At 46.5% G+C, this 72089-nt stretch overlaps 1 protein-coding gene and 1 pseudogene across 1 annotated transcript; both read left to right on the top strand.

Annotated features, from left to right (window-relative positions):
* Positions 1-18928: 18928 nt before the first annotated feature.
* On the top strand, positions 18929-19612 carry LOC144119915 (uncharacterized). Its single transcript, XM_077652419.1, has one exon. It carries the CDS (start codon positions 18929-18931, stop codon positions 19610-19612), a length of 684 nt encoding a protein of 227 aa, XP_077508545.1.
* Positions 19613-33793: 14181 nt separating this feature from the next.
* On the top strand, positions 33794-71466 carry LOC144119914 (uncharacterized; annotated as a pseudogene).
* Positions 71467-72089: the final 623 nt, after the last annotated feature.

Here is a 72089-nt window from a genome sequence, read left to right as displayed (position 1 = left end):
AAGCTTGTGCTACGCATCGGAACAATGAACCCTTGCGTTCAATATTTCTATGAATATAACGTACAGAATTTCAATATTAAAAATTTTCTTCCAAGAATGTTGGACATGCCACTACCAGAGACAAACCGTGTTATATAATACAACCACGGTAAATCGATGTTGACATAGGCGACAATGCATGTGTGAGATTTTTTAAAATAAGTAAAGATTAAACCGATAATATTTACCAAACGTGCTATATAAAGAGATTAATGGCAAGCGTAAAGTTTAAGGAGGGAACAAACAGTGCAGTATAATAAGTTTCTTAGTTACACAACGCAAAATGCATCGTTTCGAGTGCCACATTCAGCACCGATGCGCTAAGCCTAAACGATAATACACTGCGCTCTGAAACCCTGCGCAAGTTTGCTCGCTAAAGAAAGCCAATCGGCTCCATGAGAAGCGGCGATAGTCAATGGTTGGTGGGTTTTTCCTAAGATTATATAAATTTCAGAGTTTTTAAAGATCCAACAAACGTAGTCTCGCAGCATCTCTAGTAGCTAGGATGCATCGACGGCAAAGTAAACACAAAAACGAGCCTCGCGAATCCTTCACGTTCTTCAAACATGGAAAACTGAAGGCTGACTTTAAAAATCAGGAGGACGCTAAAGCTTCGCATTACGGGTAAGCGTGATAGCACCTTCTCATATTTTTTTCTTTGAATTTCTTTTATTTGCCATGTTTCATCGAATAACAACACGCAATCACATTACCAATCACGGCCATCAATTACAATCAGAAGTACCGATTACAATACTGATTACCAATAACGAAAGTGAATTATCGATTTCCAAGCACTATCTAGGTTTTAATGCACAGCATACGACGCCTCGGCATATTCGTACACAATCACATCGTTTGTTTCGGTACATTGAAGCACCATAACACCAACATTTCTCTGCGCGCAATTTCTATCACCTAATTAGCATATTATTCGGTTTTATTATTTTTAAGTAATATAAGATCAGTGCACATCCCAAACACACGTTACTAAGTCTTACATGCCACAACGCGTTCGCTAGGTGCCCCTCTTACAAGCCTCAACCAACGACCCTTTGTGGCACATCTCCTTAAATGGCGCATTTCACGCAATTTCATGCCTTTTTCTTTCACCGATCATGCCACGGTGATTGCGCGGATAGGATAATGTGTCAGTCTCAAGATTCGGCCGCAGCTGGCATTATCGAAGCTTAATTCTTCGCTAAACGAGGAGGACTTGAAGAAGCGAGTCAGGACAGATTTGGAATCTCGTTCCATGAGAACCCCATTATTTGCAGTTTGGGAAGATGTAGAAGCAAGATGTTCGCTACTTCGCATTTGTAATCGGCTTCTTGAAGTCTTATTTTAAGCATCAGGAGGAGAAACGGTTGCATCGAGCCTTTGGAAGTGGCCCGAACTTGAATGCGAGGCTCCAAGCTTGTACACAAAGGAAATTGCAACTGTTAAGCGTCGCCTTCAAAAGTTCGATGCGGAATGCCCTTGGGCGGCACTTGAACGATGTCGCTACAATCGTGATTTGCACTCTGAGGAGCCAACGATACAGGCCTTGCTTGATAAACGTAGCCGCGTGGCTGTCAAGCGAGCCTCTGAGCTTTACTGTGATGGCGCCCTGATCACAAGTAAAGATACAATTGTTGCTGAGTTTGCACATCACTACCACTCGCTTTTTGCTGCCACTTCAAGCACGGCTGATGATTTTCACGTAGAGAGCTGGCTGTCTATGATTACTCCGCTTTCTGAAGATGAGTGCGTGACAAGAAGTGGTCCTTTAACCTTGAGTGTATTGGAATATGCGATTGATCGATTGCAGCTTTCGAAAACCCCGGGACCTGAAGGCTGCTCTGGAGAATTTTACAAGACATTTAATGCTGTTTTATCCCCTGTCCTCCTCGAAATTTGTGAGACTATTATTGATGTCAGATATTTGCCACTGTCATTTACTAAATCCATATTGTCTTAATACCAAAATTGTTGATAAGGAAAAACATTGATTTGTAAATGACTACAGACCTGTAACGCTTTGTATTGCTCATTATAAGATTTTTCCTAAAGTATTCTCCAATCGGCTACGGCTTACAGTATCTATTTAATTTGGCCTCATCTAACGTGTGGCATGAGAGGGCAGTCAATAGAGTCTCATCTACATGTTGCGCGCGCGTTGTTGCAGTATTGCAGGGACGCTCATGAACAGCTAGGACTACTGCAAATTGACCTGCAAAGGCGATCAATAGAGCGTGCCATTTATTCATTTTTTGTCTTTTAAATCACATCAATGTTGGTTCAATACTTCCTCCTGGGATACATCTTTGCAACAAGAACTCTTCCACGCAATTGATTGTAAATTTCTCTCTTACAGTCAGTCTGCACTCAGTGCTCCGTAAAACAACGTTACTCACTGTCCCCGCTACCATCCGCATTAAACTTGGCGTCACTTTGCGTAAGTGTTATATACAGTAGAGCCGTCAGAGGTTTTCGTATTAAGGGTCGCGAACTCAAGGTGTCGGCTCATTCAAATGACCTCAAGTTTTTCTGCGCTGAGAAGTCAAGCATCGATGAGGTTATTCATTTAACGAAGGTCCTTCGTTCTGTGTCAGGAACTCAGATTAATCCTTCTTATAGTTGCGTTCTCTGGTTTGGAATATGGGGATCGACACCTGCAGAATATGCTCTTATGCAATGGACACGCAGGCCCCCTAAGTACTTTAGCGTCCCTTTGAGCGCCTATAATCATAGCGCACATTAGTGCGAAGACCGTGTGAAAACTTTTCAGCGCTATGCTCAGACTTTTGTCCTCCATCGTCTCTGTTTTTTCCACGGCGACCGCATGCAATCTGTTTAATTCTTACTGCAATATTTATTATGCACTCCAAATTATTCATTACACAAGACTCTATATGCAGTGTTTTCACGGACTACACGCTAATTTTGTGCAGTACTCGTCTTCAGAATCTATGAGGTATGATAACATCTTCCGGCCTCTATGCGCTGGTGGCCTTGCTTTAGACCACCTGTATTTCTGAGAGATATTTTCATGTTTTTACGTGTAACTACATACACAATAGTGCATGCAATGTTCAAAGTCAATTCAGTTCAAGCTTTGCCGAACCTTGTTTTGTCTTTTAATGTTTCTGATCAGACGTGGCGGTGGGGCTTAATGAGTGAGGAGCATTTGGGTGTGCGTTTGCTGCTTGTTCGTTTCACCCCTGAGTTAGTATTTTCAGTGTCGAGGAATCGGTTGTAAACGAATTTACTCTGTATGCTCTTCCCTCCACCCATGTACCACTCTACGTTTTTCGGCTTTCCAGGAGATCACATACTTGACGTACTCAAAAGAGTATGTAAAATGCTCCCCTTACCTGGTACCAATACCTTTTTCTATAAGCTAGAAGTGAGACATTACCCGTGAAAACATGGTTAAAAAAAGACATTTTTCTTTATACGGTAAATTGCCGCCTTAGTGATGTTCCAGAAAACATTAAGCCTTGCGTCATCGGTTGCAGAGATGCAATCTTCTTTTGGAATATGTTGCAACGGACATTGACATAAAGATTTGATTTCACATCGCATTCTATACGATATCTCACTGCATTGCATTTGTTGATGCACCCTTACACAGGCTCTTTCTGATTGGACTACATAGCCTGTGGAAAAGGCGCACAATGGGCCGACATTGTGAATCTGTTGTTTCTGCAAAATACCACTTCAGCAGAATGACTGCCCGTCGAAAGGCATTGTACGCCCACACCGAGTTGGAACCAGAGTGGCAACCACTCCTAACGCTGTGCTCTTCATTGCCTTTCTTCTAGTGCATCGTTGCTTAGGTGTGACGTATAATGATGTAGTAATGATGTGCCCTCTATTGCGCCTTTTCGCGTGCGTGGTGGTTTATGTGTGGCGTAATATACATTGTGTTCATTTGGAAATTTCTTTCCTCATGGTTTGTACATAGTTCATGTTCATGAAACACTGCGTCAAAGTAATAAATATTATGTATAAAAAAACAGCCTTTCGTGACCTACGCTTTGCGCGCCCGCCTGGTACGGTCAAGGCCTGGGTTTAAACCACAATGCCGGCTATTTAGTTTTTCTACATTAGTGTTACAGGGATTCCACGATTTTTTCGCATTAAGGACGTATCGGCAGCGTAAGAGGAAATGGCTCCTTTGCAAAAAAAAAAAAGTTAGCACAAGAGATCGATCACAGCTAGGAAATTTCTTCACTCGTGGCGCTCCAATTCACAAATACACCGATAGCATAATCGCCAGGCCTTCGCCAATCATCATACTTGCGGACGGTTCAGCAGGAGGTCATCGCCAGCAAACCAGTATGAAGTGTCTACTCTTTTTCACCGAGCCGGTCATCGGTCACTCCTGCTAGTCTTTTTCACTGTCTGTTGTACCTCACCATGGCAGCATCAAGTCTAGAAAAGAGACACGGAGTACGAGGCATGTTACAGCGCCAGAGCAAACAATGCTGACTCTGCGGGCGCTGCCGCAGCAAACGCAATACATCAAACATAACAGAAACCGATGAAGAGTACACCGCAGCTCCTTCCGCGTTTTCTCTGCTACGCGATGCTTGCCTTGAAGAAAAAAAATATTTTCTTCTTTTTGTCAAGGCGGCGCGGTCGCCAAGTACACAGTCGGAGGCCGGTGGCCTTCGAAAAAAGATTTTTGTTTTCTTATATAGGGAACTTCACCGAGGCGCTTAACGAACTGCTGCAAACTGAGCCCCTTGCTTTGTAAGCTACCGAGCGGTTCTTTATATAGTTACATGGCATATTGCTCCGCATTAATGCATATATCGCCCTCCCGCCTTCAGACGTTGTGAGCTTTACTCTTGCAACAATCGTAGAAAACATCACAATGACTGTTGATGCAACGTTCAGTACAATGATGATTGCTGTTTTCAGCCTCGACAGAAGCAGCTTCATGAGTCATCAGGATTAGAGTGTAGGCGCACTGCTCGCTTAATTTTCCCAAGATATGCGGAAGGTTAGAAAGGCACACGGAGGGCCTCAAAAATGGTAATGGCGACAGGGACGCGATGAGCACAACAAGCGGAGTTGCACAGCGGCACTATAACGAGAACGGCCGCAGGACCTTGAATGTGACACGCAGAGACCAGCACGTATCCGAAATATGCGCCACGACCCCCCGGAAGACGAACAACAAGCGTTAAAAGTGCAGGAGCGCTGTCATGCCTCAGGGCTTGGGCATTCCTATGATGAAGGAGGGCGAGCTTTGAAAGCAACATGTCGGCCAATTATGTTGACTACAAGGCAGCCTTCATTAGTGCTGAATAGTACCAGAGAATATCTCAGAAATTTCTATAAACAATATTTTATATAAATTCATTGACAAGTACGTCTCGGTATCAACTGTCAAACCGTCCTGTCTAGAGTCACTAAATAAAGACTTAGAGTACCGGCACCCTTTTCTCCTATTGTTCTGTGCCGCCGCTACGATCATTGGTCAGTTTGCATCACGTGATATTTGTTTACACTGCGACGGTTCATGGGGGCTGCCATTTTGTGGCTTGTGCGTTTTCAGTCGGCCAACTGTGGTAGCCCTAGTGCTGCGACGCTGCGAGTGCTGCGGGTGACCGACTCAGTGACCAGGGATTCCGCGCCTCGCTGCATTTCAGCTGCACAAGAGCATACGAGGATGCCGTTTTGCTGCGTTGTTGGCTGTTTCAACTCGCAGAATGATGGAAAACGCTTCATGCGCTTTCCTCCATGCCGTACGGCTACGATCCCCGCCGCAGCGCAGGGTGGCTAACAGCGTTGTTTACAAAATGGCCGGGCCAAAGTTAGCGGCGAGGTCGCCGAAGCGTCAATCTGGCAACAATGATAAACAACAAAATGGGCGCCCCTGCTTACCGCCGTGCTGCAGTGACGGTACTCTAAGTCTTTTTTTTAGTGACTCTAGTCCTGTCCAAGCCGCCTGTAAAAAAGCATCCTACTCGTTTTTTTTTTACATCATCACTCTGAACCGCATGTCGGGGCACGGCTTCCCCTTTCATTCTCAGCGCATGTAGGGTGTTCGTCCTGCGTATTTTAATTCGATAGCATTATAATCCCCGCGCCAGAAAAAAAAAGCAGTCAGCGGTGTTTTTGTAGCCTCCGAAAACCACTTGCCACGTGCGGCGGTTGGCAGGTAGCAAAGGTGAGAGACGTGAATTTCTCTCTCAACTTGTAGGAGAGAGCAAGGAGAGGCCGTAACGCAGCTGCCACGGGAAGCACCTACAGTGTGTCTGCCGTGGGCAGAGGAAGTTCTGGCGCAAGCGGAGAAATGAAATGAGCACCCTGATGGTGGTTACCACGAAAATAACCCGGCGCGTGGCTGCTTTGGAAAGTGCAGGGTGAGGTACAAAATCGGCTGAGAAAAGAAATGGAGATAGTAGAGTGGAGCGGGGGTGCCGTATCTCGCTCTTCCGATAAAGTGGTAATATGTGAGCCACTTCGAGAACCGAGTGTCGGTTGGTATTTGGGCTCAGAGATTAAACAGAAGAAGTGTTCTAGGTAGTAATGTGTAAAGAAGTACAAAGAAGACATAATGTCCGCTGATGGTGGATAAAAGGAAATGTGTGTGGTGTGACGTGTAACGCAAACGGGAATGGAAGTCTAATGCTAGGCAGTTACGTCGCATCTGCGCATCGAAATCCTGTCAGTCTTTCAAATTCATCCTCACATTCTTTCGTTAACGTTCGACAACTGCGAGATACTGGAGAATTGTAGGGGCTCATAGAGACCCAAGTGGGTGTCCATTGTGCGGCCGGCCACGGGAACACGAGATATGCAGGAACCATTCGCAGACGATCATCGTGGGGCGCAGAACAGTAGCCGGACGACTCCTGTCTCCGTCGCAGCCGAGCTGAAACGCGCACGTGTGTGGCGCATGTGCCATATTTTTGCTTTGTGATCAAATTACGATGGATTGACAAAATGAGACCCAGAATGCCAAAACTAGCCGTTGCTCCGTTAAAAAAGTGCTCAAGTGTAAAGGAAACACTGCAGAAAAAAAAGATGGTATTTCGTTGACCATCCATTTGCCAATCTAGCAGCTCAAGGGTAGATGGTCGAATTTCAGACGGGTCGTCTCTCGGAGATCGAGCACATCTGTTACATCATGCCTGTCTAGAGAAGCCACTTGTCTACATGTAGAGTCGGTGGAACCAGGCACTTCAGGAAGCTGTAATCAACGTATAAAGCGACAGTGTAGACTTAGAACGGAGTTTCATTAACTCCACGTGGCGGGCTTTCTACCAGGACCCTGACAACGACGTGTCAAGGAGCACACTCTTCCTAAGGCAACATTTACGTCCCTGCACTCAGGGAATGACAACGACTAAATGTGCAACCCTGGCGTCCTCTTTTATAAAAAGTATCAAAAGAGTACAAATGAAAAAGAATAATTCCTACGAGGCAGCGCGCATAGGCGACGGACAAGAAAAGACACACAGCAAGCCGCTACTATCAACTGATTCTTATTAGGAAAAAACAGCAATTACTCTATACGAGCTAGCCCAAGTAGCAGTTGTAAAATAAAAGAAAGCAACAATGCAAAAATGCACCCCTTGAAGAAAAGCCTTAAGGACGCAAACAGAAACGTCCGTTCAAAATTCCGGCACCGGCTATGTCTTTCCCGTGCCTTGTGGCAGTTAAGGCTGAGAAAGGTATAGACTTGGACAAAAATTTATTAGTCTACGTAGTAAGGGAACACACCTAAACAAAAAGCCTTAAGTCATTAGGGAGCATAGATGGTTCGTATGCTGCAAATATTACTAGCTCACGGGACAGCGAAGGAAACGCAGGGACAATAAAATTTCGCGGACCCGATTCCCACACTTTTGTCCATGAGTGCACACTCCCTTTCATGTGCTGCAGTCCAAGCCGCACTTCGGCGTGCCCAGCGCAAAGCTCGAATTTTAAATTAAATTCATGCCGATTGTGTTTCGTGGCGTGGTGCGCTGCCTGACTGAACAGGACACCCTAACAGTACAGTCCGTGAGACTGACGACGATGGGGGATGAACACTTGAGGCGACAATATCTTTGTGCAAGATATTCGCTTGGATTATTTACATGTAAGGATACCGATAGAACTATTCCTAGCCTACATAGCCGAACGCTTAACTCTGAAGGAAGGGACGCCGCATCCCACTTATGGTGCCTTTAAAACCGTGCGAGAGTACAAAATGAACTCCGCCGCTCTGCCTGCCCGAACAAGTGACAGTAAAAGAAAAAAAAGGAGCGAGCGAAAGAGCTCTCCAGTAATTATTACAGAGCTTATACAAGGCATTTAAGGTAGTCATGTTACTATATCTTAAAAAAGGAGTGTTACGATAAAAAGATGGCTACTGCGGTATAATAATACGAGTGTTGCTGGACATCAGACACGAAGCGATTCGTATTACTTAGTAAGATAATTAACTAAATTCGAATAGTTAACTATTACGCGAGGGCACCTGGTTACAATTGGGGATATGTAGCTTACCATTGTTAATAGGCATAGCGAATTCCAAAATTTCTAAAGCACGGTTACCTATAGGGTTTGTAAATAAGAAAATGTTGTCTTTTTTTCTGAGGGAATTCGAAAGTTAAGCGCCCGCGTTGCGCGCAAAGCGACGCCCAGCAGTGAATGTCACTCCGCGGTTGATCCGCGACGTACGTGCCATGTCACCTTCTCGCCACCGCGTCGCTAGGAACAGTCAACAGCGCCTAAGGGTTCAGCGCCTCCAGCACTGAGAAGGACCGGAGTAACGCGTTTTGGAGATATTCGCTGTAGGGAAGAACTACACGCGAAATTTTAAAATTCGGCGAGAAGTGGCGAACGCTTATTAAGGCGCATCGCTGGTGATAAATAAGATTTAGAAATATCAAGAACAGATCCGACTATTAATATGATCAGCTACAGACTTCTGTTTCTAAGCAGGTGGTCCCCCTGTAGTGCTTGAAAACAATTTAAGTCACTTACTTCATAGTTAACGTCCGAAAGAATGCGGGGGGGGGGGGGGGGGGGGGGGCTAGTTGGTACGACATTGTTTAAAGTTACAAACTGCACAACGGACGGGGCACAGGTAAAAAGAACATGGATCGAGCGCTGATTAACAACGGGTTTATTGGCCAGCGCTGCCTTTCTTGTTTAACAGAAAACACATGCGCGGCAAACAATCAAAGCTATTAAACGTACGACTTTCTAATGGCTTTGAGGATTTTGGTGCGCATGCGCTTTGTTCATCAAGGATAAACGAGGCTCTGGATTAAAAAAAAACTGGTTGTTAGTCTGTATTGGCCTTTTGTGCTTCTTTTCTATGTCTCGTGCGTTGTGCTGTTTTCATGTATACTTAACATTAATCGCCTCTTTTATGACGTCCGCCAGCACTGTCATTAGTTTGCTGAAAACGCCAATTTTTTTTTAAATTTACCGGTAGACTTCGTTGACACATATGTAATGGCAGGGGTCTCAGAGACATACTGTTATGCGGGCCACATTGAGGAAATTTGGTCGCCACTGAGTATGGACCCGAAAAATAACTGTGAAGAAGAGACGGGTGCCTTAAAATGGCGTTTTTTTTTGGTGGTCAAAATTGTGCATTTTCCAGTGTGCTATATAAAAAAACAACAAATATAACGCTCGAAATCACGGCGAGGTTTTATTTTTTAACGGCAGGAATTTACCTACAGTCTAAGCATGCTGCTAGCTTGAGGTTATCGAGCGCTCAATAGCGACAAGCGAAGTGATATCCGGCGTAATTTCTTCAGCGACTTGCGCGAAGACTAGCATAGTGCTCTGAGGTGCTAGTATGGTGCTCTGCAATTCGGACTCCTAGCTGCAATGGCCAGCATCCGCTATGCTGTGACAGTGCCAACAATTTCGTATATCACATTTTTTCTCATTTATGGCATCGATCCTCTTGGTGGCTGTCTAGGAACTAACTTGCTATAACTCGGTGGGTAAGTTGTGGTTACGTCACAAGGTCACCGACTAGTGAGGAGTTTAATGCCTACCTGGCACGGTGGCCATGTTGTGATGACGTCACAAAGCCAAGATAAGAATATCGCCGAATCATGGTGGCCCATCAGGCCAAGTTGTGTTCACGTGTAAGGTCTCGTGACCTCTCTCACTCAAGGCAACCCATAGGGCTGGCTGTGATTACGTCACCGGGTCACGTTCGCTCTCTCAGCCAATCAGCGAATTTCATAACATAGACATCGCCTGGGGGTTAGTGTGACAACTCTAATGCTGTCGTATTAAAAATCTCTACACCACTTTTCCGCGGCGCAACCAGCGAATATATTTGGGGTATAGGATCTCTCTCTTATTCCATTCTACATTCAGTAACAAAGACATGAAGGTAAGCTGGTAGAGCAATCTCGAAGGCGCGAAGTGCACTGAGCAAACCTAATGTCCATGACAGATTTCACGTGCAGTTTTTTTGCTGCACAGGGCACCTTAGTGCAAGATGCAGTGCACCGCTACACGGTGATCGATAACAGCGCGACAGACGGGACAGAGAAGGGACACAACACAGAGCGCTTTCTGTTCCGTCTGTCGCGCTGTTATTGATCACCGCGTACGCCGACTCGCCTAACAGCTGGTTTTGCTCCGCTACAAACTATCAGCTGTCCATGAACACTGGAAGATTGTTTAGCAAACCTCCTAGACTACAGCTCCTGATTGCAACACTGACGGTGCACCACCCTTTTCATATACACCATCCGCTCTAAAAGCAAGCGGGTGCGTTCGGCGACCCCTTCAGGCACAGAAATGATGCCGGCTCCTGTAGTGGGGCCTTTCATCGGCACCGATTCAAGCATTTTTTCTGGCATGTCGAGATATTTGTCAGTGGCTCAAATGAAAATGGCACAGTGGGCGTTATTGGTGATGCCAGCCATTTCGTTCAAGGCAAGAGGAAATACTTTAGAATTCCGACTTCAGTTCATCAAGGCATTTTGAAAGTCCTGGCTCATCTCAGCGATACTCTTCGCAACTGTACTGGTTGGAAGGCTTATATTTTCGAATCGTCTTTTCATGCTTGAACAGGTAGCGCCTGGTATTTCATGCAAGCAGTTTTCAACAAATTGCTCAGGTGTGAAAAAGGCTTTGCACGCTTTTCGATTGGGTATGAAATTATGAATCTATATCTCACCGTTTCTACTGCTGTTTTGGCAGGCTTTGGAAAAAATCCTGCTGTTTTTCTGGCGTCGCCTTTATTAGAGTCACTTTTCCGTCGTGGATATTTCCATTTAGTGCTCCGTACATGCCATGACGGTACATTACTGGCATTGGTCATTGTTATCCTTCGGCACAGACAGAATCAGCCTGACGGCAAAATAAGAACATCACCTTTTCTAAGACTCTTTCTATGGAGGATTTAAATATCCGCTTTCTTCAAATTTTCGCTTGTTGAAGCTTTGGACAGCGAAATTTCTGCAGTCAACTTTTACTGCTAAAACGCTTTCTTTCTACAGCCAAAAGCTGTAAAAATATTGAAATAAATGCCGCAAAAGTGAAACAAAGTTTGAACAAGCATTATCCGAGTGGCATTGCGCGGGGTTAAGCACCATAACATAGTCTATCAAAGAATGTCAGCAATGGATGAGAAGTAGTACGCAAAAGTGATTTCAAAACCTGCTGAAAAAAGCGACTGCCATATGCTGTGTGTGGACATTAGGTGCCGTAGCAAAAAGTAGGCTATGAGACATGAAACTAATGCGTCGGTCTAAAAGGGCCAGTCCTCATCCCCAACTATGCCTTTGTAGTATTGACTCTGTTGCTCTCCATGTATTCGTATCACTCAGTCTGCTGATGAAAACAAGCAAAGCTTTGGGCCAGCTTAATTCAGTTTTCATCCTGCGTGAGTAAACAATCGCCTTGAATTTGTGATTTACTTTTGCTTCAACCGCTAGACAATAATCTTCATCAGTTAAAAGCGCAGCTCTTCATGCTTATTAGCTTCTCACTTTTGTTGTCTTGGTATGTCCAGTGGCAGTAGCGTGCAATGCGAGTTGCATAGTCAGAAACTTCAGATCATCCATTGGTGTCTCATCTCGCGTTCGAAATGTAGTTGCTTGTAATGCTCGCGAGGTTAGTAATACGTCGATTTTATATTACGTGTGCCCGCGGTCACTGCGAAAGGGTCGTTGATCTCTTTTATTAGCATATTAAAAATTGCACCTCGTAGAGGACGAAATTCCGCGACTAACAGTAACGGCAAAGCTATTGTCCTTCAAATTCACAAAAAAAATGTTTGGTGAGCTGTTGAAGGTGAGCAAGCGGCTCGAGTGAGATTTTCAACGTGTGCAAAGAGATAGGATGTCACGTGACAGAAATATAACCAGCTCTGAACAAACAATTTAAAACTACGTTCATTCCGCCTGCGTTACACATTTGTGGAATGGCGCGAAAAAAAAATTACTGCACCGTGACCAAAGCATGAGAGAGATTTTGTAGGTTTTTTCATCAGAAGCAAAACAGGCGCCTGCATCAGCATGACCTCTATCGCACTGTATGATAAATAAATACTTATCCTTGGTAGCTCCTGATGTTTCATCGGTCATAAAAAGTGAGTCAAGGTTGTATCTTAAGTTGACTGCCTCATATGATTTCTGGACATGCGTCCTTCTCTCAGATGATATATATATATATATATATATATATATATATATATATATATATATATATATATATATATATATATATATATATATATATATATATATATATATATATATATATATATATATATATATATCCCTTCTGAATAAAATTTTAGCTGCGAGACAGCGCCAGTGCTTTGTACTTCTCATTCTTCGTTCTGACTCCTTGTTTGCGTTTTGTTTTTTCATCAAAAATGGGCATTACGCTGCCAAATAATTTAACTTTGACTGCCTGTAGTCATAGGTGCGTTAGAATCTCCCCTCCCCCCCCCCCCCACCCCGGCCTCTTTTTTGACAAAAGCACTGAAAGTTTCCGGGGCGCGAGCTCCTCCGGGTTTTCACGTGGTACTCACCACCTGATGGGACTTGGCCGCAGTCTTTCGCTTGCTCTGCAGCGTATGGGAAATGGCAACAACTTGCCTTCAGTTTTCTCATCAAAACCAGCCCACCTGACCACGATGACTTAATGGTTTATGCTCATGACCGAGCTGCGGACGTTTTGTCTGCCCCCATTCTCCGCCCTAGCTCTGCCTGTCCTAAAGGCTTCTGCGTGCCTTGAGCATCGGCCCTAGTTTTCGACCGTATATCTGAGCCTTTGGGGCTTTCGTCTTTTCTCTGCGCGCAGTCCTCTGCGGCAGGCTCCTCGTGGATTTGGAGCAACGGTTATACCTAGCATACGCTCAGCCATTACTGCCTATCACGCAGCTTGACGTACCAGCTGTTCATCGAATAGCCCTGCCTTTATCTGGTCGGCTACCAGTAGATTTGATACCTGGACGAACTAATACACGCCTAGAACCACTAAATAAAATGTTGGGCATCTCTGAAGCGGGTGTCAAGCGCGTTTTGAGACCCCAGCAAATTTATATTGATATTCATCGGCTGAGTTTCGGCTCGTCCAAGACCACCGACTATCACCTCATGATTGTCCCCATGCATGCTGTGCCGATAGAAGCTGAGTTTATAGGTAGGTCCCAAGCTCAGCCAGCAACAGGAACACGAGAACACCGGTGCTTCTTCAGAATGTAATAACCCTCGACTATGCATCGAGTGCACTTGTCCCGCTTTGCTACCGTAGTGGGTGAAGTGAATTTTGCTCTCTTAACCGGGTATCGTCTTTTTAGGGTGAAGTGGGAAGCAAAATAGAATGCACAGTTGAACCGAAATTCTCTCGTCTCTTGCACTGTGTGAGTCTTATGAAACCATAGACACCTGGCAAATGCATAAAAAAAAACCTGCACACCGAGGAAAGTCGTTCGTAGCGCATGCGTCAGTCGCGTGCCGTTGTCGTCTTTTCATATGGAGTACAGATCACTTATTGGTGTTACGAAGCCATCCGCTGTTGCTAGGCATTGTGTTCTGAAATATGCTTGGAGTCTTGTTCGTTTTGTAGCGATCGGAAAGAGGCTAGTTTGCCCTCCATGTTTGGATCGGACGCTTGCACGTGGGAGCGTGAGAGGAAAGAGGGAATAAAATTTGATTTTATCGTAGTTGCGTCCGTCGGCTTTCCAATATGCGATCGCAGTGGGTAAAGCGGCGAATATGAATCGTTGTGCAACATGCATGCGCACCTGAACAACGTTACAACTTCATTTTCAAGAAACTACTTCAGCATCGTTTTTGTCACCGTTGAGTTTAATACCGCACGTATGGAGAGAGTGAATGGAAACACTTTTCCGGCAGTTGCCTGTTTCATCCATCATCATGCGTATGCTGGCATGTTCCAAATGCAAGGCTACTGTGTCAAATAACGCTGCAATGGCGTCTTTCCTGATTCGTACAAAGATTTCGAAGATGTGGAACTGTAGCGCCCCTGCGCCGAGCTCTGCTCGCAGGCCATGGCACGCGGCGCCGGACAAGAAAGAGGAAGTTGGGCTAGGCCGCCGCAGCGCGAGCAGCGCTAACAAACAAAATAAAAATAAATAAATTTTTATTTGCACAGGTCTGGGTTGGCGCTTAATCACGTCTGCGTATTTTGTGGTCAGCACGAAACCATAGACCATTTTTTGTTGTTTTGTCGCCGGTACCCCATGATGCAAAGACGGTTTTTAGAGAAACCTCAGCAACAGCTTGACCTATGCTTGAACAGGCCAGTCTTATTGTCGTTTGGAGCCACCATACATGGGTACAGCCACAGGTCTGTTTTTACTGCTGTGCAAAATTTTTTACTGGAATCAAGACGGCTACCTGGTTAATTTTATTAAAATTTTTTCAATATTAATTTTATTCTTACATTTATCATTATCATTTAGCTACTCGGCTACAAACATCAATCTCGATCTCCTGCGTGCGTTCTGCATTTCCCGTTTCATTTCGTTGTTACTTTTTGTCTTCTTCTTCCGTCCTTACCATTCATTTTAATTTCGTCCACGAATTATATACCTCAAAAACTCTATCTGCCCCCAATTCATGGCCAATCCCCCTAGGTGGACATGTGCCATAGTATGCGGACAACAACAACAACAACAAATAAACAAATCAAACCTTAACCGTGTCGGTGCTGGTTCTTCATCGCCTTAGCTCCGAGAGATTTGGCGACCCGGCTTCGAACACGCTACCCAATCCTCCTACATGGATTCCGCTGGCTCTCCCGCCCTGCCTACCGGCAGCGGTACGCCCCAGAACGCTCAGCCTCTCGTTGCTTCCGTGGCCGCGTTCCAGCCAGTCAGCCTGCCGCCATTTTGGCCCAATAGCCCCCGCGCCTAGCTCCTGCAGGTTGAGGCGCATTTCCAACTGCGACGCACCACGAGCCAAGGGACCAAGCTCCTCAACCTGGTGTCCGCCCTGCCTCCCGACGTCGCTGAGGAGTTAGTGGACGTCATCAGCTCGCCGGACGCGGCTCGCCCCTTCGACACGTTGAAGGCAGCTCTTTTCGACTGCAAGTCCGCGTCCGAGCGCACCAAGCTCAAGCAGCTCTTCAGCGCTACACAGCTTGGTGACTGCCGCCATTAACAGCTCCTCCGTCGCATGCGCCAGCTTCTTGGAGACTGTGCTGCTCAGCCCGACTCCCTTCTGCGTCAGTTGTTCATTCAGCGTCTTCCCTAACAAATACTGTCCTCGTCCTGGCGGTTGCGGGTGATATCTCATTGGAAAAGCTTGCCGAACACGCTGAGCGTGTTGCGGACTACTCACAGCACCCCAACGTCAGCTCTGTCACCAAACCGCCTCCAACTACTACCGCCGACTCCCAGCTGAGGAGCATAAAAAGCCGACTGGATGCTCTTGCCAGGCGACTTGATGTCCAAGCGCCTTTGCTGCGCCGTTCTCCGCCGAGGTTCAGGCCACGCCGCCGCTCTCCGGCACCTTCGTGCTCTCCGGAATCCCAACCATCCGACGCGCGGCCAGACACCTCGCCCTCAGCTGTCTACTGGTACCATCGTATTTTCTTCAGCTCTGCCGGCAAGTGCACACACCCGTGCTCCTGGTTGGGAAACGGTGCGACCGGCCGCAGACGGCGGCAAGTGGTTCTGGTGGACGAACATGCCGCCTCTTTTATCTCTTCGACAAGATTACTGGCACTCGTTTCCTGGTCGACGCGGGAGCACAATTCAGCGTCATAGCGGCCTCTTGGCCACGCCACCGTCGCAACGAACCGACCTCCCTACTCCAAATGATCAACAACTCTCAATTCGCACGTACGTCCAAGAGTCCCTGACGCTTAACCTCAGATTGCGCCGCACGTTTCGTTGTATTTCCATGATCGCTGACGCCTCGCAAGCTGTTCTCGGCGCGGACTTCCTCAGTTTCTTCAACCTAGCCGTCGACATGCAAGCTCATTGCCTCATAGATCTCAGCACGCACCTCTTCGTCAATGGCGTACTCTCCACCACTGCGGCGACGGGGCTTGGCGCTGTCGTCCCAGTTTCGCCGTATGCGAAAGTTCTGGCTGATTTTCCCAACCTAACAAAGCGCTTAGCAAAGAGTAACCAGTGAAGCACTCGATCACTCACCACATCGTGACTTCGGGACCTCCGGTGTTTGCTCGCCATCGCTGATTCTCGGGAGAACGCCTTGCTATCGCTCGCCGTGAGTTCCAACACATGCTGGAACTCGGCATAGTACGCCCTTCCTCCAGCAACTGGGCATCGCCGCTTCACATGGTGCCAAAGAAATATCCGGGCGACTGCAGACAATATAGACATTTCCGCGCCCTAACGCTCACACTTTACCATGCCGCTATCCACTTCCTCACATACAAGACCACGTAAAATCTGGCTGTGTGCACGATCTTCTCTAAAATTGACTTAACGAAGACTTATCATCCACTTCCTCTGGAGCCCGCTGATATTCTGAAGACGACTATTACAGCACCGTTCGACCTCTTTGGGTATTTTCGCATGCCTGTTGACTTGCGCAACGCCGCACAGACTTTTCAGCGCGCTATCAACGAGGTTACGCGAGGCGTCGACTTCGTGTTCGCCTAGAGCGATGATCTCCTCGTAGCAAGTTAATCCGGTACTGAGCATGAAGCTCATCCGCGCGCCCTCTTCCGCCGACTGGATGAATATGGACTCGTCATCAACCCGACCAAGTGCCTCTTTGGCGTAGCTGCAATACAGTTCATCGGCATTCGGCTTCTCGCGAGCTAAGTCAAAGCCATTCAAGATTTTCCCGCCCCCACGTCACTCAAAAAGCTCAGAGAATTCTTGGGCCTCCTGAAATTGGATCGCCGCTTTCTCCCGAAATGCGCCTGCTTCCTGAAGCCTCTGACTGATGTTTTGGCTACGAAAAAAGAGATTCTGCTGCGCTACTTGAGTGAACTGCGGACGCTGCCGGTGCGTTTGCTGCTGCCAAGAAGGCGCTCGCTGACACCACTTTGCTCATACATCCAGTTCCTGATGCTCCACTGCGTCTCGTCACCGACGCATCGAGCATTGCCGTCGATGCAGTTCTCGAGCAGCACGTCTATAGTTGGCAGCCTGTCGGTTTTTTATGCGTTGCATATTGCAATCACTCAGTTCAGCCCTTGGGCGCGGCCGGGCAGCCACCAAACCACGTGACGTGACGTCACGACAGCCGGAGGAAAAGCTGGGACCCAACTCGCGCGGTCGCGCGCGGCCGCAGCCACCACCTGACTCCCGCTCCTCCCGCTAGGGGCGCTGCGCCGGCGCGTGACGTCACGGAGGAAAAGCTGGGCCCCAACTGGCGCGGTCGCGCGCGGCCGCAGCCACCCCCTGACTCCCGCTCCTCCCGCTAGGGGCGCTGCGCTATGATTGACGTCATGGCATATGTATAAAAGAGCTGCGCTCCTTCGCCGGGACAGTCTTATACCCCTGTCACACGGGCATTTCGAGGGCCCTCGAATCGATAGTCTATCGACTCAAAGGCGATCGAGCGCTGCTACACGGGCAGTTTCAATGGCGATCGAGACAATAGCCTATCGAGTCAACGGAGCAGCACGGAACTCCATCGAGATATGCAACGCATTCTTGGCTTAACCAAGCTAAGCCTGGCCATTTTTTTTCTCTCAGAAGCTAAAGCCACTTGAGGATAAATACAGCATCTTCGGTTAAGTATTTCTCGCCGTGTACCAAGCCATCAAGCACTTTCACCACTTCCTTGAGGGCCGGTACTTTCACGTCATCACGGAACACAAGCCCTAGACATTTGCCTTCCGAAGGAACCGCAGCACCTACAGTGCATGCGAGATCTCCGAGCTTACAGTGAATCTCCACACGTCGAAGGCCCGGAGAATGCTGCTGCTTCCTTTTTCGTGTTAGTGCCATGGCGTCCGAATCACCAGTGGACATGGAGGAGCTAGCGGCCGCACACCGCAATGATCCAGAGCTGCACCGTCTTAGCTCCTCATCCACGTCCCTGTCATTCGCCGAATGTGCACTGCCATTTTCCTCCCAGTTCATTACGTACAAATCATTCACTGGCATCTCGCGCCCCTACGTAACTTCAACTTTCAGTCGCACCATTTTTGAAAACCTGCACCGCCTGGGCCACACTGGTATTCGTGCTACGCACATCTCGTCTCCTTTGGCCAAGTATCAACGCCGACGTCCGCCACTGGGCACAGACCTGCCTTCACTGCCAGCGCGTCAAAAGTTCACTGGCATACAGTCACGCCTGCCTCTCCTTTGCGGCCGCCCGACGCGCGGTTTTCCCACATTCACATAGGCATTGTTGGACCGCTCTCATTATCACGTGGGGCCTGTTATGTGCTCACGTGTGTGGATCGTTTCACCCGCTGCCCCGAGGCATTGCCCATTGCTGACATTATGGCCGAGACCGTTGTTTCGGCCTTCATGGCCGGCTGGGCTTCTCGCGTTGGCTGCCCGTCTGTCGCCACCACTGATCGCGGTCGCCAGTTTCAATCGGCCCTGTTTACGGCCCTTGCCAATATTCTGGGCGCCCGCCACATCCATACGATCGCCTACCATCCTTCGGCCAATGGCTTGGTGGAACGTCTGCATCGGCAACTGAAGGCAGCCCTTACCAATTATGAGCCAAGGCAACGCTGGTCCGGCGACCTTCCCTTCGTCTTCTTGGGCATTCAATCGGCACTGATGGCTGACCTCGACAGCTCTTCTGCTGAGCTAGTCTACAGAGTTCCCCTTCGTCTCCCTGGGGAATTCCTCTATCCTTTCTCCCTTCCGTTAATCCACACCGCTTCCATCTACATCCGAGACCTACGCAACACATTTCGCCACATTACTCCTGTCACCCCTGCATCCTGTCACCCTCAGTCCGTATTCGTCAGCCAGGACCTGGCCTCCTGCACCCATGCCTTCATCCGCCTTGACCACATCCGTCCAACCCTTACGGCGACCTACGGTGGACCGTTCCGCGTCCTACACCGTGGGCAGGAGACCTTCCCGCTAGATGTCAAATGCCGTGAAGACATGGCCGCTGTCCGACTCAAATTCGTGGCCCCCACTGCCACCGGATACGGGCCGTTGTAGTTTCGGCTACTAGGCTTTGTTCCGGTGCAACGCCAGCGGTGGGGATGGGCTTGCCGGGGCCCGTCCTCTGGGGATGCAAAACCCCATGGGAGTGGCAGCGACTCCCAAGCGACTGAGTGGGCCAGTCGCGCACGTGAGGTCCGATGCCTGTGCGGAGGCAGGCCTGGTTTCATAATCAGGTTGGACTCACGGAATTGGGCTCGAAAAGTGCTCGAAAAACAAAAGGCCTCTGCAGGCGGGGGCGTGCGTGGCTACCGGCTGGCGCGTCGGTTTCTGGTCACGGAGAGGCCAGGTCCGCGCGGGGGTTTCCAGCAGAAGGGCTCCTTGGGAGCGATGTCCTCGGGGAATCAGCCAGGGATGGCTGACCGCGGGGCCGTGAGTCTAGAGCGCGGGACGCCGAGGTACGGGGGACCTTAGTACGACCGATGCGAAAACCGTCGATGTTGTGGAGTAGCGCTGGAGTAGGCCCGGGTTATCTCACCCTAGGCCAGGTTCTTGGCTTGTGGCCCGGTCAGCCCGGCCCTGAACACTCCCTCCCCAGAAGGTGTGGAGCAAGCCAGGGGAGAAAATAAGTGCAAGGTTGGTTGGTTGGAAGCACAGGTGGGTCCTCAGGAGTCTAATTCCATTGGCTGGATCCACCACACATACTTCCGGAGTCTGAAAAACCGCGAAAAACACTTGACGGTTAATAGCTGGGCAGCGATTCGCAAGTCCGAACCGGACCTCTAAAAGTCGTGGAGGAGCCCGAGGCAGCTGCCCCGGGTTAGGATTTCCTGTCTCCGAGTCGGAGCTATTGCGTCGTTTGGTGGTCGGGCATCCCGTGAGTGGAGCCGCACCATTGGTCAACATCGACGCCCTCCCTGTCCTGGCCAGACAGGAGTCGAGCAATGATAAAATGAGGGTCAATGTCTCGCTGTCCCCATTCCCATCACATTACCCATAACCCTTCCCTCAGTCCCATTCCCACAACCTACGTCCCACCCCCTCCGCTACGTCCCAGGGGAGATCAGGGGAGTCTCCCCGGGCCCGCTCCCCCGGCTGTGGGTCGCTTAGTAGCATTACCCCATTTTTTTTTGTATTCCCACCTACGGGTGGCAAAAGCACAACATTGCCTTCGGGCCTTTTCATTTATATTACGATTGGGTTAAGCCTGTTATACTTAAGTGGCACAGGCATTGGCCTATTGGTTTACATTCCTTTTCTGGTTGCCCCACCATACTTATGTCCGACTCAAATTAGCCTGCATTGCCACTCCTCTGCCTGTCGGCTCTGCAGTCGCTCTCGCTTCCACTGAGCCGCCATTGTGCGCAGCTTCCTCCAAGCACATCCGCAGGGCGAATCCTGTGGCTTCGTTCTACCGGGGTGAGCACTGTAGCGCCCCTCGCGCCGTGCTCGACTCGCAGGCCATGGCGCGCGGCGCCGGACAAGAGAGAGGAAGTTGGGCTAGGCCGCCGCATTGTGAGCAGCGCAAATAAACAGTTCGAACATCAACGCTGCCGGAGCTGGTTCTTCCTCGCCTTAGCTCCGACGGAACCTTTGCTAAGTACCGCTTTCGATCACATTGCCCGTTTAAACGTATATAAAGGTAAACATAGGACCACAATAGCTAAGACTTTTAAAATCTAAATGGAGTTGCCAAAGAAGCTTGTGAAATGTCGGCACCCTTTGAGTATTATACTTTCTGTGGGCGAGCTTTGTAATAATTTTCTTGTAATATGGTATGCCGCTTTTGTTGTGATTGTGGATGCAACAAGCAGAAAGCTTTCTTATAAAATGAGACATATAAACAGCTTAAAAGTTTTGCTGAAAACAAAACAAGACAAAACATGTATGCACAAGAACATGCGGACGAGTTAAAAAGAGCGGTGCGAAGTTAATGCTAAAGCTACATGAAGATATCTTTCGGAAATATATTTTAAAAGAAACCACTCTTCGAGGTCTTTTTTTACGGTAGAATCAAAAGGAGTTTTGCAAGGAAATGGCAGTCAAATCGTTTAAAGCACAGCGGAGGGAAAACTGGGGGTTTTCTTCTACTTCACTTTCTTTTCTTTTCTACAAAGCAAAACTTTACGAGACTAGTCTTTATTCCAGCTTATCTGAATATTACTGCGTGTCATAAACGTTTATTCTTTCTTGGTAATTTGGTATTACGACAAACTGCACGCAGTTTTCGAAGCTGAATCTTAACTGAAGCTTCAAGCAAGAAAGTGACACCAAGCGCAGCATATACCTAATGAAGCGCACTTACGGCCTTCAATGCAGTCACGGTACCAGACTGTAGAGCCTTCAGCTGTAATTGCATACTAGCGTTCAAGCGGCAATGAATGCATGAGACCTGGAATCAGGAATCGAACCAACTGCAAAGACAGCAAAAAAAAAGGAGGGCAGCGAATGATCTAGGTCCGAGCGAGACTGTTTCGAAACCGGCCTTGCTTCAGAGACAAACAAGTTCTTTTTCTAGCGAAGGTCTGCGATGAAAGAGGAACGCGAGACCTCGCCGCTTACGCGACGAAGGACACGCTGTCTCCTATATACAGCTTTGTCGCATGCGAGACGAGCTACGGCTGGGTGGACGACTGCACGACTAAACACACATACCAGCAACACGGGTATCCGAAATCACTAATCTCCTGTGCGAGAAAATGGGCTAGAATGACAGGCACCAGACTACGTCGACATCATTACGTATAAAATTGGCATTTGACCTAGATTTCTTTGTTTGGGGAGTGCATCTTTTATTCTTCATTTGCCTTTTCTTGCAACTGATCATGAATTTTCTATCTGATTATTTTTTGCTTTGGCAGCTGCTCTCTCATGTATACATTTCGTCTCTTTTACTTTTTAGCGGAGCTACTACAGCTGCGACTAAATCAATCCCGACAAGGCATTGCGCCTTCTTCGCCCATGTTTCAGCATCGCCAGTGCTATGCGACCCAAAAACAGTTTGGCTTGCTGTGTTGATACCATATTCAGTTTCTCACGGAGTGCTAGGACTTCAATATTCCCGCTTGCTGGTACCCTGCGCACTAAAGGAAATCATATGATCATTTGCGCTTCGTAATGCAAACTGACACTTGTATTGTTTTTATTTTGTTTGCGAAAGTGCACCGAGCCTACGTTTTATTAAATTCCTTGTGCATAGATTAGAGAATCTGAGTCACTTGTCTTCTGGTTGAGTACTAGGGTGCGTGGAGAGGGAGGGGCTTATAAAAAAGCGACAGATCTGCGTGATGGCGACATGCTTCATCTTTTGCTGCCGACATTTATTGGTACGGTCAATTCCATCGCACAAATTTTGTGTTGACTGATGGTGCTGGTACAATTAAAGTATACGCGCAAGCTCTGTCAGGATACTGCAGTTCAGCGGGCTCAGCGCCTAGCGCAATTAGGACGCAAGAAGGCAGGTCATAGATCATTTAATTTCAAAGGTATAATAGCAGCCACTGTAAGAGAGAAGACCTTCCAGGCGGGAAGGGGTGTGCTTTCAACTATTCCGTCTCGCGCTAATTGCGAAAAAAGTGATTAGCAATCTGCCTGAGTGCTGTCAGCTTTCCGCTTCTCAATATAAGGAGACCGAAACGTGTACGCGATGACATGGCCCTGAAAAAACACCATCCAAAGCGAAACTTTCACCCAGTGATGCTTGGGCATCTCTCGGCCATTTCATGGATGCCAAGCGTGGTGGCACAGCACCCAGTTTGGAAAAGATTTCTTCAAACGAAAAAACAATTCCTGAATTCGCGCTATGTGGCGCACAAGCCGCTTCTAAATCGGGTGACATACGAGGGGGTGCTGAGGAGTTAATGGCTTTGCCCCCTTTCATGCCGAATTGAAAGATTATTTTCTTGCCATAAAAATCATGATATCTTTTATGTAACTGTGCAAGTGGCAGATGCTCCTCATTTTTATAACTATTTTTAATTTTAGGTAGAACCTAAGATGGCAGAGGCACAAGCAAGTTTCATGCCTGTGAAGTCACAGGTCGTCACGAAGTTTTTGTTCCTACAGGGGAACTATGCAAAGGAAATTCACAATGAGAAGTCATAAACACTAGGGGAGAAGTGTCCTTCTTACAGCACTGTCAAAACCTGGGTTGCTCGTTTCAGGATGGAGCATTTCACTATTAAAAATTAGCCCCGTTAGCGCGCCTCACAACCTCAACAGACCCGGTAACAAGCGATGCTGTCCATAAGCTTATTTTTGAGGATCAGCGAGTATCCACCAAAACGATAGCCCAGATACTGCACATCTCCCGGGAACGTGTTGGTTTTATTATTACTAATATCCTAGACATGCAGAAGCTTTCAGTGAAGTGGGTGCCGAGATGTTTGAACAGTGAACACAAGGAGGCACGAGTTGATCCATCCAGAGCTGTTTGACCCATTTCGACGCTACAAAGGACTTTTTGGATACATTAGTGACCGACTATGAGACATGACTTCACATTTATGATCCCGAAATTAACGAACAGCCAAAGAAATGGCGCCATAGTGGGTCACCGGGACCGAAGAACTTCCGCACCCAGAAATCGGCGAAAAAAGTTATGACGTCCAATTTCTGGGACAAAGATGGCGTTCTGTTGCTGTACTATCTACCTAGGGGCTGTAGTAAAAACCGAGCGTATTACGCCGGCCTCTTCGACAAGCTAAAAGACGCAATTAAGAAGAAACGCCGGGGAAAGCTGAACAAAGGAATCCTTTTGTTGGAGGACAATGCAGCTGCACAGACGTCCAAAATTGTGGCTGACAAACTGAAGACCCTCGGTTTCCACTTGGTCTTTCATCCTCCCTATTCACCTGACCTGCCCCCTACTGACTACCATCTTTCTGCAATCTTGAAGAAACATGTGAAGTCATTTCAATGGCATTGTTGCCGTCAAACATGCTGCTGAAACTTGGTTTTACGACCTGTCACATAATTTTTTAAGGGACTAGAAAAACTGAAAGAACGATGTAACAAGTGCATCAGTCTTAGGGGGGAATATGTTGAATAAATGTGTACTTTAAAAACTCTGGCCCCATTCTTTCTGCTCAAAGCCAGGAATCTCTCAGCACCCCCTCGTATACCAGAAAAATCGCTCCCTTGCGAAAAATCGGGGTTAAGCTCTTGCTCTGTTTGTGACAAACCTGTCGGGCGCAAGCAGATCCAGTAGGAGCGGAAGGAATTTGCCCAAAAGAGGGCGCGCAAGAACCTTCTGCGCTTATTCTGAGCACTATCTAGACAACAGAAGGGCGCCTACGTTCCTTAAGCGGGCGATATGCTGATCAATGTTTATAACCGGACGATCAGGCCAGTGGGCGTTCTAGGGGTAGTTCCCTCAATATTTCACATGGGACACTAATGTGATCAGGGTCTACGAGTAAACTTGGGCAGCACTGCTGCATTAGCCATTGATCACTGTGCACGGCCTCACCAAATGGAAAACTCTCAAACGCTTCTAAAAAACGGCCAAGCAGCCATCTCTGCACCATATATTCATTGTTCATTGTTTAACGTTGTGAAACCATTAACAGTTGCGTGGGATGGGTTTGAGTCTTTCTGCCCCTATTTCTTTAGGCCAGCGATATATTATTACTGATTATTATCAACCTCCGGCCTAATGTTATGGGTACCGCCAACCGTTCTCAGGGCCGCAGCGATGTCATCGAAGCCAGGATGCCACTTCTGTTGTTTCCTTCTGTGACGCCTGATGCCTATGCGCGTGCGTTGACCAAGAGGTGTGGATTGGCAATTATCATTGCTGGGCCTGGTCATCTCGTCTTCACTGCTTCTGCAGAGGATGTCGTTGTTCTTTCTTCAGTGAGTTCCGTTTCTGTGCAGTTTTTTGCACCCTTCCAGTTGCGACTTGTGCTTTCATAGCCGATTGCATTCCAGGATAAACACCCACTCGCATTTCGCTACGGGCGTTCCAGGGAATGATGACTGCTGCGAGGTCATGTGCCTCAGTGTGACGCACGATGTAACAATGTTAGCTATACGTATCCTCTGCGCTTGCATGCTGACCATTGCTGGTTGCTGGGAACCTTACAGGGCTGGCTTCTTGTACACAGCGCGCATTCAGGATCACTTTCACCCTTATAATTCTCACTCCTACCGTTTTTCAGACGAACCTAAGCTGCGTTTCGTTTAATACACTCAACAGCATAATTTCACGTACCTCACCTTCTCTAGCAAGAAATATTGAATGCATCTGCGAAATCTATTCATTGAGTATTCTTTCTCGCACTCCGTATGGGGCTCTTGTATTTCGGCAATTGTAGCTATAATAGAGTGCCAGTGACCTCTGTCAAAACCGCAATTGTGAGACAAAAAGAAAATATAAATTTTCCGCGGAGACTCTAGAAACTTACCTGCGAGTGATTCTAAAGAATCGCCATTTACTTCCAATTTATTCTATCTCCAGTCCATTTCAATTATATTACAATTTTAATCTTACTATAGGCTAATACTAATATAATTCAATTTAATTCCTCTGTAGCTGTGGCCGCTGTAAGTTCTTGGACTCACTATTACTGGTTAGCATTCCGCATTTTCCTGCTTTTGACCTCGTCACGCCATTTCTACCAATCGCTTTTTTTTGTAACGCCGCCACGTTTTCGGCGATGCCAGTATTTTGCGTCAATGAGCTCTCTGATGGTTCCATGTTTAAGGCCAGAACCCTTCCTAATTGTCGGCACTCCTGCGGAGCTTGCAATAATGTCTCACTCTGCAGTGGGGCGCATACAGAAGCAGGTAGTATTCCCAGCACGAGGGTGACCAAGAACGCGTCTTGTTTTAAGTGAGTTAAGATTAGAGCCCCTATTTCGGGAAAATCTGTCCGTACATCGGCCTAAAGCCTCGGTTAGCAGGTGGCAGCTGCGCAGAGAGGAGAGTCCCCCTGTCTACTTACTGAAGACATGAGGCAGAGGGAATACGAAGAGAGGGTGGGAGGCAGTTAATGGCGGGAGAACAGAGTAGTGAACGGGTAGGCTTTTAAATCTGATCGCTGATTGGATCAGGAGTGTGCAGTCGAAGTACGGTAATTGACGATCTATATCACGACAACCGCTCGCATGGACTGAACCCGTCAGGGGCTGCGGCTGGTCGGTACGGGGGGAGGGGGGGAACTAAAGCTAACGCATACTGCGCCGCATCAACCGCATTGATCAACCGTAATTTTTTGCTTCTTTGTTCAGAAAACAATAGCGTTTCTGTTCAGAAAAGAATGTCACGCAGGCGAATAGCGTTGCGCCAAAAATACTTTCATGGCGTAGCCACAAGACAGGAAGAGCATTAATAGCAGTCTAAATTTTATTATAAAAGGGAAATGCCCAAAGACGAGCACAGATCTACTTACATTAAGTATAAAATATCGCAGAAGAATGCTAGGCTCAGAGACCACAGGAACAAGTTAAAACGCATACTGACTATTAAAGAGGAAAGCACTATGAACTATTGTAACGCAGTTTAGATATGTGCTGCTCATAGCGTCATCGATATCATATGTTTATATTGTGAAGTAGCTTGTCAGTGACTACAAAGGCGCAGGCAGACGCGCTCGACGTGAGCAGTATGCTCATCAGCTGTGATCTGTAGGTAAAGGGTCCGGCCGACCAGCCGGTCTGTAGCATTACAAATAATGTTATAAAAATATTCCTGCACACTATCGCGAAAATTCTATAATTTTTCTTGTATAGCCGCTGGCTCTGATCACACTCGTGCCACATAGACTTAACGGATGCGTAACTCGTCCCACGGGGAAAACAAACATTTTTAACTTCGTGCGCCGCGGCAACAAAAGACGACCATTTAGGCGTTTGAAATAGGTTATCGTTGTTGCTATATAATAAAGAAACAGCAAGCATGTGTCGTGAACACGACCGGCTAACGTGCAGTCATACAGGTGTGGACTTAAGTAAATGGTGCACGATCTTCTGTTCTATACATCATCACACCTTCCGTTTCGAAAATCAAGAAACATTCTACATGAGAACGCGCACTTCCGCCGCCCAATACTAGTGTGTTCATACCACAGCTGGCAGTTTCAATTAGGCCAGGCGTGAAGAACGTTAGGAGCGTGCGGGAAGATTAGGTTTCTCCGCACCTTTATATTTCTTGACCGAAAAATGCAATATTTTCGCTCTAATTTCTTCCATCTACATTGCAACTTTGAGATTCCCTCGTGCTTCGCTAATTCTGAAATAAGTTTTCAGTTCTCAATAAGGGCTCGTACTGTGTCCCAGTTCCTTTTTTTATTCTTGCTGGGCTGTATACTTCTTACTACGTTTCTAGCCCAAACCACTATCACTGCAGCAAAAAATTTGATTGAAAAGTAATCAAAAAAAATTTTTGAGGAAAAGGTTGTGAAGCTAAAATTGGCTTATGGACCGCAAGACGTCACAGTTAATTCTGTACAGGTTGGATGGAATAGTAAGAAAAGCAAAACTATAACATTGCCTGATGGAAGGGCATGGCCAGACCCTTTCTGGAAAGCGAAATATTTAATAACCGCGCATTCGATCACCATCGACCAGTAGTGAAATAGCTCACGTTGCAGTCTCTGAAAAATTTGGCATTTACAAGAAATGCAAGGAATTGTGTAGATGGGACGGATCCAAAGGCGTTGCTGTCTACTCTAGAGAGAGAAAGAGGAGAAGGGAAAGGCGGGGATGTTAACTAGAAAGGGGTTCCGGTTGGCTACCCTGCACTGGGGAAGAGGGATTAGGGGACTAAAAGGAGTAAGAGAGAATGGAAAAAGGCATAACACACACATGCACAACGCTGTCACAATTTGTCACTCAATCCAGTCGCTCTCAAGTAGGCAAAGAGTGCCTTGTATGCCTTGAGGGCAGTCGACTGCTGTGGCCACGGACCGAGGACCTTTTGCTCTGTTAATGGGCGAGGATCGAAGCGGTCCAGGGCACAACACAGTGTATGTCTTGCACTCTCAAATGCAGGCCACTCACAGAGAAGATGAGCGATGGTCTCCTCGCAACCACAGCTCTCACAGGCAGGGCTGTCGGCCATCCCCATCCGGAAAGCATAGTAGTTGGTAAATGCAACACCGATCAATAATCGGCATAACAGTGTTGCGTCGCGACGTTCTTAGTTACGTGGAAGACGAAGGCACAGTTCAGAGTCCAGCGCCTTGAGGCGGAGGTTGCAAAGCTCTCCCGTGTTCCACGCTGAAAGTGTGAGCTCCAGCGCCAAAGGGCGAAGCCCACACGCAGCGTCAGGTCTCGATATTGGGATCCTCACTGGAAGGCCGTTGTTGTGAGCAGAACGAGCAGCCGCATCGGCCTGGTGATTACCGTTAATACCACAGTGTCCTGGCAGCCATTGAAAAATGATGCCATGACCTTTGGAAACGGTGCCGTGGTACAGTAGACGGATCTCAGCAACAAGTTGCTCCTGCGACCCGCGGTGTAGCGCAGAGTCGTTGAAAACCGTCCAGTCATGTGGAGGTTCTTGACTGATGAACTCTACCGCAGCCCGTAAGGGTGCGAGTTCCACACGAGTTGAAGATGTTGGATGGGTCGTCTTCACTTTCATGAAGATGGATCTGGCCGGTGTCACCACCGACCCCGCAGGAGTGGTTGAGTGAACTGATCCATCTGTGTAAATATGTATGCGGTGACTGTGGAAAGAATGCAGGTGATTCAATGTCAGTTGTTTGAGAGCGGGCAGTGATACACCAGCTGTCTTTGTAATGCCAGGAATATAGAGGTGAACCCGAGGTTCATGAAGACTCCATAAGGGTGAGCTCGGTCTTGACGCAGGGGTGAACTGCGATGGAAGATATGCGTGATGGGCTTCAATGACTTTGGCGAATGCAGTACGCGGCATAATTATTCGGAGTGTTGCGATGTGATGACAGGGAACCCGTGTGAGGTGCCGAATATGTGTTCTCATGGTGTCAACAGAAATATATGTAGTAACAGGGTGTTCTCGGGTACCAAGAACAGTTGCTGCTGCTGATGCACATTTAGGCGGTCCAAGACAGATACGGGGAGCTTGCGCTTGCACACTTAGAAGAGTCTTGATATTTGTTTTTCTAATGGAACTGATTATCGGAAGACTGTACCGCATGTAGCCCAGAAATAGGGAACGGTACAGTTGTAGCATCGAGCGCACTGATGCGCCCCAGGACTTTCCCCCGAGGAAGGAGAGGACGTGGATAATCGAAGTTAGTCTCTTTCTCATGTCGTAGATATGTGGACTCCACGAGAGGTTCCTGTCGATGACAACACCAAGGAATCTGTGGCTTCTCTCATAGGGAATGGCTTCGCCATTGATGCGAATGGTGTAGCGTGACATTATTTTGCGTGTGAACGCCACAAGTGAACACTTTTCGGTCGAAATGTTCAGGCCCTGCAAGCGAAGATAAGATGTCAATATGGATGTCGCTTTTTGAAGTCTTACACGAACTTGAGGACGGGTTACACCTGATGCTCAAATACAGATGTCTGCATATACCGAGATCTGAGCAGATTGTGGCAATACGTCGACCAGGCCGATAAGAGCAAGGTTGAAGAGAACTGGGCTCAGCACTCCACCCTGAGGGACTCCGAGTGAATTTCGGTGTAAGGGCGTTGGTCCGTCCGCAGTCAGGACAAAAAACGACCTCTCTGATAAATAGCTGCGTATCCATCTGAACGTGCGGCCTTCGATCTCAGCAGCTTCCATTGCGTCCAAAATGGCCTCATGCGTTACGTTGTCGTACGCGCCCTTGATATCCAAAAACAATGCCACGGTCCATCTTTTCAAACTTTTGCTGTGGTGCACCGACGTTACAAGGTCAATCACGTTGTCGATAGAAGAGCGGCCCCGTCAGAACCCAGACATGAAGGTTGGATAAATCTGATATCGCTCCAGGTACCATTCCATGCGTGTGAGCAGCATTCTTTCCATGCATTTGCCGACACAGCTGGCGAGTGCAATTGGACGGTATGATGAAAGGACGAGCGGTGATTTCCCCGGCTTAAGTGGAACCAGACGACTGGTCTTCCAATCATGAGGAACTATGGCAGCAGTCCATGACTTGTTATAAGTGTCCAAAAGAGCCCGTCGAGCTTCTTGACCAAGGTTGGCAAGTGCGGAGTACATCACACTATCGGGACCTGGTGATGATGACCTTCTACAACAAGCCAGCGCAGCATCAAGTTCTTCCATGGAGAATAGTGCATCCATCCGAGAATCCCTTGAGGGTGGAACATTGTTGCAGTGCAGCGTTGCGCCTGTATTCGGAGGGCATGTTATTCTTGCGCAGAAATCTTCGGCTACCTCAACCACACTGCGCCTTTGGTGGAGCGCTACGGATTTGAACGGGTAGCGCTGTTGAGGGGACGTGCGAAGACCCCGAATTACGCTCCAAACGCGTGACAAAGGCTTCCGTGGATCAAGTGTTTGGCAAAATGTCCTCCAGCGTTGTGTTTGTAGTGCCTGAATTCTGCGCTGAATCTTCTTCTGTATGCGCCTAGCAGCTCTTAGGTCTAGGCTCGACTTTGTGCGTCGGTATCTGCGCTCTGTCCTGCGTCGTTGTGATCGCAGTCGCTCCAATTCGAAGTCAAAATCGGTGTAGTTAGCGACAGGGTTAAAGGGGAAGGTGGCGTGTTCCATGGCCTCCTTAATTTTTTGTTCAAGACCGGTAGAGAAGCCCTCTGCGCAAGCAGCCTCCGTAAGTAATTTAAAAACTGTCCAGTCAATGCACTGCCTACACGTGGCTGGGGAAAATGTGGAATGGCCGGTAATAATCAGATAGGTTGGGATATGGTCACTGCCATGGGTTTCTACATCCGAAAACCACCGGATTCTGTTGTTAACGCACTTTGAAACGAAAGTCAAGTCCAAGCAGCTGCTATAAGTCACCCCTCGTATATAGGTCGGGCTTCCGTCATTCAGGTACTGGAGGTTATGGTCAGAGGCGAAGGACACAAGCTGTCTTCCCCTAACGTGCATCCTAACGCCTCCCCACATGGTGTGATGAGCATTCAAGTCACCCATATTAACCCACAGAGCAGGTGTAGCTGCCATCAAACCGCTCAACCTTCTGGCGTCGAAACGACTTGATGGCGCCAAGTACACCGCCAGTAGTGTAAACGTCAGGTCACGGCTCTTCACTGTCAGGCAAACGTACTGATTGTTTTCGTTCGGAGGAACTGACTGTTGCACATACGTAAGTTCATGTCGAATGTAGACGATGACTTTGCTGGATCTGTTGCACGTGGGTGATGAAAATGCCTCGTAACCGGATATTCGCAAAATTGCCGGGGTCTTCGGTTCACAAATCACAAGAATAGGGAAGTGATTCTCGTAGACGTAGTGCCGTAAATCGGAAATCCGGGACTGGAGCCCACGAGCATTCCATTGGAAAATGAAAGCTTGCTTGATTTTCTTTTGAAAAGACAGGTCCGAAGGAGCCATGATGCCGTCTACTGCAGAGCCGCAAGAACTGGATGTAGCGCGTCCAGCACTTGAAGTGTGCTAGGTGCTGCTGGCGTGTATATGCTGGAAAGCAAAGCCCGCATGGCATTGATTAGTGTCGTGAGCATTGCAATCACTTGCATATATGGGCCATGGCCTTGATCGTGCCTGTTGGCTGAATCAGTCGTAGGCGTTGCACACTGCCCTGAGTGCGCCAACATCCCTGACGCAGTAGGCGTAGAAGGCTTTGGCAGTGGTGGCCAAGTTGCATCTGAGGCAGCAGGTCTAGCCTCACCAAGCGCCGGGCTCCCTTGCTTTGATACGGTTTTTGGTGGAGGCAGACAAGCCGCAGTTGGGTTTGGGGCATTATTTTCAAATGTGACTGCTTTCTTTGACGACCTTCGGCGGCGCGAACGACATCGTCGCACCTTCGCGGCGGCTTGTTTGTGCGTAGAATGGTCTCGTACCATTTGCTTCAGTACCGCCCGCTCGGTCTTTAGACGGGGGCAGTCTTTCGAGTCAGAGTCATGAGGGTCGTTGCAGTTGGCGCACTTCAAGGTAGTCGCGCGCCAAACATCACCGCTGTGTGACTCGGAGCATCGGAGGCACACGATGGAGTTGATGCAGACGCCGCTCACGTGGGCGATCCTCATGCACTTCCTGCATTGAAGTGGCTTAGACACAAAAGGTCGAACTGGATGACGAAAGTGCTCAACCTTCACGTACGATGGTATGCAGTCACCCTTGAAGGTCAGCTTGATGCATGGAGATCTGCCTAACCGCTGAACGTGAATGATGGAAATGCCGTCGGTTGCCGGCTTGATCAACATGGGTAAATCTGCATCATAGATGGCGACATCGACGTTGTAGATAACGCCAGCCATAGTGCCGCTGTCCTGAAGAATAAGGGGGCGTACACTGATGTTGCCGAGTTTTTTGATTGCGGTTAAATTCTGTAGTGAAGTTCGCTCCACCACATCAATGGCAATGACGATTTTGAACGGGTTGATCCTGACATCTTTTATGCCTCCCGGTACAAGGCTCTCCAGATAAATAGAGATGGCTTGCCTGTTCAGTGGGTTCAAGTTGTCCATTGTATTCAACGGCACAAACAAGGCTGTATGCGCTGAGGAACTTCGCGCCGTGATGATCGTTGGCGTTCTTGATGAGGACACCGTTGACGTGCTCGATGAGGACGATTCGGCTTGTCTACGCAGTCTGCGCTTGGCCTTCTTGCCAACAACCGGTATGAAACCGTCGTCGGCCGAGGACGAGGAGTCTTCACTTGGCACCGAGTACACAACAGTGCCCTGGCTGCTCGAGTCGCTATGGCGGTCTGCTGCCGACCCACCGGGTTCCAATAGAGGCACAGCAGCCACCACTTCCATCGCCGTGGCAAAAAGGGAGCGGCGCCTCCCTGATTATAGCACAAATTACCAAAAAACTGCACAGACGTGAAGGAAGCGTTCTGATACAGAACAATTTCGTCTTCCTTATCGTCTTTATCCTGTATACTCTACATCAGCATTATGTGCATGGTCGTCGTGATACATAACCATAGCTTCAAGCACTTGTAAGGATGAACACGGGCATACGCGAGAGCCGCATGGCCATCGCCTGGTGCACGGTCCTGAGTGGACTGGCTGATCACGGACTGCTGTTGGCTCTGCTCTGGTTCCGAAGCTTCTGCAAATAAACCCTCACTTTACATTTGGTGTAGGCGCCGGGTAACAACCTCTCGCCATGGAGCTCCGCAGCCGCACGCTACCCCATCCCGCGATGTCCTCAGACGCCAACAACCAAGCCATACAATTCAGCTCGGCCGTCGTCTACTGGCTCTCTGCCAACGAGATCCCGCCATGTTCAGGAGCACCAGTGACCATGATGTTGAGGATTGCCTCACATCCTATGAGCGGGTGAGCGCACACAACAAGTGGGATGCGGCAACTAAAACTGAACAATGAGATTTTCTCTCTGACGGGCGCTGCGAATTTGTGGCATTTGAACCACGAGGTGGACATGGTCTGTTTTCAAATTTTCAAAAAAAGGATCGCAGAAGCTTTTAGCCATCCAGCTGTCAGAAAACTCCGCGCCAAAGAGCGCTTGCGTGCGCTGCCTCTGCATGTCAGCGAGAACTTTACGAGTTACACCGAGGATGCCGTCGACCTGTGCAAGCGAGTGAACGAACTGATATCAGAAGCCGATATGATCACACACATTAAAAGGGCATCGATGACGACGCATTTCAGATGTTATAAACGCGAGACCCCTGCACCGTCACAGAAGTCGTCCCCTTATGTCAGAGCTTCGACGAACAACGAAGCAGAGGGCTGACTCGTGAGCACAACATGCATGCCGAGTCACATGCTGGCCTGTCAGATGCAGGCGACCGGTCATCGCTCCTCCCGCACGTGAAAAGCTTCATCCGTGAAGCTGCTCGACAACTATCGCTTATTTCACACCGTCAAGAGCCATCACCCCACATAACTCTGAATATGCGCCAGATTATTCAAGATAGCTGAGGCTCTTCCGCAAACCCCTCCGCCAACAGCTCTTATGGCTCCGCTGACATTTGCGGACGTCGTTACAGTACCTAGACCGCCTGCCTATGCTCCACATCCTGGTATTGTTTGAGTGCCCGCAGCTTTTATGCGACTGCCTGCTCAAGTGGGAAACTCCTGGCGCACGTGAGAGTCTCCCGATCAGCTACTTCTGCTGGTTGCCAGGTTACGTGGCGCAGCTTGCCGTCGAGCATGAACGTCTCCCAACCGCCGGCAGAAGTTCCCGTTTACTGGCTTCAGCGTTAGTACTCACCTCCTGCTGAGCCGTCTCTAAGCCGTTCTCTGTCTCGTGACCGCACCACCTTCTCCGGGCGCCATCCGCTTTCTCTTTGTCAGCACTCCATCCATCTCTCCGATGCGATGGCGTTCCTCGGTAACTCAAGCAAAAAGCTGCCTGCCACAGTCTCTAAGGCGAGGACTGCGCAGTCCCTCAGGCGAGAACGGCGCAGTCAGCGAAATTTGAAAGGCCTCGTTTGTCGGACGTTAACTGAACTCTGCAGAGGGCGCATCTGTCATGGCGCATGTCGACACTGGTGCTGCGGTGTCACAAAATTCGGCGCATATAAGAAAGAAAAGGCGCAGCGCGTAAGCAACCGCACCCGCGTGCTGTAAAATAAAACAAAAAAAAAGCAGCGGGGAAGGACCCCCGGAGAGTGCGTAGCTTTGCGCGTGCAGCTGCCCCTTCTACTCAGCTCGCCGGCGCGGCGCCGAGGGAGGCATAGCCGCGCGCATTCCTCTAGAATGACTGAGTAGTTTCTAGTCATCGTCGACGGAGAGGGCGTGACCTTGACCGCGCTAAAGTGATACCCTCTCCCCTTCGCTCTCGCGCCGGCGTCTTCGCATGCTAGAAGGCACCAAAAATTTCTCGAAGGTTGTCTCCGCGCTCGACCAATGGGGTCGCGCGCCCGGCGCGAGAAGGAGAAGGAGTTTGTGCAGTTGAAGCGGCGTGTATGTGCGCGCCTGCCTTGGGGCGAAGAACAAACAGACGTGGACTGCGCCTATAAATGAGGGTCTTCAACCGTTGTCTGTTAGCCCTAGCCGCCGTTTAAGCTTCTGAGAAGCGCGCCCGCTCGACTCCCGGGGGACCACCACTCGCCCAGACACGGACCAGCGAGGCAACGGGCGCCTGTCTGCGGATCGGCCCCGTCGTGCTCCGCAGGTCGTCGTACTGTCGCAGTGTCCGGTGAACAAATTGTGTGTTGTTTGTTTGTCTCTCTCTGTTAGTGCACTATAGGTGAAAAAGTTTTGTGGAATTGTAATCTCTCTCAAGTGTTGCATTGCACGAGTGGCATTGTATTTGTAAATCACTTTGTATGTGCTGGTACGAGTGATTGCGAGATCCTCTGTATCGTCTCTTCGCTGTATAAATATTGTTTTGTTTTGTGAACGTTTTGGCACCGACCCATTCTCTGGCTTGCGACCGGCGAAAGCTGGGCACCAAACGACCAACCCCTGTCACGTGGTAGCTGGTCTCTGGCTGAGGTTGCCACGCTGAGTCGAGGGCATCTCTTTTGTGACCGAGACCGCTACCCCCACACGCCCTGGGGGTGTCTTGGAGCGCACGCAAAAGTGCGCGAAGTGGTGATATGCGGTCTCCGTCATTGATGCAGCGCTCTGCCGCTCTTTGAGAAAAGTGAAGACGCCACCTTCAGACCTCTCTTTACAAACTATCAGTGTGCACCTTATTCAAGCGTTATCAGCCGCTACTGCTCTAATAGTCATAAAAGGCATTTTATATATTATCGAGTTCATCGTTCTGCGGTCATGTTCGCATGCGACCTTCTAGAGCTGGGACTTCCAATCGCCCCACAAAGCGGTCATAGGCTGTGCTCCGGTTTAAGTAGCGTTCTCTATGCTCCCGAATCCACTGCCAGAGGCTGAATATTAGGATAGCTTCGTTTCTACTAATGTTCTTGTTGCCGACAGTACCGATGTTCCTGCGGGCTCTTCCATGATTGTGCCTTTTTCCTGTGACTCTGTTCGCGATGCAAGTGTGGTCTTCACGCCGTATCATACTTTCCTCCGCCCACATTATCGGTCGCTACCTTACGCCCTGCTCACAATATCTCTCAGCCATGCCTCATTGTGAGTCTCCAACCCGTTTTCAAGCTCCTCCGCTGCTGAACAGTAGATTATTTGAAGAACAGGTTTACATCATGCATTAAAGCGGAGTTTTATTGAGCCGTCCAACATTCCATAAACCTCTTTGGTTGTACTCGTGAAGAAGGACAGCTCCGTACGATTTTGAGCCGATTACTTCCGCTTACAGTCTCTTTTACTGTGAACAATTGGGTGGTGCCACGTTTTGACTTAGCTGCGCCTTCTAATATCATAACATTACAATCACTCTAGATAGAGTGCTAAATTTGATATTGAGCATGGACACGAAAAAATCTATCGGCCTTGAAGGCGTATCGAACTCTTTCTTGTTTCGATACTTGTTATGGACATCCCGCTACCTTACTGTTACTTCTGAAAATCTTTGTCTTCTTCAAATAGCACCCTTATATTAGAAGTTGCCTAAGGTACAACCCATATCATAAATCCGGCGATAAGCATAACTTCTGTAATTACTGGCCTCGCACTAACATCCTAGCCTTGTAAACTTTTGGAAGAGATTAATATCAGTACAAAATGATTTATTAACTATTATCTAATGTGCACAAGGGTTTCACACAAGGATTTATTTCAGTAACACAGCTGCTAAAGTTCACGCACATCTCTCAATGCCTGGATCTCAATGCCTGACGCCATAGTAATAGATTTTTCTAAAGTGTTTGATGCTGCACCTCACTACAAATCTCTAAAAAACTACAGTCTATTCTAAGTAGTCGCCTAGTTGATTGGGTTTGCAAGTTTCTAATTCAAGGTTCACCAGTTCGTTTCCTTTAACAACACCGAATGCCCTGCCATCATGCACTTTCTGTAGCCCTGCGACTTTTAGTTATCGGCCCGCTAATCTTTCCGCTTTATGTAAGCAACCTTCCGTGCAACATCACATCTCCGATTCGCCTCTGCTCTGACGATTGCGGCTTGTATTGTCCCAAGTTAAACAGCCATTAGGACCACAACCGCTGTTTAGGAGAGTGTTAGTTCAGGGCAGGGGAGCCCCGTGAGCGAGGGACCTCTCAGCATGGTTGCTGGGTGGAGACAAGAGCTTTTATTCCAGTAGGAGGAGAGAGAGTGTAGACGAAAGCACTTCCGGTACAATGGGAGTGCAGACGGTCAGAAGGAATGAGGATTGCGTGATTCAACGGAGCCGTAGGGGTCGGGTGACGCTGGGGAAGGATCTCTGCTTGCTTTCTTGGAAGCGGCCGCTTGTTTGCGCGAGGGAGGCAAGGGCTGCTGGAGAGCCCCTGCATCACTTGGCCAGCGAACACAACAACCGCCTTAATTCCGCTTTCTCAAAGTTCTGTGCCTGGTGCTACAAGTGGCAGATGAGTTCAAACTTCCAGAAAACTGTCGTCCTTACTTTCACCAGCAAACACTCTCCTTCAGTTTTCAATTACCTTATAAAGGGGTCGTTACTAAGCAGAGTTTCTAGCTTCGTACCTAGGAGTACCATTTAAGAGTAACATATCATGGTCTGAACATTTATTCAGTCTGCAGTAAAGCCTTGAAACAACTTGGGTATCTACGTCTTACTTTGTCTCAGTCCCCTGAAGAAACATACCTTCTCATGCACAGATCTGTATCCCGTCTTCGTCATGAATATGATTCTATGTTCTGGAGCCCGAACTCTGCAACCGAAATAAGGAAACTTGAGGCTGTGCAGAGGCACGCATTTCATTTCGCCTTACGGTGATATGACCATAATTTTGCTCTCTATTTTGCACTTTTATCAGAAATTTAGCTACTCTCTCAGACCATCGCCGCGCTGATTCTGTAAAGTTTTTGCATTACATTATTATTTCTCATTATCGCCTCTCGCAGAAGACTTATCTAACGTTCGCCCATCCAGCCTTATCATGAAGCTACTACCCGCTAAATATTTCACCTTTCTACGCGCGGACTAACTTTCTTAAATACATGTTTTTTCCTCGAACAATTGCTGACGAATACGCGTTATGGCAGCACCCGCGCACATCCACTGCATCGCCGCACTGAAGCTAGTTAGTGTATTCTAGGAATGTCTGCGTGCGTGTTTTGGTGTTGCGTGCGTGCGGTATTTGTTTGTTTTTGTTTCTAGTGTTGCCTTGTGTGTGACTGGCGACTTATACTGTTATACCCGCCCATGCCATAGCCCAGAGAAAAAATGGGCTGTGGTATGTATGTATGAATGTATGCATGTACGTATGTACGTAGGTGCGTACGTATGTATGTATGTATGCATGTACGTATGCACGTAGGCGCGTACGTACGTATGTATGTATGTATGTATGTATGTATGTACGTGCGTAGGTACGTACGTACATATGTATGTATGTATGTATGTATGTATGTATGTATGTATGTATGTATGTATGTATGTATGTATGTATGTATGTATGTATGTATGTATGTATGTATGTATGTATGTATAAATAAATCAGATCCCGCAAAAAGACATCTACCCTCTGCCCCGTACTGACGCTCTGGACTTTGTCCACAGCGCGGAGCTCTTTTGTTCGCTCGATTTGCTCTCTGGTTATTCGCAGGTCCCAATGCAAGCTGCAGATCGTGTCAAAACCTCTTTTCTGACTGCTTACGGTCTGTACGCGTTCAGCGTCATGCCTCTCGGCTAACGTAAAGCGCCAGCTCCTTTGAAGTGAATGATGGATACATTTTTGCGTGGCTTCAAGTGCAAGACGTGCCTGTGTTACCTGCATGACATAGTCATCTTTTCGCCAGACTGAGACGCGCCTATGTTGCATGACCGGCGCAGCGATGGCGTAGAGGTAGAGCATCCGCCTCGCGCGCATGAAGACCGGGGTTCGAATCCCGGTGCCGCGCAATTCTCTACCCGATTAAAAAGAAATCTCCGCGGGTCGATGGAATTGCACAACCAGGCCGGGGGTGCGGCCTGAGCTCGGTGGCCACAACCAATCCCACACTCCCTCAACAGAACAGGATTTGGCCACCCTGGTGTAGTACTAGACCACAAACTTCTATGATCAAACCAATTAACCCTTGGCCCTCAGTCCCCAGCGGCTGCGGAGCAACTGGACAAGGCGGTGGTCAGACCTGTGATGCAGCGGAGGGTGCTCAGAACCTCTGGCTCCGGACAGGCCGCCACTGGAATCGGAACCTGGCAACGTTGAACGCCAAAAACCAATTATTATTATTTATTATTCAACGTTCAACGCTGGAACCATATCTAGTGAGGCTAGCCTAGCAGTGCTGTTCCAGGAACTAGCGGGCATTAAATGGTATGCAATAGGGCTCAGCGAGGTTAGGAGGACAGATGAGGCGTTTACAGTACTAAAGGACGGGCACATATTGTGCTATTGCGGATTAGCGGATAGGCGAGAAGTAGGTTTGGAATTCCTCATTAATGAGGATATAGCTGGTAACGTAGAGTTCTATATTATTACGAGAGAGTGGCAACGATCGTAATGAAGCTCAGTAGGAGTTACAAGCTGAAGGTGGTGCAGGCCTACGCGCCTTCATCCAGCCATGATGAACAGACCGTTGTAAGTTTCTATGAAGACGAGGAATCAGCAATGAACAAAGTAAAACCACAGAACACTGTACTGATGGGCGACTTCAATGCGAAGGTGGGCAAGAAGCAGGCTGGCGACCAGGCGGTAGGCGAGTATGGGATATGTTCTGGAAATATCAAGGGAGAGTTATTAGTTGAATTCGCAGATAAAAATAATTTACGGAACATGAATACCTTCCTCTACGGATAATGAATGCGAGAGAACTGAAAGTGGACCTGGAAGCGCCCCAATGGCGAGACTAAAAATGAAATCGACTTCATAATATGCGCTCAACCTGGCATCGTTCAGGATATGGATATCATCGGAAAGGTACGCTGTAGCGACCACAGAATGGTAAGGTCTCGATTAGCTTATACTAGAGGAGAGAACAGAAGAGGCTAGTGAAGAAGAAGTCCATGAACGAGTTAGCAATAGGAGGCAAAAAAAGAGGAATTTAGGATATCGCTGCAGAATAGACTTCAGCCTTAACTGAGGAAGACGATGTTATTGTCAATAAAATGAAGGATAATCTGACAGCCATCTTTACGGAGTGCGCAGTAGAAGTAGGCGGTAGGACGGTTCGACAAGATACCGGCAAGCTATCTCAGGACGTGAAAGATCATGACAGCGTCTAACCCTACAGGCAGAATAGAACTAGCAGAGCTATCAGAGTTAATAAATAAGCGCATACATACGGAATTTCAATATGGAGAGGATCGAGCATGCTCTATAGAACGGAGGTAGCCTGAAGGCGGTAAAGAGGAAGCGAGGTATTGGTTAAAAATCAGATATAGGCATTAAAAGACAAGGAGGGCAATTTCATAAGCAATGTGGAAAAGATAGTTAAAGTAGACAAAGAGTTCTACACGAATCTATACAGTAGTGAATGCAATCAGAGCGTTAATGAGAGAGACAGTAGCGCACAGCAATGCGTCATCCGGCCAGTAACGGAAGAGGAAGTAAAAAAAGCCTTAGGAGCAATGGAAAAGAGAAAAACAGCTGTTGGAGATTAGGCAACAACAGATCTCTTTAAAGACGGAGGGGAAATTTTGCTATAAAAGCTATCCACCCTATATACGCAACGCCTTTGACCTCGGCCGTACCAGAAGCTTGGAAGAACGCAAACATTATCTTAATTCATAAGAAAGTAGACGCCAAGGGCTTCGGAATTAAAAAATTAGAGACCGATGAGCTTACAGTTCGTTGCCTACAAGATATTTACTAAGGTAATTGCTAATAGAGTAGGACAATCTTAGACTTTAATGAAGCAAATGATCAGGCACGCTTTCGTAAAGGATGTTAAACAATAGATCATATAAACACTATCAATCAGGTCATAGAGAAATGCGCAGAATATAACCAACCCTTATAAACAGCCTTCATTGATTACGAGAAAGCGTTCGACTCAGTGGAAACGTGAGCTGTCATACAGCCATTGCGGAATCGTAGAAGCGCCTTATTTCAAAATACAGTAAGATATCTATAGCAACTGCAAAGCTGCCATAGTCGTCCATAATATCAGCAATAAAATTCCAACAAGGGAGGGTGTCAGGCAAGGAGATACGATCTCGCCAAAGCTATTCACCGCCTGTTTACAAAAGGTGTGCCGAGGCCTGGATTGTTAACAGTTGGGAATAACAGTTTATGGAGAATACCGAAATAATCTGCGATTCGTCGATGACATTGCCTTCCTGAGTCACAAAGGAAATGAATTGGAAAGCATTATCAATGAATTAGACAGGCAGAGCAAAACAGTGCGTCTAAAATTAACGTGCAAAAAACCAAAGTATTGTTCAACAGCCCAGCAAGGAAACAGCAGTTCACAATTGGAAGCGAGGTGCTGGAAATGGTAAAGAAATTCGTCTGCTTAAGACAGGTAGTGAGTCTAGTGACAGCTGATCCAGATCATGAGAGGGAAATAACTATACATATAAGAATGGGGTGGAGCGCATAAGGCAGGTTCTCTCAGATCATGAACAGCAGTTTAGTAATATCCCTGAAGAGAAAAGTGTACAACAGCTGTATTTTGCCGGTACTCACCTACGGGGCAGAAACGTGGAGGCTAACGAAGAAGGTTCACCTTAAGGTAAAGACAACGCAGCTAGCCACGGAAAGAAAAATGATAGGTGTCACGTTAAGAGACTGGAAGCGGACTGAGTGTATGAGGAAAGAAACGCGGGTTAATGACATCCTGGTCGAAATCACGAAGAAGAAATGGGCTTGGACCGAGCATGTGATGCGAAGGCAAGACAACCGCTGGTCTTTAAGGGCAACGGAGTGGATTCCAAGAGAAGGGAAGCGTAGCAGGGGCAGCATAAGGTTAGGTGGGCGGATGAGATCAAGAAGTTCGCAGGCATATGGTGGGCGCAGCTAGCAAAGGACCTGTTAATTAGAGAAACAAGAGAGAGGTCTTTGCTCTGCAGTGGCTGTAGTCAGGCTGATGATGATGATGATGTTGCCTGAAGCATGTCTTGACGCCGCACAAACGCTGGCCTGCAGCTGAATTTTAAAAATCCTTTTTTGCTGTTCATGAACTCAATAACAGGCCACGTTGTGTCGAAACACGGTGCACGCCCTGGCATCGCCAAACTTCGTGCCATGAATGCATTTGCGATAGCTTTCACTACTTAGGAACTCCGCAGCTTTTTAGAGTTCTGCTCTTATTTTAGGCGTTTTTTTTCGCAGCTTTACATCAATTGCTGCCCTTTTAAGTTTATTGAGCTGCTCAGCAGGAATGTCTATTTTTCGGCTTGGTCACCCGGATGTGACAACGCTTACAACACCTTGCGTCGTCTCCGCACGGCCCCTCCTATTTTGCGCCATTTCGGCCCGCTAGCCCCGAGTGAAGTCCAAGCAGATGCCAGTATTAACCTCAGTGCAGTGCTCGCTCAGCGCAAATTCGACGAATTTGTAATTCCATATTCTAACCGCACACCTACCAAGGCTGAGTTCAATTACTCTGTGACCAAAAAAGAGTGCCTCGTCATTGTGTTGGCACTGGGCAAGTTTCACCCTTGCGTGTACCGCCGTCTTTTCCAGATGGCTACGGATCATCATCACACCCTCTGTTCGCTTCCTTCATTGAAATATCCGTCCGGCCGCCTGGCCTGATGGGCGCAGCGTCTCCAATAATATAACATTCACGTCGTCTACTAGTCGGCCCTCAAGAATCAGATCGCCAATGTCTTGTCTGGCTTCCAGCTAACTGTCGAAATCGCCAACCTCAACCAATGCATAAAAAACATCGAAAAATATAACAGGCTCGCAAGGACACGAACAAAATACATAGAAAATATGGCAACATGATAGCTAGCAGAGCAAACGCACAAACAGATAAGTACATGGTTGGCGTTGTTTCCACAAGTGGCAGAGATCTACACCGATATTACCACCGAGAACAGCCGAAAATAACAGTGTGGAATAGGATGTATCATTTGTAAAGAAGAATAAAATGCGTCACTGGAAGAAATGCGTACAGCGGCGGAAAGGAAAGCGATTCCATTGCCGAATCGTTTTTGAAAAGAACGCGCCTTGAAATGCCACAGTGTTACATCTGTATTCCTGAATTTTATGTTCGTGGTACACACGCCGATATGTGGTCAGGGGGTAAGAGATAGGTGGTTGCGGGAGATACCATTAAGTTAATAATATATCGCATAAATTAGCTTTAGGCGAAGCATCATTCTGCGATGTTAAGGCGCTTCCCATTTCAATGTTTATTTGGCCTGAGTTGAACCAAACTGCCTTCCTCGTACAGGCCGGCCAAGCACGTGCCGGGTTGCTAATATCTGCACCGTTTGCAGTTTTATTTTATCCTTTAAAGCAGGAGGGTGCCATATTGGGCATGCGTACTCATGAACAGCGCAAGTATCCCTGGATTATGGCTCTTCTCAACTTTCTCTCCGACCCATTGGCGGTTACACCATTGTGCGCCCTGCGCCGTCAAGCTTCACGTTTTGAGATCCCAGATAACCTGCATTCTCGTCGTAATTATCATTCTGATGAATGAAAATCGCTCCTCGTTATTCCTCGGCACCTGTGGTTCTTACATTTTGTCATGTTTTCACGCGAACTTGCAGTGCGGTCACGCGGGCCTTTTCATGGCGCACACGCGCCTCCGCCTCCGCTACTACTGGTGCGGCATGTACAGATCGTTTTGAAGTACTATCAAGGGCAAAAGTAGCCGACCCCCACTCCAAGTTCCGGCCCGTGCAAGTCTCCATTGGAGTGCCACGTGACAAAGCACTTCTGGTGTTGAAACGAGCCCACTGCGCCTGTCTCGACCAGAAGTGTTTTGTCAGTTGGCGACCCCACGGCAGAGTGGCACGCGCCGGAGCGTAGAGTGCGAGGGGTGGGGAGGTGGTCTGTCACTTTTGTCCCCGGTGGTACATACGTTCGCACCTCGACTACCGAAATGGCGCAGTATCTGTCTCATATATCGTTGGACACCTGAACCGCGCCGTAAGGGAAGGGATAAAGAAGGAAGTGAAAGAAGAAAGGAAGAAAGAGGTGCGTAGTGGAGGGCTATGGAATAATTTAGACCATCTGGTGTGCTGTTGCTCCGTCGAGAATGCCTTCGCACTCAAGTGATCCTAAGTCGGCAACAGATCGTGTACACAGTACAGTACTGCATACGAGTTGCAGCCGCTACCTTGTCCGCCTCGCCCTTTCGACCGCGTTGGCATTGATTTATACGGTCCCTTCCCGTATACCGTTTCTGGTAAACGATGGGTGATCGCTGCCCTTGATCACCTCAGGAGATAAGCTGAAACCGCCGCGCTCCTTGATGCAACAGCCCTGGATGTGCACGGCATCCTTCATCTTCGGCGGTTCATCCTTAGACACGGTGACTCTCGTTTATTGTTCAGCGACAGAAGCCGTGTCTTTTTATCTGACGTCTTCAATGCTCTGCTCTGCGACTCCATCGTCATTCATAGAAGTTGTATTGCTTACCGCCCTCAGACAAACGGCCTTACTGAACTCTTTAAACGCACTCTGGTTGACATGAAATCTATGTACCTCGGTTTGAACCACACAAACTGGGACCTGATTCTTCCCTGTATTACGTTCGCGTACAATACTGCTACGTAGTTTACCATGAGGTTTTCTGCTTTCTTCCTTCTTTGCGGTCGACATCCCTCCGTTCGCGTTGATACTGCTCTATCCTACCACCCTAACATATCTAAGGGCGCCACCGTTTCTCAAGCCGCCAGGCACGTCTTAGACTGCCACCAAATCACCCGGTCGCTCACGAGAGCTACCCAATCACTCCAAAAAACACGCCACGATGACCAACCTCCCCAGCATTTCCCGCCCCACTTTCTTGTCTGGCAGTGGATACCTCCCCGTACTACGGGCCTCTCACAGCAACTTCCCGCTAAATATCAAGGCCCCTTCCAGATTTTAAAGCGAACACTGCTGTCAATTATATTTGTTCCGCCCCTTAAGTCCGTCTTTTTCGGCCCTTTAAGTTTGCAGGATGGCATTTCTTTTAACAGGGGGCCATTGTAAAGAATAAGACGGGCATACGCGCGAGTCGTATGGCCATCGCCTGGACTGGCTGACCTCGGGCTTGCTGTTGCCCCTAGTCACGCTTCGAATCTTTTCTAAATGAATCCCCCCTTTTGCACAATGCGTAGTTCGTTGATTTTTTTATGATCCCGGTATTTAAAAAAAAACTCAAGGGGATAAAAAACAACCCAATAATTGCAAAGTGGTGAAAATTATCTCTGTACAGAAAGATATCAATCATACAAGTCTATGTAAAGGTACACCGACGTCTTTAATCTCTGTTTCTTGGCACAATATTAGATTATATATATCCTCCTCCAAAGAAGAACCTCTGCGGTAACAAGTTCTCGCCTAGTAAACACGTTTTTTTACAGGTTTGCCTAGCACAAGTGAGTTCAATGAATAGGTTCATAACTTTGCACGAGGTACAGATTGCGGCGTTCAAAAAGATGCAGTATTTTTGATGTTTGAATTGGTTTTGAAGCGGTTTCGCATTTGCTCCCTTTACGAAATGATCACATTCGGGTACCCAACGCCGCTGAGGCTCAGTGGTTATGAAGCTCGCCTTCTGACCCGAAAGACGCGAGTTCCATCCCAGCCGCGGCCGCCGTATTTCGATGGTAGCGAAATGCTAGAGCGCATGTACTGTGCGACGTCAGTGCACGCTAAAGAACCATAGGTGGTCAAAATATCCGGAACCCTTCACTACGGCGTCCCTCATAGCCTTAGTTGCTTTGGGATGATAAACGCTATAAACGGAACTAAACATATTTCGGTATCCCTGTAGACTTCTTGGTTGGTATCAATATTGTTTGCAAGGACGGGAACAATAGGTGCTTGTGAACTGTTGTGAATTCCAATCGGTTGATGTTTTAGCGGACAGGCCGCAAGGCTCTGTCAAGCGACCATTCTAATCTCTTGTTTGTGACAATTATTTGATGTGAGAACTATGTTCCATAGCCAGGCTCCACGATGATGCCTGTGTGGTGTACCACCTTGTCACGAGCCCAGTGTACGATTTGGTACAGCCTGATTTGTACAACACTTGCGCGTGGATAATTAAGTGGATAATTATCTCAACACAGCAAAGTGTTACCACGTGAAGTCTACAATGAAGGCAGAAACACAAGGCATGTGGCTCGTATACATTTAATCAATCAGCGGTTTACAAGAAAGAGGGGGAGGGGGTCGAGTTTCTTGACGCCATGTTTGCAGCTTCACTGTAGTTTAGTGCTCGTGTTGACACCATCACCTTAAGGCTGCTTTCTGCTTGATTTTTTTTCCATACAAACATAATCGCGCCCTTCATCGCTGAAAGAAACAGTGTGCTTGATGAGTAATCGGCGATTTTTTAATTATGAATCTGTAGCATGGAAATGGTTCCCGAATGGTGCGAAAGAAGTATTACAACGTCCGCAGAAGCGCGCCACAGGAATTATAACGATGAGCTTTAATTTTGCTGTTAAAGACAGAGAGGAAAAATTTATTTCTTCAGAAGAGGGATAAAGTTTAGTTGATTTCTTGGCCTTGCTACGTGGTCGTGAAACCTCTCACGTCGAGAAGCACTGGACAAAAATTATTTTCTGTAAAAAATAAAAATATTAAAAACCAGAGACTTCTGCTTCTCTTCCAGTTGTGTATGGAAGCTAGTGCAGTAGTCATGCATGATGAGTGAATTTTAACTCTTGCCTTGGTTAATGATTTTTCATGGTCTCCAAGTTGGTTCCTGCATTTCACTTATTTATTCACCTTGTGCCGATACAGCCAGTTTTCATTTTCGTCTTGGGTCGGAAAATTGTTTCTACTCATATGAACGCTGCCACAACATACAACAACGCTCTCTTGATCACCGTAAGGTACTTCAATGTATAAATAACAAACAAGTGAGCCGCATAAAGGGTATGCTCTTTTCATTGTGTATCGAACACGGCCCTCAATAATAACACCATGACACAAGGCGAATGGCTGGAGTAGAGTTCAAGTTCTGCGATTGATAACTATCGAACAGCACGTTCAAACTAACTGCGCTTTGAAAATATATGATGCTGTGGTTAAGGTGGAGATACCATGGCACGTAACCTAAGCGAGTAATAAAAAGTGCTTCCTTGAAATCCGTAGCTATTAAGCACTCAATCTTTGTGTACAAGGTATAAAGTACACCTTTTCTGACGATGGTAGGCCAGAATTGCGTCAAATTGCGTGCGCATTGTACGTGCCTACAATATACAATACTCTTAAATGGTAATATTCCTCCTAAAAAAATACCATGAAATAAGGCGAATGGTTTAAATACACTTCAAGCTTGGCGATTGATAACTATCGAACAGCACTGTCAAACTAACAGCACTGCTTTGAAACTATATGATGCTGTGGATAAGATGAAGATACCATGGCACGTTACCTAAACGGGTAATACAAAGTGCTAGCTTGAAATCCGTAGCCATTAAGCACCCAATATTTGAGCACCAGGTGTGAAGGAAATATAAAGGACTCATTTTTTGACGTGCATACACTAGAACAGCGCAAGAATTGCGCCAAAATTGCGTGCGTATTGTACGTGGGTACAATATACAATATTCTTAAATGATAATGTCCCTAAAAATATACCATGACATAATTCGAATAGTGCAGTAGACTTCAAGCTATGCGACTTATATCTATCGAACAGTACTGTCAAACTAACCGCGCATTGAAACTTGATTATCCTCTGGTTAAGGTGGAGATACATTGGCACGTGACCTAAGCGACTGATACAAATGAAGTGCTAGCTTGAAACCTTTCGTTAATAAGCACCCAATATTTGAGCATCAGGTATAAAAGGCACCCTTTCTCACGTGCGTAAGCCGCGCCCTTAAAGTTAAAGCATTCTGCATAGCGAGCTTTTGTGACTTCGCAGCCCAAAATAATTACTTTAATTAAGGCGCACATGGGCAAGTTGGTAATGTTTACCCATGAAAAATTACAACGTTTCGAAAAGTCCTTTTCATGACAGCGAGCTCCTTTATGAAAATAATATATATACTTCCGTCACTTCAAATACCGTGAAGATATTTTACCACCTTAAAAACAATCTTTTGCACACGGCCGCTTATCTGAGCTTGATGGGACCGCTCCTTAACTCTGTGTTCACGACGCCCACGTACGACAGAAATGGAAGCAAATATTATACCACCTCTTCGGCAGGCGTGGCGAAAAAATTAATTTTGTCAATTTATACGTATCTTCACTCGTCTCAAAAGGAACGGAGTTGGGCGCGACGTAGTGTGCAGGCTTGTTGTGCTTCTTATGAATGCAAGCAGCAGCGACGCTACTTTATACAGAAAAGCGGCTTGAGGGAAAAAATTCTGCGTGGGTGCCAGGAAACGTTACTTATAATACCTGCTGGTAAGGCGATCGGATTAACTGGAGGGTGCTCCATCGCTTGCGCACATATTTTTGTGTTAATTAAGGATTTTGCTCGACATGAAGAATTTCTTTTGCAGCAGCCGATCCATGACGGTCACTTTGTTTTGCAGCGAGGATGATAAATGGTCCCCATCAGCAATTAACGAGCTGCCTTTTCTTTGAAGAAAGAGCAGTATGTAATGAATTGGGCAGGAAGATCGTAATAATGTGCTTTTAAGCTGCTGACTTGTGCCTGTTGAGACCCAGGGACCATGACCTGAATCGAAAGGTTTACTCAAGCATTTATTGATCTTTTTCAGATATTGTCGTATAAAGGTTCATTTGGATCGGATATATTATAAATTGTATTCTACTCTCAATAACTGAAGGGAAACCTCTTTAGCATCTTAATGCCAGGCGTATCGCCTATGATGCCGAATGTTAAAACGTGGCCAATTTTCGTTCCTGCTGGCAGAACCGAATGATTGAAAACAAACTTGGCGAAACGATGCATTCAAACATTCAGTACGGCCCCGATATTATGATATGGCTTAAAACGAAACCCTAGATATAAAGGAAGAATAGCTATTCCATTCGGACGATGGCATAGAAAGCATGCATCTGGTATCTCATTTTTATGAGGATGTATTTTCTTACATGCCGACAGAATTAACAATCCACCAATTGCGCCAGCCACTTTGCGCTGATTTTTCTGCCTTTTGACAGCGGCCAATTTTTTTGACACAGCAAGGCGAAATTACGGTGCACAATCTGCTTTCACGAGCATCATGAAAACAACACGGGGAAGGCCTTCTCGCCTTAGTGGAGCTTGCCTGGTGCGTTCGTCCTCCAGACGACTCGTCAGCTTCGGCGAGGCAGAAGTTTGAAGCCCGCATACCCACCTTCGCCGAAATTTCTTGACGCGGTCCGCTGCTAGACCATTGCGATTCCACCATAGCCCATTCTCTTTGCTGCGCACGGCACACTGCGAGCGTGCTGTGCTTACCGCTTGGCATGTGCAGTACGGCAGGTGTCCAGGGATGATTCTTCTTTATAGGAAGGAAGTGCGTATATAGGCAGAATGGGCGGAGAACTGCCCATGAGCAGCTGCTGACTTCTCTACGCATATATGCTGTTCCTTCCTTAAATAATGATGATTATGATAGTGAATTTTTACGATGCAAGGGCATCTGCGGCCAAACAGCGCCATGACACAAAGTAATTTCGTTTGCTCAAGGTGAGGTCATGGACTCAGTTCCCAAGCGTTCCACCCTTATTAAGTCCAGCACCAAGCCAGCGGATGCTTGTACCGATTGTATCACCGGTGTGTACCTGGCGGCACGGGGATCGAACCCCGCACATCGCACATGCGAGGCGGATGCTGAACACTACTAGGCCACCGCTGCAATGCCAATTTTCCCTAAATAAAGAACCAGTTGAAATCTGCGCCGTGTTGACCCGTGTTTCGTTCGTCCTTCTCTAAAAGTTGTGCTGTGTTGTATTCCTAGCTGTCGTGAGTTACAAAATAGGCTGAACAGCCACTCTCGAATGTTCAAGGGATGCTGGCCATTATTTCTAAAAAAAAGTTGTTTTGAGTAAAAGGTACGCATTTTGCAGCCTAGCAATACCATTGTTAACGAATTTCAGAAAGGAGGAGAATCAAGCTGACTGCGAAAGTGGTCATCTAAGTTGTAATAGTTAACTTTCTACCTTTTACAGGTAGCAGCCGTCATATTATTTTTTAATATCACGAAAACCTGAATGCACCCGCCACTGTGGCTTAACAAATTTTCGTCATTTCTGGCTAAACTCAAACTAAATAACGGACGATTATTGTGGTTAGCCCAAATGCGAATTATGTGCTCTGCCACCTCGGTTTTCACCCCGGTTTTGGTTTCTCGTTGAGGTTTGGTTTTTAAGGTCAAGCTGGCGTCAGACAAAGATAAGTGAGATCAGAGCGAAAAGGGCGTGGCGGAATGAGCCATTGTTTTCGTTACATACATTGATCCCTGGGTTCCCTCACACCACGCCTAGAAGAGTGGTGCAGCGGTTAAGAGAAGTGTCACCTCAGCCTGCACGACTGCGGAGTTCCCCACTCCATTTTTGTACACCCAAAGTTCTTAATGACACATCCCGCGCAGGGGCAACGGGTAGAAGCTGTCACGCCGTTTTCGACGTATAACACCAGGGCCGCTGCTACACCAACATCTAAACCAAAATCTACAGATCAGGTGCATAGAGTATACAAGTACATGAAATATCCAGGCGAGAAAAACTAAATATCTGGCATTACGGGTAAATGAAGGACAGACATAAATGGAAATACATCATCCTTGCGATGGCAGGTGCTGTCACTGGCGGGGCTTTTACAATCCAGGTTGCTCTCCATGACGAACTTCTCGCTACCAATCATTAATTGAACTGCCACCTGCCGCGGTGGCCAGTGTGTTCACATCCGGTGAGCAGGTTTCAAGGATGTCGCGAGGTCCCGTTACATAGATGGCATGCCCGCAACACATGTGGGTGGCACCCAGGCACCTGGCTCATCAAGACCAGACAGGGGACAACAAAAACTGACTGACAGACTACGGCTTTGCGACTGAGTGAAACCTTAGTTGAAGCGCACACAAACCCCGCGCCTGCGGTGCGCACTCAGCGACGACTGTGCCGCTTGAAATTATCTGTCCCGCCTGCGCTGTGGCCCTCACCGCTCCTCGCTGCTCTGCCCGTGACTGTACGTAGTAGTCAAAGTCATTCGGCTTTAAGCCGGCCAAGAAGACAACCTAACATTCAGCACTTCAGTAACAGGCCGCGGCAGCAGTCATTGTAACAGTCAAAAGAGTTACTACTTGGGCTAGTTTGAAATACATCCTCGAAGGTATTGGTGAGCGATAGCAATTTTTTTCCCTTCGTATCACTCTTGTTAGCGTGGTGTGCTCTTCCCTCTTTAGGGTATAACATGATGTTAATATGTGTACTTATTCATGTTTCTTCAGATAATAAAACCTGTCAGAAGTGCTTCGCCCTGTGTGTTCGTCCCTGTCTGTATTTTTCTAGCGCTCACCAATATCTTCAAATCATTGCAAATGATACCATGAATCTTTGTGCGCATAGTTATTAGTGGAACCGCGGCACTTCTCCTTCCCTCTGCCCTCCCAACTTTCCATAATCGCCTGTCACCAACGGCCGTCACGATGGGCTGCTTATTACAAGCTGTGTTGTTGCTGCAGGATTTGGTACCGTTCCCAGAACATTGTTCCCCACTCCCTTTTAGTACACCGAAAGCTCTTAGTGACACATCCTGCGCAGGAGCCACAGGTCGAAGCAGTCACGCCGTTTCACACGTATAGCACCAGGGGCGCTGCTAAACCGACATCTAAGCCAAAATCAACAGATCAGGTGCATACAGTACAAGTTGATGAAATATCGGGGTTGGAAAATCTAAATACCTCGCATGATGGGTAATTAAGGACCGGCTACAACTACAAGGAAGAAAGGGCGAAGAGATGACCGGAAATGCAACTGAAAGGTATGCAGCCCTGAGATGTCTTTGGAAAGGAATTATGGGCTGTGGCTTACCGTTGGGAGTGTGGTTTTGTGCCTAATTGCAGAAGTTCAATGGGGATTTAAAAACAATTCAGAGTGCAATTGGCACATTAGCACGAGGTGCCCACGGCAAAACCACAAAAGAGGCAGCACAGGTGGACATGCTTAGAATATCACTCGAAGCACGAGATGCTGAGAGTAAAATATTACATTACGGACGCCTGAGGAAGTTGTACGATAACAGGGCGGGAATAAGGTGTTTAAATAATTATACAGAAAGAGCGTTGACTCACAGTGGAGGAAGAGACTAGGAAACAAACCAGTAAGTATGCAGAAATTCAGGAAGGAGAAATAAAGAACTATGAGCGACCAATTGAAACGCATATGGTAGACACCGAATTTTTTCCATTAAGAAAATGCAGACACTTGAGCGTTAGAGAAAATAAGACAGGCAAATCAAGAAAGAATCGCCGTATAATAACTGAAGTGGCAGTGCGCTAATGTTCTAATCGATATGAAGGTAACAAAATGCGAAGCTGAAATTATAAATTTACCCATGAATATGACACGCATGCAGTCTGTGGTAAGTCCGTAAATACAGTAGAACATATATTACTAGAATGTGGTAGTATCCATCCAGATGTTGATACAGGCACAGTCACTGTCTCTAAGGCCCCAGGCCCCACTGAGGAAAATTGTATGATGCAATAAACCTCACACAAAGTTGTCAGGGTGGAACCAGCGGAACACAGACGCAGGACAAGAAAAGGAGGTACACACACCACACCGCTGGACTTGCAACTGATTTATTTCGAAGAAAACCACCACATTTAAAGGATTCCCTGCGCAAGCGCACACTCTGGATGAAGGGAACAACTGTATTAAGATAAAAGAAAGTTATATTCTTTATCCGTGATAAAAACCGAGGGATCGCTGACACACTTTTCCTTGTTTTTCCTGATTAGAAACGCTTCAAGAATTTCACGCTCTCGTCTTGTTCTCCCCCGACCGATAATGCTCGTGCGGTGAAGCAAAGGAGAACATCCCTCGCATACCTTAACATGCAAGGCTAAATTGCTGCCAGTGCCTGAATTGAACGTTGTTCGGTGCTGCCTCAGACGTTCATTGATGCACCCTCCGGTTTGCCCGATGTAGGTTTTCCCACAGGACAATGGGATGCAATATACCACCCCTACTTCACACGAAGTGAACCTCGTCTGGTGCTTGGTTTTACAGGTCCCCTTTTTCTGCGGACCACCAGACATACGGACCACCAGACATACAGGTCCCCTTTTTCTGCGGACCACCAGACATGCGTCTGTGTTCCGCTGGCTCCACCCTGACAACATTATGAACCAACTAGCCCAGCAATTTACGCTCCTGAACCTCACACAAACTTCTTAATAAATGTAATTCAATTTGCATAACATTTTTTGAAACCTGCATGTCAAAATGTATTATTTTTCAAATATGAATGACATTTGTTTGACATTCCAATGATAATTGCATAACATTTGTATTACAGACCGTATGAGTTTATTACTCCACACAACTTTTTGCAGTAAGGGGGTTTAGAAATAGCAAATTAAAGGGTCAGTGCACGGCAAGCGATCAAGCGTTTTTTTGGCCATCACAGATTTCGCTGCAAAAATTCTCACAAGTTTTCTATACACTTAAATGCTTAATTTTTTGGACAATATTTTCATGTCTTGACAGCACTTCTATTTTTCGATATAATCGGCAGAGTATGCACTGAATGACGAACATTTTGCTTACAATTATTTCAAATAGCTGATTACTTTTAATGGTGATTATAGCAGGCTGGAGGATGGCAGAAGCTATCGGAAAAATATTATGTCCCAAATTAGCTGACAACACGAAAAATACAGCCCGCATAAGAGCGAAAAATTTCGGAAAAATCTTTATAGTGAAGAGGCAGACCTTAATGCATAGGCTTCTAGTGCATAGAACAAAGAACCGTTTTTAAGAATTTTGCTCAAAAATACCGAGCATGGCAACGACGAAAAAATTCCAATGTTGTTGATCAAAAACGTTGTTTTTGAGCAGCAAAAAACTGCTCTTGGTTTTTCAAGAAACATTATACAGTAAATACCCTTACAAACCCTGTAGGTTTTGATCAGTGAATAAGGAAAGTTTCCAAAGGCAATTAAATTTAAACGCGAGAAAGCATTTTTTGAAATGATTTTAAAACGGGCTGTGGAGACTGCAGACGGCAGTGAACTTAAAGTAGGAGCACTGGAATAAACGGAAGCTACGGCGTGAAGCTGAAAGTGTTGACTGCAGAGAGGAGCTCTGGTGCATTGAGTTCGAGCTAATGGCGGTGGTGGGCTGTGCCTAAGCTGCGCGAAGCGCAATATGTAAATCTCAAATGATTCCTTGTTTTTGCATACCCGAGCAAGTTCTCTGAAGACAACTGGGCCTTCATAAGAAACCAATCCCTGCAGGCGACCTCCGTGAATTGCGGAACGTTTGTCCCTGACCTAAGTTATTTGGTCGTACCAAGCCGTAAAACTAGCGAACTTCGAAGATTCCCGACCACCGAAACTGACGTGGCGACGGCAGACTGCAGCGTATCCTCGTCTGCTCGTCTGTTCTCGAGCAGCACATAAGCACCACTAATTCTTTTTCAGTGCCGCTGTCGGCAGTCGCATACCCAACAACAATGTGCAAAGACATTTTTGAACGAGAAAGGGTTTATTAAAAGAACTTTTTCACAAGTTGTTGGATTTGACGATAAACATCAATATATTCACAGATGTCGCGTAGGCAGGCATGCATTTTTCGGCTATTAACATTTTTGCTATAGTCAAGAGCGTGCTCCCTTGGTTTTCTATGGCGCTCTCAACTGTTCATTGCGAGGCACGCAAAATCTTTAAAATAAAGAATCGGCTGCACATCGAAGTAATGGACACATAAATTCAACATCTCGAAAGCAGTACCCTACAAATTTCTAATATTCAATTTTTTTGTCCAGAATGTTGTACATGAAATTTGTAGCTTTATTCCGCCTAAGCTCAAAGCTCCCGTTCATTCCACAGCGGGAACTGATGTGTTGGTGACTCCACGACACGTAAGTTAAGAATTGTTGATATCAGCGTGCTCCCTTGGTTTTCTATGGCGCTCTCAACTGTTCATTGCGAGGCACACAAAATCTTTAAAATAAAGAATCGGCTGCACATCGAAGTAATGGACACATAAATTCAACACCTCGAAAGCAGTACCCTACAAATTTCTAATATTCAATTTTTTTTTGTCCAGAATGTTGTACATGAAATTTGTAGCTTTATTCCGCCTAAGCTCAAAGCTCCCGTTTATTCCACAGCGGGAACTGATGTGTTGGTGACTCCACGACACGTAAGTTAAGAATTGTTGATATCAGGCTACTTTCCTCTCAGGTGGCACTTTACGCAATGTAGCGTCAGAACTGTGGATTTTTTTCACAAGCCGTTCACTTTCCTCGACATTTTTCTTGCAGGGGACCGGTTCATTTAGGTGACCTCACGGAAGCAGCGGCTAAGTGCTACTGCCATGGCAGTGCTACACATCCAGAACTTCATCCACTGCTGAGCAAGCGTATAGATACGAACGCAGGCTTCAGTGCTCGGGCCAAGAGTGCACCTCTACAAGTAATTGCGGACACCTGAAAAGCGCAGTAGATTACCCGGCGGTTCCAATAAGATTTCCTTCAATCAGTGGCTTACGTAATTTTAAATTCTTGGTTGTCTGCAAATAAGGATCATAGAGATTCTAAATAATTTTTGATCGCCTAGTGCTCTCAAATTGGCAACTTTGATATTTGTTTTTTTTTATAGCTTTCACTCGTGTGCGCTAATAAAAGCGCCACGAATTTAGTGCACCGCCTAAAAAAATGATGCAAGGTGCATTGCAGAAGAGACGTGGTCCGACTGGAAGAGCAGGCCGCTGAGCGCCGCCAGCCAGGCTGAGCGTAAAATTGCAGTGATTTTCAGACTGGTATTGAGTGAGTGATAGCTGTGGCATTTGCATTAACTTTTTTCTGCTCGTATAAAATACAGATGCTCGAAAAGAACTAGAAGAAAAGAACGTGAAGGAAACAAATTCCTTCTTGTGTTTCCTACATTATATTAAAAAGTAACTACTTTTTTCAGCACATAAAAGCCGCACAAGGGAAAATTAAGTTGCCGACCGTGTATGGTTGTCAGTGCATTTAGCAGTGCGACGATTTTGCCTTCGCTCTGTTTTGCTGAGAGTTGTAATCGTGACGTTTTTTTGCGGTTTTTAGTAGCGGTCGCGTTTTCGTATTCCACCGAGAGAGGGCAGTGCCCAACGGAGTGCCTAAATGTGAGAGAACAACGACGTGATAGTTCAATAACAGGCAGGTGACCATTGTCTAATTCCTAATGTCGGAGGTAATCTATAGCAAGCTAGCAAAAATGGAAATAGACGAAGAGAACGTGCACAGTCTGGAAATTGGTCATAAATGTATTTGACTGCAGATAGAGCCCTGATGAAAAGAGAAATAGTGAAAAGACAGAAAGGGAGCCCGAAATTAAACGACGAACAAATAGCGCTAATGGCGGCAGGCATTGAGAAAGAAATAGAGCAAAGCCCCATGGAAAAGTGGGACTATAATTAGTCACATTACTACTAATCATTTGTACGAAAATAAACAATATGAAAAGAAGGCTACAAGCAAGTAATCTAGGTAATAATCTGGCGAAAAGAATATATTACCTAGATTGCTTCCTTGTATAGTCACAGGTACTAATTAGTTGAAAATGAAACAATACGAAAAGAAGGCTACAAGGAAGTGATCTAGGTAATAATCTGGGGCACAGATTAGGCAGAAAGGTCGTAAACCAGAGGCTTCCTGGTTTAATGTATGCGGACATTATTATGGTGATAGCAGATACCCAGGCACATTTGGTAACTTTGATTAATTCCCGTGCAGACAAGGGAGACGCTCCAGGCATAAGTTACAGCGCAATTAATTAAGTCAGATCTGATGATTTTAAACTATTCAACTGATAAGGTGCTTATAATACAAGGCCAAGCAAAACCCAGAGTAGCAGAATACAAATATTTCAGGGTAAGTGTGAACACAGGGCACATATATATGAAAAAGCACGAACAGTGTGTTCGGACGAAAATGCAAAGAGATGCCATGATGATGAAACGTAGGGTATTATTTGGGCACCACAAAGAGGAAGTACTGAGTGGGATTTGGAAGGAATAATGGTGCCAGGCTTTACTTTCGCGAATGAGTTTTCTGCCAAAGTGCAGAAGTTGAGTCGAGATTCGAAATAAATCAGAGAGCTGTTGGAAGATCAGCACTAGCTAGGTGACCACGGCAAAAGCCCACACGAGACTTTACATCGGGATTCGGGCTGGGCATCGTTTGAAGCCCGGGAAGCTCAGAGTAAAATGTGTATGTGAAGAACGCGTGAGGAATGTGGACGATAACAGGTGGTAAGCTAAGCATCAAGACCTTTATGCAGAAAGCTTCATGCTGATTTATGCAGAAAGAGCTTTGACTCATGGTGGGGGGTTCATGTTGTAAACTAACCAGTAAGTATGCAGGAGACAAGGACGGAGAAATGAAGAGTTTTCTTTGAACGACAGGTAAAACAGCGGAAGGTAAAAATTAGAATAGTTTAATAGAGAGAAGCATATTGCAGAACTATATCAAAATTGAAAAAGGCGTATCTGGAAAGAATCATTCTATGATAACTCAAGAGGCCGTGCCCTACTCTTTTGAAGCTAGGTCAGGGTCTCTTAGAACACGAAGCTGCAAAATTAAGTTTAAACAAGAAGATGCCTCAGGTTCAGCGTGTGGTAAATTTGCATAAATGAATGAACACTTTACACTCGAATGGGATGGTATCAATCCGGATGTCGATGCAGGAAAAATCACTCTCCCTGACGCCCTAGGGTTTAGATTTACCAATGATCATGTGAATGAATCTGCCGCGGAAGTTAGTTAAAAGCCACTGGAGGATTGATGGCTCAAAAGCGGAGAGGTGGCATAAGGTTTGAAGTGTCGGATAAGGAATGTATTTAAAAAAAGTGGCAAATATATAGACCGATATATAGCGCTGTTGAAGAAATATAAAGCAGAAAAGCCAAGCATGGTGGCAACTGTAACCGCCCTGTTTCAAAGGGGGCGCCCCAATTTTTCGTCCACCCATCGGAATGACAATTTCGCAGCATGGCAACAGTTAGTGTTTGAGATGTGAAGCTTCCAGGATGTCACGTGTCAGTGCATCCACTGCAACACCAGCTTGAGGCGTCATCTGGTCCGGGCTATCGCACTTATCATTCGCGGGCAGCGTCACCAGCCTCTCAGGTGCCTGCAGAAATAAACTAAATTATACCGTGACTGGGTTTCGAACCCGCGGCGGCACGAATAGATCCGCTTTTCTGGCCACTCCACGAAAGCGCAATGCTATCGCCGCAACCAGTCAGACCCCGTGTTAAAATGCCACACTGTAGCGCTGTGCATTGCACGTCGCCGTCCTCGTCAACATCCACCCGTGCGTAAAAAGCCCTATTTGGCTCCTACACCGCAAAATCCGCAAGTGAACGTCAAGCCTCTGAGACTTTTATAAAAGTAAACCCGCATAACTGGTTTCTGGGCAAATGGGCCCCCCATCGACGCTTTGAACTACGTGACGGTATGGACAGACAGACGTGCGCTGCATGCGTTGGCGACAACGATGCGGCAGAAACACGACCCTGAAGCAATGTGAGTCGTCCTTTACCAAGTCGTGGCGGAGCTACAGTCGTGAATCGTCCAATTCATTCGGGAGATATATGTGAAAGGAAGAAGAGAATGGGCGTTGGCGTTGACAACATTGCAGGCTTCGTTGATTTTAAGGAAAGGAAATGCTTATAACTTGCTCCCTGATTCAGTGGACACCTCAATCGCACTTCGATCTACGTGGCACTGGCGCCCACCTTCAAAAAATTGCTTTAGCCCAATACTTCGGGCTTAGCAATTCTAAACCGCCAGCTAATTTTTTTCCCGGGAACACGCCTACAATAAGTTCCACCCTAATAGTAAGTATGTTGCTTCTTTTGTCATGCAACGAGACAGCTTACGACACCAGCGACGTTGTTTATAATGTACATGTATAAGGATACGGTGCTACTAAATCAAGAGTTTGGTTAGCGCGCTCGGCCACTCATCTGGAGTTCCCAGGTTCGAATCCGACCGCGGCGGCTGCGTTTTTATGGAGGCCAAACTCTACGGCGCCCGTGTGCTGTGCGATGTCAGTACACGTTAAAGATCCCCAGGTGGTCGAAATTATTTCCGGAGCCCTCCACTACGGCACCTCTTTCTTCCTTTCTTCTATCACTCCCTCCTTTATCTCTTCCCTTGCAGCGAGGTTCAGGTGACCTACGATATATGAAACAGATACTGCGCCATTTGTTTTCCCAAAAACCAATAATATTATTATTAAGCCACAAGTTTGACACGTTTGCTGTTCTTTATCCGTGCGTAACACATGTTGCCAACGTGAGGTGAGATTTTCTGCGTACAGTACATAATGAATTTTGCAATGTGAAAATTTTGTGGTTGTTAACATAATGTGTACGTGCCTTGGCGCTTATAGTTGAAGTAAGTTATGTTAATTACTTAAGACCGTGATGCTGACTAGGTACTGTCTTTTCAGCGTAGATGCCCAAAAGTGATGCAGTGAAGCACAGATGCTAGGCTAAAGCTCATGATCAGTGTTATTCACTAACTTTTACATCGGGTCTGAGCCTAGATAACCATACACGTAAAATCTAAGTTTGGGGAGAGTTTCAGAAGAATATGTTTGCAGCTGACGTAGGTTCACAGAAGGTAAATGTTGTTCTCAAATGAAACTTGAAAATTGTTTTGGGGGAAAGGAAATGGCGCAGTATATGACTCAATTATCGACGGACACCAGAGCCTCGCCGTAAGAGAAGGGATAAAGGAGAGAGTTAGAGAAGAAAGGAAGAAAGAGGTGCCGTAGTGGAGGGCTCCGGAATAATTTCCACCACCTGGGCATCATTAACGTGCACTGACTTCGCACAGCACACGGCCGCCTAGGCGTTTCGCCTCCATCGAAACACTGCCCCCGCGGTCAGGTTCGAAACCGGGAACTCCGGTTTTTCTGACGCTGTTGCCTGTTTCGTGCCATGGGTACGTCGCACGTGGGAGCAATGATTGTGCTCAAGGGCAGAAGCATGCACACACGCCAAGCCGATGTGAGCGCCATGCTCACATGAGAACTGCACACTAACAATTTCTGGTTCCTTTCACCCACGTAATACCTCCTAAGTCCTGTTACCATAAAGATGGTAGTGTGTGGGCTTCTGCTCTTGAGCACAATCATTGCTCCCAAGCACGCAGCTCAACCGCTTCATAAAGTATACGTAGAGCCTGCATATATTTCGCTATTAAGTGTTTATGCTGACTTCACTGCCTGCACTATACTATGAGAGCGTTTTAATCGTAAATACATGTTATCTGCACGGAAGGAAATCGTTTGGAGTTCCACTTCTTTACACAGTACTGAATGCTGATTCTCTAAAATAAAGCTCTGAGTAGCAGTAGGTAAAACAGTGCAGCTTACGGGTGGGTTTGCGGGTAGATTAAGTTGAGTTTTTGTAATTTCGCCTGAAATTCATCATAAGCTAAGCATCCGGATGGATTTCAAAGAATCGTAATTGGTGAGCTTCATTCTAAATGTACCGTTCTGCATGGCACAGCTAGGAATGTATCCGGAAATAAGATCAACTGCTGAGGGTGTTTTCATCTCTAATTACTTTTAACAGCCTACAGTGCAGCTACTCCAGTTTCACTGTTTGTTATTATACTGTAAGCTTACACCCTCCCTATAAATCTTAGTCCGTCCATATAAGTGGCCTCCATATCACAACCTGCGGTTGTGATATGAAGGTAAATGTTAGTTTTCGTCACTTAGCGCGAAATTCAATACGGTCTCCAGGAATCGTCATACGCGGTAAGCCCCTTTCAAATGCACCATGATGCGTCGCACACGTTAGCTTGTAATGAGAGGTAAGCTTAACCACTGATGGTGTTTTCATACAAAATTGCTTTTAAGCGCACACGAGTTATGCTTCAGCAGTTCTACCTCTTGACATTGTGCTGCAAGTAGATAGTCTCTATGAAGGTACGCAGTGGTTGTATGTGAAACCGTCTATGTCACTACGGATTGCGGTGTACAGTTCTGGGCAAATTCTAGTGATATAGCTGACAATTTTGCTCAATGTATGTAGGTAGATAGGATTTCCTGGAATCATTATAAACTGTTTACAAATTTCCAACTGCACCATGCTATGTGACAATTCTTAGTACATAATGAGAGGTAAGTTTACCTGATGAAAGTCTTTTCGTATCTAATTGCTGTCCAATGTACACAAGCATATGATTTGCAACTTCCCCACACTTGCCTTCTACAGAACCTGCTAGACGGGCCTGCCGTTACTTTATATTCTTTTGAAAAGGAACTGTTTCTTAGATTTCTGTAAGCCCTCCGTACCTGGTAAATGTAAATCTCAAACATAAGCGTCTCACTAGGTCTGAGCAGACAAGTGTACAGAAATGTAAGATAATTCGCTGTGAGATAATTGATGAGAAACCAGAAGATAAAAGGTCAGAAATCGTTTGGTTGTTTTTTCTACTGGTTTATAATCAATTATCTGTTTCTAATTATCCTTCTCTAATCAATTATCTACAGTCGTAGCTATAGCTTTGTTCGTAGAATACTGGGTGCGAAATTCAGAGGTCGTGGATTCGGGTCTCACCGGAGGCATGTGGTTGGTTTTCCTCTACTTTCTAATCAGTTATTTTTCAACCATTAAATATTTACACTATTAATTTGCTATTGGTGACCACTACGAATAAAAATAAATATGAACAGTCTGCTATGTCTTCCTATCTTTCGATGACTTTTGGCTGCTTTCATTTTCACTAGGACTTAGTCATTGTGATGTTTCAGCACCTCTATTGAAAATGTAAGAGGTGTTCAGTCATTCACTGTTGGTATGTGGTGATTCTGTATGGTGCCAGAAATGAACATATGCATAGACAATGTCGCTGATTGATCTTGTTTTCACCACTTAGATGAACTTACCGAAAATGACGCCGTGATGATCACTAAGTACAATAAGATATAAGACTCGGGGAATAATGATCATAATAGGATAACCATTCACACTACAGCATATCAGCACTTCATTTCGGGCGAAAAGACACTTTGGTGTCTGCGTTCATAAAGGCATGTGTTGAAAAAGAAGCGGCAGGCAATGTACACTATATGAAGATACTCAGAAACGGTAAGAAACACGTGCCTCTAGCTTCCGTAACATTTTTCCTTATAGAAGCCAGATTCTTTAATAATGTTTGTGTCAGTTCATTACCTTTTGACTGCATCTAGCCACACGCAGTCTTCGGCTGTCGTTCAATCTTTATACGTTAGCTTTATCATGAATGCACATTTAACAATGTGCGTATCGCTTTGCTTTAAAATTAAATATCGCGCTACGTTGCAGGATGCCAAAAGCCTCTCAATTAAGGCTAGTCTATCAAAATATACGGTACGCTTTTTATGAAATTTGAAGTTGTATATTTCTAGCCGCAACTTTGATTTGTAACACTTTTTATTTGATACCTTCCAGGATCTCTTGGCCAACACAGGTAAACACAGCGTTCACTTTGCAAGCTTTCACGTGTGACTGTTGAAAGAAAATGGCAGCAGCTCATAGATTTACCGTGAATATTGTGGTCCTCAGATCTGTCCTTTATAGATTCGACTAAGGCATACAAGAATACAAGAAAGACCAAATTTTTTCTGTTTAAAATTACGGCCAAAAAGGAAGTGCGATTTAAAAGTCTTTTTTTGTGCATACCAGTATATCCTCCATAAGAATAGACATTTGAATACTTTCAACAGGAGAGATTTCTACTTATTATATCAAGTTACTTCTGTCGCGCTTAATAATGAACTTGTTTACCTTTCGCGCCATTATTTTTTAAATATATGTTTTTTCTTATGTGCTTGAGAATTATACATTTCACTGAATCAAAAAATGCATTTATCCTCATGCTCCTGGTGAGGAAAACATAAGATCGGCATCATACTATTGAATATTTTTAATTAATTTCTTTAGAAAATTTGATCCTTTATTAAACGTGTTCTGTAGCCCTCAAGCGTGTTCGCAAACAATTTTTATAACTCGGGTGCGTGATTTTGGGTAGATGGTTTCACTGTTGGAACAATTTCTGTGAGTCTGTAATTGCTTGCCGATTGTGATACTGGACTCACAAGAGTATTCACAGCTTTAGGGCTTTGTGGAGCACCACTTTCCCATGCACTGTTCTACTTCATGCCTCAAAGCATGTGATATGCGGTGAATTTGTATGTGGCCTTCCTTACCTACTCTTATTCTTCATGCCACTTCGTTGTGAAAGGTTGTGTAGACGTTCCTTATACAGCACTGGAGACACTTTGTTCTTTACAGTTAGCACCACACACTTTCCGGAAAACACTTTCCGTTGAACGTGCGGCTGCGCATTTTATGCAGACGCAAGAGCGCAGCATTTTAAGGTTATTTTATTATGTACTGTAGTAACTAAAAATAAGGGAATATTACCATTAGTTGCGCTAGATTTTAACAAGTTATATATCGATGTTGGCTGTGTAAAGGTGTTTATTCGAAACGCAGTTCGGTGGGCGTTGGTCGAAGCGCGTCATGATGGTCACGCTCATAGGCGTCGCTCAGGATCCCGACTGCGCTTCGTCTACGTCTACGCTGCGCTGCGTGAACTACTGCCGGTCGGTTCCCTTTCAGTTACCTCCCCATCGAAAAAGAAGCCATCCTGACGACTTACGGGGAGGAAAGCATGGGCGCATCGTAATGAGGCTTGAGGCACTCGACGTCCACAGTTTCGCGCCCCTGGCGACGGTGGTCCGAAAAAGGGCCGAGTGGCTCGACTATGTAATGCACGGGAGAAGTTTCTTCCACACCGCGGTAAGGTTCGAGAAATCAAGAAATCAGTTTCATGGCGGGGCCAGGAGTGGAGGAAGGCACCCAGAGCCAAACGAGGGCGCCAGATGGGTATGACGCTGGAGGGTCCGAGGAATCCAGATGGTGCTTCTGATGCCACTAGGGCGGTGTAGTGAAAGAGCGCGCGAGTTGCCGGAATTCTTTGTCATAGAGGTGAGCTTCGGAAAGGGGTGTGGTCTCAGAAGGCTCAGGACAACAGGGAAGGATGCTGTCTATGGTGGATGTAGACTCCCGGCCATATAAGAGAAAGGAGAAAACCCCGTTTTTGTCTGCGTAGTGGTATTATACGCTTACATGGCGAAAGGGAGTACTTGGTCCCAGTTAGAGTGGACGATATCAACGTACATGGGGAGCATGTCACTAAGTGTGCGGTTGAATCGCTCAGCCATGCCGTTGGTTTGGAGGCGTTAGGCGCTGGTACAGTGATGAACTATTTGGTATTACTTTAGCTTAGCCTCGACGCCGTCCGAGAGAAAAGCACGGACGCGGTCACTGAGCAGTTCTCTCGGGGCGCCACGACGAAAAGCAAGACCTTGTGGGATGAAGGAAGAAAGCGACATCGTGTTCAATAGCAGATTGTAGAGCCGATGTTTCTATGTAGCGTGTGAGATGGACAACGGCCACGATGACGCAGCGGTTGTTAGCCGAAGTGTTTGGAAGGCAGACCCGCGAAGAACAGAAGTGAAAGAAAATGGGTTTGTATCATAGATGGCACTGCGACCTTCGGGAATCATGAGAATGGCGAAAGGAAGCAGAATGCGGTGATTACGGGTTCCGGCTGCAATGAGTGTGTAAAAAACAGCATCTGAGAGCAGAGTTATGTCGGAGCGAAACGAAGACAGAATAGTAAGTAGGTATGTCGATGTCGGTAGCTACAAAAATCTTAGAGGAGCGCACAGGCACGTCACGCGAGGAAACGTTACACACGGAAGAAAGCGCAAGTTCAGCACGCGCACAATGAATCACTGCCCGGTGGGGCGAGAGGAAGTAGCAGACGAAGATGACATCGTGAGAGCAGGCGCTTAGCAGAACAAACTCAATGGCATAGGCGACATCGTTGCTAGAAATGCAGAACTTGCAGGCTGCTAAGGGGTGGGTTCTCTGAGAACTGGCCGTACGGAGCGAAATTTAGTCTGCGGCGTCGTTACCTTACGAATTTTGCGGCCAAGGGAGTCACTTATCACCGACATGGCTGCACCTGTGTCAACAACGAAGAGAATGGGGAGGCCTTCAACAAAAACTGCAGCCATGTTACAAGTAGGAAACGGAGGACTTAAAGAGCTCGCGAAACACGCAGTTCTCGCTGCCGGAACTGCGGCATTCAGTTTTCCCCCGGAAGGAGATCACGGCGCCGAAGCATCGAAGAATTGGAATGTCGGCAAAGTGCAGGCCACTGGCGAGTAGAGTACTGTGGGCGAAGCGTAGACGAGCAAGAAAGAACACTATGCAAGGGCGGCTCTGAATCGTATATGCACGTGCGCACGTAATCCCCAGAACAAGGCGATTGCTGACAGCAAACACTTCCCAAGTGAAATTGGCCGACGGCCGACCATCGGTAAGCAATTGGACAGCGCTCGGCAGCCGGTATCCTCGGCCAACTAATGGCGGCCCTAAGCCGGGCCGTGGTTGGCTGCCAATTGCGCTGGTTAATAGTTGGCCAAAAACGTTCAGCCAACGACCGGCAAAAGATAGGGAATTAGTCGGCACCCAATGCTCGGGCAACCAAACGGGGACCATCGTAGGGCCATGGTTGGCTTCCCACTTGCTTGGCCAGTGTTCATCCAGCCACAAGACGCACGCAGTAGGCGCGCGGAAAATGCGGACGATAGAGAAGCTCGATCGACGTTTCATCTTATCCGAAACATTTTTATTTTTACGTATACAGTGTGCGCGTATGACTGGTGATCGAGCCTAATTTATCAATCGGTGAAATGTATATTTATAAGCAATATGCAGGTGCAATGCTGCGGCATCTATTTTTTTTAATGCTGAGCATTTAATTAATTGTTGGACGAGTGCAGTACTTTGCATCAAGAAATAGAAAAAAAAGTCCCATGATTCTAATAATAAACGAAACCGAAACTCAAAAGTTTCGATTTCGATAATTGATTGAAACTGGCAAGTAATTTTTTTTTCAAGTGGATGCAGTGAAGCAATGCAAATTTCGACTTCCATAACTTGAGAGCAAAGAATAAAATAACACATTTATTTTGTTTTTGTTCCTTACGAACATATTTCTGACACCACATCTACGAAACTGCGGTGTCACTCACAACGACTGAATCTGCGGCGTGATACTCTTACCGCGTTTTTTTCAACTCCGATGCTCTATAGTTCCGTATTACGCTGGAGCGGCGTAGCTGGCATAGTCCTTCAATTGTTTGGATTGTTCCTTCGTCCAGTGTCTTGGCCTTTCACTATGACAACAGTGCCACCTGATCTATACGTCGAAAGGTAAGACCTCGATCATCATAGAGCGGTTCTTGTGGACAAAACGTCGCCGAGAGCTTTATCTGGCGAAGACGGGCAGCGTTCGGTGTTTGCAGCCAGTCGCAGAAGACGCAGAGGCGGCAGCATGCTCTGAGACATTGCCCCATTTGCAATCCGATAATCCATCACGTTTAGCAAGCGTTGGAAACGATAGATTTGCGCCGCTGGAAGACAGCTTAGGGCAAGCATATGCAGCAGTGAATACTTTTGAATCCTCTGTCATGGCAGCTGAGGCACAGTGTTCAAGTGCAGATCAAGCTGAGTCAGATGAAAGTGACTTGCACGGTCAAAACGCTGGTCCCGTGGAGCCTGATGAACATGACTTGGTTGATGTTCCCGACAATGCCAAGTGTCCAGAGGGGATAAGGAGCCAGTTGAGGGCTTGGGCTGTGAAGAATCATATCAGGAGAGCGGCAGTTAATTCACTGCTTGACATTCTTAGGTCGCACTTCACTGATCTTCCTAAGACACAGTCTGCTCTAGTGTCCACGCGATAAAGCGTACCACTTGAACAACTCGGCAGTGGTGAGTACGTTCATTTTGGCCTTCAGAGCGGCTTATTGCGTGCATTAGACATGTGGCATTCGGCTCCAAGTAATGTTCTCTCAATATCAGTCAACATTGATGGCCTGCCTCTGTTTAAGAGCAGTTGTACACAAGTATGGCCCATACTTGTGCAGGTGCACCACCCTCGCAGCAAGCAATCTGATATTATTTCTCCTGTGGGGATATTTTGCGGAACATCGAAACCGACTTGTCTGGATGAGTACCTCAAAGCGTTCATTGAAGAAATGGGCCCTCTGCTGTCGAATGGTATTCTACACAAATCCATGGCTTATAAGGTGGTACTAAGAGCCATTCTTTGTGATGCACCAGCGAAGGCCTTTGTGAAAGCCACAAAATTATTTTCTGGCTACTATGGATGTGACAAGTGCTGCACTAAGGGTGTCTATCTTGGGCGCATTACTTACCAGAGCATGGACAGCCCACTGCGCACCGATCAGTCATTTGCTGATCAAACTCAGGCAGAGCATCACAAAGGCATTTCCCCATTGACATCAATTGGTATCCCGATGGTGACAAGCTTTCCACTAGACTACATGCATTTGGTGTGCCTCGGTGTTGTGTGAAAGCTTATTGGTTACTGGTTGAGAGGTCCACTAAAGGTGCGGCTGGCACACTTCTCAGTTATGCAATTATCGGGACATTTGGCTACAATGCGACAGCACATAACCAGTGATTTTGCACGAAAACCCCGAGCAGTTGACCTATTTGAGCGATGGAAGGCTACAGAGTTCAGACAGTTCTAGCTGTATTCAGGTCCTGTTGTTGCAAAGAAAATTTTGCCGAGGGTTATGTATGAGCATTTTCTACAGTTACATGTTGGCATTGCAATTATTTCTTGTTCATCAATGGACTGTTTCATGGACTATGCTGATCAGTTGCTACGCAGTTTTGTAAGCAAGTGCAAGTCAATTTATGGGAAAGAGTCCTTAATTTTCAATGTACATGGTCTCATTAACTTGGCCAATGACTGCTGGCAGCTTGGCTGCCTGGATAACTTTAGTTGTTTCGCTTTTGAGAACTACTTGAAAGATCTCAAGGCCCATGTGAGGTGTGGGAAGAAGCCTTTGGAGCAGCTGTACAGCAGAATCATGGAAGAACAAGCCTGCTCAGTTGTTGAAAATGGATCCAGTGCTGAATTTTCTGCGTATGAAGTCCTTCACTCTTCTTGTCATTCCAGTGGTCCTGCTTTGTCGTACCCTGCCCTGAAGCAGTACCGAAAAGTGACGTGGAGAGAGAGCGTTATAAGAACAAAACAGCCTGACAATTGCCTCATACTTAGTGGAAACAGGATTGTTCTTGCCAGCAATTTTCTTTTGTCTGGGTCCGAGATACGCATTGTTGGTAAGCTGTGCAAGAACGAAGGAGACTTCTACACCCGCCCCTGTAGGTCATCGCTACTGTCAGTTTTTAAAGTTTCGTCTCGTGGCAGCAATCCTGAAGTATTTTTATTTTCTGACGTCTGCAAAGGCCAGCTTTTGCCGTTCAAGAGAAAGCAGATTTTTTTTCCCACTGTTTCATCTCTTCTGACTTCTTTTCATGTTGCCCAGGCAGTTCAAATATCGTTATTGTCTGAAGTCGTCTGCAAAGGACAGCTTTTGCCTTTCAAAGAAAAGGATTTTTCGCTGTTTTCCCTCTTCTGATTTTTTTCATACTCCAGTTGTTGGTGCTTTTGTGGCTTTTGAAAACCACTGTGCTTTTACTAATGCATCATGAAGATCATGTCAGTGCACTGTATATGTGGCTGCGAACCCAAAGCTGTTGATGCGAAGTGCTGGTGATTGTGAAGTTGTGACGTGAGAATGAAAAACTGCTAATTGTGAAGTGTTTGTGGCTGTGAGATCTGGAGTTTTCAAGCTTCAGCTCCATGTGTTTCTTCTTGCCTACGAAACACCTGCTCAGACATTTTTCTAAAACGTAAGCACAGCAATCATTTCATGCCAGCATGTTGCAGCGTTTTATATGCATGCTGTGTTGATGCATGCACACACAATCTGTTGTTGTGAAGCTCTTGCTTCTAACTCTTAAACTGGAGCCAAGGGTGTTTCACTTTCTAAGCCACAGCGACAGTCACTACACTGCCCTTGGGTAAAGCATGCGAGTACGTATAGCCTTGCTTGCATTTGATGCTGATTTCTGAAAACCCCAGCTACAGGTTAATTATCAAGTAGCTTTGCATCGCTCTGTATCTCTTAGAAGCGCATTTGGCTCCTGTGCCACACTTCCATGTATGTCTCTCATTTGGTGTTTGTTTTATGTTCCATGTTTTTTTCACACCTATTATGATACTTCTCCCTGCAGGTTTCACATTGTGGAGTTCACTGACGAAGGTAGCACATATGTGGTGCCTGAAAGCTGGGTGAAAATGGAAGCTGAGGGTGCAACGTGCTATTGGCCACCAACAACAGCAAAAAAAAGAAGTTGACCGCATGATCTTGTTAGCAGTGCCTGTAGAGGACGACTGGGAAGATTACAAGGCAAGAATTCTTGCTACTAAAAGTGAGCACCATTTTGTTTCATTTTTATAGTGATAACATAGCACAAGGCTGTATACGTTTGCTCTTCTGTAGTGGACATATATCGTTTCAGTACTGTAATTTTTATTATTTGGTGTAAGGTTAGGAAGAATGTGTTCAGCAGCAGTGCTCCTTTAAAGATGATGCAACATAACAAGGACTCTTTGTATGAAGTCGCCACACACTGCACAAAGGTGCCTAATAAATATTGTTTATATGCAGTTGGTAAAATTTGAAGTATATCTCATGGGTGCTCTAAAACTCTTTCTTGACCCATGAGCGTTCCAAAGAGTATCTTCCGCATGCCCTTATGACATCACACCTGGACTCAGAAGACTCAGTTGTTGAAAAAAAGCGCCGGAGAAAGCGAAAGGCAGTGCTCCTTTCGGACAGTGAAAGTGATGACATCCTCGAGGGTCGGTCAGGGCACTGTGATGAAAAGTGAGTGCTAGTTGCATTTTCGCTCATTTCTTGTGACTAGTTTGTTAATGTTCCTAATTGCACTATTGCTGAATACATGATTTTTCTTCTGTGGGGGAGTTATTTTGTTTAATCGCAATATTTCTTTCATGTAGGAGGGAAAGGATCTGGCATGAGCCAAGCCGTCCAAGAGCACATTCCCTTCAGACGCAACTCTTCAGAGCAAGTCCACATTCGAGGTATAACACTGCTGTGTGCAGCCATATATTTATGTGAAAGCAATTAGGCATAATCATATTGTTTAGTCTATATTGACCTAAAACTGCTTCATTGAATCAAAAATCGAACAGCATAGTGCAACAAAATGTCTCTGAAAACCTTATAGATGGCTTCGTGGCTGCAAGGGAAAGACAAGTTCCAAGGGTGCTTTCTAAGTCACCTACGACATTCAACAGGCACATGAAACAGCTTCCAGGAATGTCTCGCCTATCAGAAATATTTGCCAAGCATGGTGCGGGTATGGAGTTATCACTATATATTTTAGTGTTTCATTTTGTCTGTAGTTCATTTCAAGCTGGCTGTACATCATTTAGCAGTCATTTGCATTCCTGTCAGTAACCTACTAATTTCTCTTTTGCTTACAAGGGTCTTAGATTCAGCAATGTATTCTGCTTACGACTGAAACATCTGCATCTAAAAATTGTACGTTTCTGCAATGAAATTGCAGGTCTTCAGGACAAAGCCACCACATCCTCGTGGGGTCAGGACAGCAGTAGTTCTGACTGTGAAGCAGGTGTGATATCTTCAGCGTTTTTTAACAACCTTATCTTTCAATTTTATTATGCAATTTTATATTTTATTATGCTCTGCTTTCTACTTAGGAGAAGTCAAATTCTTTTTCTGGATCTCACCTCAAAGTTGCCCTTACTTTGCTTCTAGCCTTCGAAAAGAATGTTTTTGACAACCAGATGAAAATAATCATCGAGCTGAAGAGTTTGAGGTCACTGCTAACTGCAAGCAAAGCAACAAGAGCTTTAGTTTTGCCTCAAGATTGCCCAAAGCTACCTGCATCAACAGTGGCAGATGTCCAAGCAATTGAAGAGAATCTTTCCTCAGAAGGAAACATGGAAGTACTTGTAAGTCTAATTTTTGCTGTTTAAACTCTTCCTCAGCCTTTCTTTAATGTTTGGTATGATGCGTCTGCAGACAAACTACTGCTCAAGATTTGGCGGCACGGATTTTCAAGACACTGTTCGAATTTTGATGCGAAACTTGATGAGCAAAGCAGCATCACTGCGATTCAGTTGGAAAGGGTCTCGCTGCTGCAAGCACGCATTTGATGAGCTGAAGAACATTAATAACATGATCCTGGGTAAGTGATTGATTACACTGGTGAAGA

Source organism: Amblyomma americanum, chromosome 2, assembly GCF_052857255.1.
Source record: "Amblyomma americanum isolate KBUSLIRL-KWMA chromosome 2, ASM5285725v1, whole genome shotgun sequence".
Taxonomy (NCBI): domain Eukaryota; kingdom Metazoa; phylum Arthropoda; class Arachnida; order Ixodida; family Ixodidae; genus Amblyomma; species Amblyomma americanum.
This window is presented reverse-complemented; position numbering and strand designations above follow the sequence as displayed.

Excerpts from the sequence above, each read along its gene's own strand:
- LOC144119915 (XM_077652419.1), top strand. The coding sequence starts at position 18,929 with ATGGCCGAGACCGTTGTTTCGGCCTTCATGGCCGGCTGGGCTTCTCGC.